This window comes from Talpa europaea (genome assembly GCF_964194135.1).
Source record: "Talpa europaea genome assembly, chromosome: 12".
NCBI classification, from domain to species: domain Eukaryota; kingdom Metazoa; phylum Chordata; class Mammalia; order Eulipotyphla; family Talpidae; genus Talpa; species Talpa europaea.
This window is the reverse complement of record NC_140079.1, coordinates 40144700-40216788: the sequence shown is the minus strand read 5'-3', so window position 1 is coordinate 40216788 and position 72089 is coordinate 40144700. Positions and strand designations below refer to the sequence as shown.

At 42.2% G+C, this 72089-nt stretch overlaps 1 pseudogene across 1 annotated transcript; it reads right to left on the bottom strand.

The window, feature by feature from the left end:
- Window positions 1-27842: 27842 nt before the first annotated feature.
- On the bottom strand, window positions 27843-63668 carry LOC311181507 (mitochondrial genome maintenance exonuclease 1-like; annotated as a pseudogene). The gene is made up of 4 exons: window positions 63583-63668; window positions 62890-62945; window positions 40606-40767; window positions 27843-28533 (listed from the first exon to the last, which is right to left on the bottom strand). The product of its transcript is annotated as a mitochondrial genome maintenance exonuclease 1-like (transcript).
- Between the last annotated feature and the right edge of the window lie 8421 nt (window positions 63669-72089).

The window sequence follows — 72089 nt, the reverse complement described above, 5'->3', positions numbered from 1 at the left end:
GCGCTGAGCTCCAGCCACTAGACCCCCACGGTTTGGTGTCTCACGAAGCCGCAGCAGGAACTTCGCAGTCTCTCAGACAAGCAAGCGAAAAGAGGCAGATTTGTTTAGAGAAAGAAATAGTTTATTGAGGAGAAAAGGAACAGAAATAAAGTGGGACTGCCAGGCCAGGAAACCAGGCCTGGGAGGGGCAAGGAAGCCAAAGTGGAGTCATGTCTCAGGGAATACATACCTTCTTTCCCTAGTTATTCTAAAGCTCCACTAGTCTCTTTGTGATTGGTTAGTTCTCGACTGTTTCAATTAATTTGCTACTGAGCAGGGGATCTTCACATTCCTTATCTAATGGTTTGTCTTTCCCCATTTGTTGCATCTTTATCTTTATGGCCCAGTTCTCTGGATGAGCATCCCTGCATTGAAGTTAAACAGCTGCCCTAATTTGTCCATAAATTAAACCACTCTCCATTTCTCCAATCTCTGCCTCCCTTTATCACCTGAAGGAAACCAAGGCCAGCGTTAACAATGTTGTCCTTTGCTGCGGACCAGCGCAGCGGTAGATTAGCAAGGCCGACTCAGGGATGAGAAACTGTGCAGGGTGGTCGAGGATTCGGCACATAAATGACAGACAGACACACTTCGATCTAGTCCTTGATGTTCGGCACGGTCAAGGCACCGAGCACGCGGGAGGTACACCGTGAACCCCGAGAAGATGGCTGCTGATCGTCGTCATCATTCTATTAAGTTTGTTTTCCTTGTTGCCTAGCAGTATGAGTTACTCATTAGTTGTTTGTCTTTTGACTTTAAAGAATCTACCTGGTGATGGTGTTATGACTGCATTTTCTCCTGTGAACAACTTTTCCCTAATTCTTTTATTAACTCAATCTTTCTTATTTCATGAAAGTGCCTGAGAAGAGACTCATATATTAACAATTGTAAGTAACAATTAAAGAATGTAGCCAGCAAACCTCCCCCAACAGTCAAGACCCCACTTAGAGATATTTTATGTTATTGGAAAATGTCCATGGCAGCCACTTCAAGGTGGTCCTGAGGAGAATGTAGTTAAATGTGTAATCCATCTACCGAAACTATGTTATGTATAGAAACTTACCTAAACGGTAAAAGAGTAGTTAATGAATTAAATCTCAGGAACAGAATCAATGAGTCAGGGTCGCCATGGACTTCATATTCATTACAAAGCAAAGCTAATATTTCAAAATGGTTTTGGCTAGATCTAGGAAGTATTAGAAGTCTAAAATGCGGAAAGAACTTGTCAGAGTAGACTAGCAAAACAGGTTCAGAGTTAAAATAATGAAGTTTGTACTTCATGTATAGTTAACCACATATGCTTAGCTTCTTGTAATCATTACCTAAAAAGTTGTACTTTATACCTTGATATGCAACACTGCTCACATCTTTTATGAAAGAATAAGACAATATATCTTTTGCGTCAACAGTAATTTTTGCTAAGAAAAATAGATTTTATGTAATCCAATACTGATTAAGAATGTATAAAAATGCATGATGATTTGAGCACATTACATTCAGATATTCACTCTTGAAGTGTGTCTGTCTGTAATTTATGCGCCAAATCCTTGACCACCCTGCACAGTTTCTTATCCCTGAGTCCGCCTTGCTAATCTACCGCTGCGCTGCGCGGCAGTCCTTGGTCCTGGGATGTTTGTTTTTCCTACTTTCCTCTTGCTTCCCTTTTCTCTGAAGCTTTCCTTAATTCTTCGAGGTCCCCTCCTGCAATGTCCCTAAAACTGCCTAATTACCCTACCTTGCCCTATGTCTCAGGATGAGGATACCTCTGCATATCCAGGTCTGCACTGACCATCTATGACCCTAGCACTTTCATCAACAAAGTCAGATTGATGCTGTTTTTGTGGAGCTGTGGGGTCCTTGGGTTCACTCTGGGAAAGGTTTCACCAGAGATCCTGTTTCAGCAGCACGTGGTGAGTTTCCCAGGGGAGTTTCTCCATGAGACAGAGATGTTAGTTACATTTAAAGAGCAGGTTTATTAGGGAAAGGGAAAGGGAAAGGTTTGCTGAGAGAGTCCTGCATGGTCGAAGGCGGGTGGCCTTGAGGAGAGCTGCCTCCGCTGAGGAAGGTCAGTGAAGAGAAGTCCCAGCATGGTACAGATCACTGGCAGGCAGGAAGCTGCTGCCCTGCAGAGGGAGAGAGTTGGTGAAAGAGGCACCTGCATAGCCACAGGTGGGCAGTGGGAGTGCTGCCCCGAGCCTGTGCAGAGACTGCACTGATATAGTCCTTTTCTCTTTGGGAGGGGTCACTCCTCTGTGGAGTGGCTGCTTGTTGCTGATGTTGGGTAACAGGTAACACTAGAAAGTGACCAGAGATTCCAGGGTGGGCCCAATCTCCATATCTTTACCCTCAGGCCTGTGCTCCACTCTCTATATCAGTCTGATCCTGCTTGGGTCTCCAGCCTTGTGATAAGGCACTGGTGCCTGAGGGTCACAACCTCTACAGCTGGGTTAAAGGTCATGTTATTCCCCTCGAACCCCACCTCCTTGTGTGAGTCAGGTTTTAGTCTTGTGAGGCCTCCTTTACAGTTTTTCTATTCTTGTCCTCCATCAAGATCAGCCACCTCTGAAGGGAAAGTCTACAAACCAGATCTGGCTTAGATGGCAGTTGCCAAGACCTCTAGGCAGTCATGCTCAGGAGAGACAGGGGAGGTGGCAACAGAGTAGCAGGGTTAAGAGGTCCACAGGCTTTGATAGTCACATCTGGGTTTTCTAACAAGGTAGCCTGATATCTCAACAGCTGTGAGCCATGGATCCACATCTGTGCCTGAGGCCCCAGAAGGCAGAAGGAGCAGTGGGCCCTACAGGGTATGTGTTCGGTGTGCTCCCAGTTTAAGGGCCTTGGATAAGACAAAGGTGGCCATTGTGACTGTCTAGAGGCAATGAGGCCATCCCTTGGCCAATGCATCTAACTCCTTACTGAAATACCCCACCAGTGTGTGCCCACCATCTAAGTCAATACTCCCATCCCAACACCCTGGTTTTTCTCTTGGGGCAAGGCAAGTGCTAGAGCATTTCTGGGGGGACTTAAAAGCCACCTTGGCCTCTGGTTCCCATGGAATAAGCTCCTTACCTTCAGTGGAAGCCCCTTTAAGCAATTGGTAGAGCAGTCAAGCCCAAAGGCTAAACCGCAGGATCCATAACTTCCAAAATCCAACCAACCTCAAGAAAGGTCTTAGATCCCCTATGTTCCTAGGGAGGGGATGGTGGACAGCAGGCTCAATTCAAGAGGAGTCCAGGGCCATTTTACCCTCAGAAAGCAGCAGTCCCAGATATCTGACCTGGGCATTGGCAATCTGAGCTTTGCCCCTCGAGACTTTGTAACCAGAAGCTGCCAAAAGGTCAAGGAGCCTAGATGTGATTTCTCAGCAATGAACCACAGAAGGAGCACACATCAGGTGGTTATCAACATACTGGGTTACTCCACCTTGGTCTTCTGGGCTCAGCTTTTTCAGATCACTAGTCAGTGTCTGTCCAAAAAGCTGGGGGCTGTCTTTGAACCCTTGGGGGAGGACTGCCCATGTCAATTGGGGATGTGTCCCCAGGGTTCTTCAAAGGTGAAAAGAAACTACAAACTTGAGTCGCCCAGGATCTGAGCCAGTAGGGTGTAAGGACTAGGCACCACTGGATAGGGGAGCACAACCACCTCATTGACTATAATTCCTCCAACAGCCTCCAAGATCCATCTCTGTTTTGAACCCCAATATGAATGAGTTGCAGGGGCTGGTGCCCAGAACTACCAGGCCCTGTCTTTAGAGGTTAGTAATTATGGTGGTCAGTCCCTCCCAGAAGCCGGCTGGAGAGGTTATTGTCTCTGATAGGGATTGGACACTAGAGGCTTTAGAGAGATTTTAATAGGGGCACTGCGGCGCCCCCTCCCGCGGCAGAACTCAAGTGATAGCAATCTAGTTCTTGATGTTCGACACTGTCAAAGTACCGAGCACGCGGGAGGAACACACCACACCCCGAGAAGATTACTGCGGATAACACATCGGACCCCGAGAAGATTGCTGCTGATTGTTATGCTTACAATATATTTATTTTTCCTGTGTAGCATAATAAGCAACCCATTGTCTGTTTATTTCCTGACTCCTAAGAATGTATCTGGTGATGGTACTGTAACTGAACTGTCTTCTGCTGACTTTTCTGGTCATGTTGTTTTTCTCTAATTCCCTGAATCGTTTTTTTTTTTTTTAATAGAGGCATGTTTTATTTATTTATTTGTTTGTTTGTTTTGTTTATACATGCACTGGGTACAGTCAGAAGCGCGGGAGGGTGAGAGAATTCACCAGAGCCAGAGCGGGGAGCAGAGCAGGCAGAAGGACCGAAGTACACTGCTGAGGGGAGCAGCGGGCGGCAGGAGAGGTCTGCGCGCCATGTGGGACCCTCCTCCAGTGGCCGGGGAGCAGCCGGGGATCGAACCGGCGCCGCAGAGGCCGCGGGCAGCTTCGCAACCCAGCGCTCAACCGCTGCGCCACCGGGGAGGCCCAATTCCCTGAATCGTTTTAATCTTCCACGTTTCATGGAATTATTGTATGATGTAATTGACAAATCTAAACATAATATTTCTCTGGTTAATGCCATAGATGAGACTCATATTAGAGAAATTTGGAATCCATCGGAGAGTAGACAAAATGTTAGTAATCATAAAAAACAACTACAGGATGTAGCTAGAAAACTCCCCCCAACAGTCAAGACCTCACTTGGAGTTGTTTATGTGATTGGAATGCGTCTTTGGCAGCCACTCCGAGGTGGCCCTGGAAAGAATGTAGTTAAATATATAATCCCAGAACCCACTGATGAGCTTATGTCACATACAGGAATCTACCTAAATGGTGAAAGAGTAGTTAATATTGAAGGAAAGAAAATTAGGTGGCGCCCTTAAGTTTCTGGGACAGAATCGAAAGGTCAGGGTCACCATGGAATTCATATTCATCACAAAGCAAAGTTAATTACTAAAAAATGGTTTCAGCTAGATTCAAAGATTACTGGAATATAGAAACGCGGAAAGAACTTGTCAGAGAGATCAAGGCACTTGAGTTAGAACTAGCAGAACAAGTTCAGAGTTAAAATGATGGAGTTTGTACTTCACGTGTGGTTTACCACATAAGCTTAGCACCTTGTAATCATTAGCTAAAAAATTGTATTGTGTACCTTGATATGAAACACTGCTTTCTTTTTTTATGGAAAACAAGACAATATATCTTTTGTGTAATCATTGTCATTTGCTGAAAAAATGGATTTTATGTAATACTGTTTGAGAATGTATAAAAATGCATGGTGATTTGAACACATTACAATCAGATATCCACTCTTGAAGTGTGTCTGTTTGTCCTTTATGCGCCGAATCCTTGGCCATCCTGCAGTTTCTCATCCCTGAGTCGGCCTTGCTAGTCTACCGCTGCGTTGTTCCGCAGCAGGGCACAATATACCACCCACCCTATTTTGAAGCCATCAGACCAAACATCAGGGTTGGTCTCTAAAAGGGCTCCTGGTGAGTAAGGACCTGGAACGAGGCCCCTATATTGACCAAAACATATCTACCTAACAAGGGCAGTGGCATTCCAATGTATTTTTGCATTCCAGGATCACGAGAAAGGCATGGAAAAGCAAAAGTCAGCCCATGAGCATCCCAAGAACGGGGTAAGATATCAAGTTAAATTTTTCCCAGTGGTGCCCTTAATGCACACTCCCTGGTCTGTTAGCAGAAAGAGACAGTGGTGGGTGACAGAAAACATAGCCCTGGTATCAAGCAGGAATTCTACTGGTTGGCCCTCAATGAGGAGTAGTGGTATAAGGAGGCCCAGAGCAACCACAGCCATGGGCCCTGTCAATCTTTGGAGTGGGATATCCTCAGGTTCTTCACTTGGGGACAGTCCTTCCTCCAGTGATTGCCTCATTATACGGGGCACAACTTGGGCAGTGGGCTACCACCCACCCCAAGGAGGCAGGTAGTCCTGCCTAACATGCCCTGTCTCACCAAAACAGAAGCAGGCTGGGTCACTCCCAGCCACCACCCCTGCAGAGCAGAAGGCCTCCACGAGAGCCTCTGCTTTAACCTCGGCTCGCCGTCCTCTCTCCTCTTATTCCTCCTGGGGTCTGTTAAAGAGGACCTGGGAGGCAAAGGTTAGGAGGAGGTTAAAGATTGTATTGGGCCCACAGCCAATTTTTGTAATGTCCTCCTAATATCAGATGCTGCCTGCAACATGAATTTGTCCTTTAACAAGGTCTGCCCTTATAAGACTCAGGGTTGACATTGGTGTATTCTTGCAATGCTTCTCTTAGGAGGTTCAGGAAAACCAATGGATTTTCATCACGGCCCTGTACAATCTCTGAGACTTTGGTATAATTGAGGGGTTTTTGTTTTTGCTGCCTCCATCCCTCAGACTATGCATTCCACAAAATGAACTCTTAAGAATCTGTGGTCCTGGGCCTCCCCGTTGGCACAGCAGTTGAGCTCAGAGCTGCAAGGCTGCCCGCAGCCTCTTCAGTGCCAGTTCAATCCCCAGCTGCTGCGAGGGTCCCACGTGACGCGCAGACCTCTCCTGGCGTGCTCAGTGCTCCCCTCAGCAGTGTACTTCATCAGTCTGCCTGTTCTGCACCCCTGCTCTGGCCCTGGCAAATTCTGTCACCCTCCCACGCTTCTGACTGTACCCAGTGCTTGTATAAATAAATAAATAAATCTTTAAAAAAAAAAAAAAAGAATCTGTGGTCCTCATTTTCATGGTCCCATCTGGGATCCACAAGAGGCACCACCTGAGAGCCTGAAGGGCACCAGTGGGGGTCGGTCTCTATGAGCTGATGTATTGAATACCACGTAGCCCCCTCCTGGATAGCTGCCGTCAACACTCTCTCCCTGTCTCTGGACGACATAGTTTGAGTCAGTAGTAACATAACATCCTTCCAGTCTAAAACTACCGTCATAGTCAAGTTAGAAAATACCTCTACATATCAATCAGCATTCTCTGAGTACATTCCCAGATTGATTTTTACCTGCTGGAGGTGGGAAAGTGAAAAAGGAGTGCCGCGGACCAGCGCAGTGGTAGATTAGCAGGGCAGACTCAGGGATGAGAAGCTGAGCATGGTGGTCAAGGATTCGGCGCATAAATGACAGACAGACACACTTCAGGAGTGAATACCTGACTGTAATGTGCTCAAATCATTATGCATTTTTATACATTCTCAAGCAGCATTAGATTACATACAATGTTTTTTCTACAAAAGAATAATAATGACATGAAAGATATATTGTCTTATTTTTCATAAGAGATGTGAGCAGTGTTCCATGACAAAGGACAAAGTACAGTTTTTTAGATCACAAGAAACTAAACATATGTGATTAATCATACATGAGGTACAAACATCACTAGATTATTTCTGAACTTGTTTTACTTGTTCCTTTTCCAGTGCCTTGGTTTCCCTGACAAAGTAATGAATATGAACTCCATGGTGACCTTAACCTATTCATATTGTTTCAGTGATTTAGTGTGCTCCACTTAATTCTCTTTTCTTTAATATTAACTTTTCTCTTACCATGTAGGTAGATGACGTCAGTTCATCACTGGGATTTTATATTTAACTACATTCTTTACAGGACCACCTTGAAGTGGTTGTCATGGACATTTTCTAACAATGATAAACATTTCTAAGTGAGGTCTTGACTATCGGGAGGAATGTTTCTAGCTACTTTCTGCAATTGTTTTTATAATTATTAATACCTTGTGTACTCTCCGATGTATGAGTTTCATCTATATATATTAATATCATGAAGCAAGGAAGATTAGAATTATTAAGAGAATTAGAAATAAGTAATTCATAGTCAGAAGAGTTAATAGAAGGAAATTCAGCTATAATTCTTTTACCATGTAGATTCTTAGAGTCAGGAGGTGAACAGCTAATGGATTACTTATTCTGCTGGGCAACAAAGCGAACAAACTTAATGTAACTATGACGACGATCAGCAGCAATCTTCTTGGGGTAATCTTCTCGGGGTTTGGAGTGTGCCTCCCGTGTGCTCGGTACCTTGACGGTGCCGAACATCAAGGACTAGATTGTGTTCACTTGAGTTCTGCCGTGAGAGGGGGCACCGCCGCAAAGGAGTATAGACCAAAGCCCCACTGGGGACCTCCTGGACCATGAGTATGGAAGATGGGCCAGGAGGTACAGAGACAGGGGGAGCAAGAGTCTGAGACTTGACATGGGGTGGCCCAGGATAAGGGGGTATATGACAGGGGACAGACCTAGAACAGGAGCTGAAGGAGGTTTCACTATCACCAGGGAAATCCGAAGGGAACAAGTCTGGCAAAGGTGAGGCAAGAGATAGCTCTTAGTGCAAAGAAGAGTTGAAATAGGGGAACCACCCACGTTCCCTCTCTTTTACAGAAAAGTTCTAATTGGAATATAGTATTGGAATACAGTATTGCAACGATGGGACCTTTCCAGTGGCCATGCCTCCCCATCCACAAGATGATACTGGGGCCACACTCATCAAAAGTAGAACAGGAGGCAAGATCTCCTCAGCAAAGGGTCGAAGGTGCCCCAAATTGGTCAATATGCAAGAAAGAGGCCAGACTCCCTCCACCTTAGTTTGAGTTGTACCCATCTGGACAGAAAGAAGAAAGAAAGAGAATCAACAGGCATGAGCAAGTCCCAATAGGCGTCCCTTAAAGCGGACTAGGTCTCACCCAACTCTCCATGGAGACTGACCCTAGGTCTCTACTAGGCATTTGTCTCGGCCCAGTTGGAGACCAATCCTGGGCATCTCCTAGGCATCAGTCTTCACTCCACCCCCTTGTCAGTCTCAACTCCCCTTTCAACCCTCAATGGGAACAGGATAAAGTCTATCACAGCCACAGACCCAGTCCCATCAGTGTCCCGGCTGGCTAGTCAGGCAGTAGTGGTAATGTGAGGGAAAGTCTAGAGAAGAGCAACTCACTCGAGCATGAGCATGAGTGTCCGAATTATGTGATGGGCCAGTGGAGGATGCTCCGTAGAGCAATTTCTTTTAACAATGGGAGATGGGGTCCCCAAAAGGTAAATTTTGTGGCCTGAAAGAAGTGTAAGAGAGGATCTCAAACTTGATCATGTCTCCAATCCCATTCCTTCAAGAGCAACAGAGCCAATTGGCAAGATGACCATACGTAGGAGGCCAGGACCCCAAAAGTTATGCATATCCCAACCCACAATTGAGGAGAGTTTGGGGGCTTTTCTAGTTTCATGATGGTTGCCAAACAAAGGGTCAAGCCACGTCCCTGAATGGGGTCATGGTAAGGGTGGAGTTTTGGTAGTTGGACAGACCCAGCCAGAACTAACAGATTGTCTGGTAGGGGAGATGGTGGAGAATGGAAGAAAACTCTCAATGTCTTAAGGACCAATGGGGAGGATGCAGAGTCATGAAAAACCTGCCAAACCAAAATAGGAACTGGATTCTCAAGGGAGAGGACACATACCTTAGCCTGATATCTAAACAGTGACCGGATCTGTTTCTCATGATGATAAGTGTGACAAGCAGCGGTATAGCCAGTAAAGCTGTCCTTCTACAGTGAGGCCACAGGATGAAGCAGCCACAAAGAAAAGTCGGTTGGGGAGGGGAGTTTTGACGGAAGGTGGGTCAGGTAGTGACCTCCTACTAACAGACTGAGCAGCAACCTGAAAGAGGTTTGGAAAGTCTTAGTGTCACCTAGTCCAGTTCACAGAGCACTCAGGGTAACAACTTTGTAGAAATCAGGCTTACCCAAAGTCGCAGTTTCTTTTCAGGAGACACAGAGACTGACAATAAAGTCAGAAAGGAATTCCACAGGGACATGCCAGTCCCATATTCATTGCTAGAGATGTTGCCGATAGGCTGGGTTTTTGTGTTCTAGCGAATGTATTCACCGACACCTGACTGAAGACTAGCAAGCTCAGGTTTATTGCAAAGAAAGACTCCTGCCAGCAGGAGGGGGTCCAAGGGAGGAACCCGTTACTGAGTAAGGTAGGTTCCCTTTTTATAGTTCTTCAGAGGATTCTACTGCTCTTGAAAACTTCCAGGGTCTTTTTTCTACTTTGGGGTACTTTTCCACTGCCCTACTTAGCCTCATCATCGCCCACTTTTGTCACTCAGAGGTATGAAGCCACCTCAGGTGCTGTTCTTCCCCACACCTCTCCTGTAGCTGCCAGTCATGCCTTCAGCTCTGTAGATGAGTTCCTGCCTGCCAGCTCTCTGTGGCTGTCAGCCTTTGCCTACTAGCCACCCCCTCCTTCACTAAGATGGGCTGCCTGGAGGTGGAGGTGTGTCTTCTGCCCCTTCGACTCTCTCCAGGACGCCAACTTCTCCTTAGACATCCATCAGTATGGTAAAACCACACTCCCAGGTGCCATCCCAGTCAGGCAGCTCACCCACCTTGCATTTTGAATAAACTTGAGTTTTGTCCTCTCACAGTGCCTAAGAAACACCTCCACGAGTGGGGAAAAGGCTTGGGACATAGGGGACCAGAACCCCTGTTGCTGGAGTAGCCTCAGCTGGCCAATGCCCACATGAGGGAGAACTAGCTGGCTAGGGAGCTGGCCTGCAAGAGCTGGCAGCAAGCTGTCTGGCAAGGGCTGGTATAAGATAACAGACTGAGGCTGGGTGCTTGAGGGAGCAGAAAGCTGACAGGGAAAGGCTGGTAATCACAAGAGGCAGAGAGAGGTGCCCAGTAGCTTGTGGTAGCTTCAGACCTCTGAGTGGCAAAGTGGGGCAATGAGGCAAAGGAGGGTAATGTAGTACTACCAAAGTAGGGGAAAGTCCCATCGAACAATTATAAAAGTAAAATTGTTATGGAGCAGCAGGGGTTGCCTGGCTGTGGGTCCTCACCCGCGCGCTTAAAAGGGACTTAATAATACTCCACTACAGGCACACACAAAAGGTTAATAAAAGGTTTATTTACAAGGGAAAAGGAAATAAGGAAAATGTACAACTCAGGGAGAAAATACAGAAATAAAGTCTTTAATGCGTCCTACCCGATCCGCCGACCTGGAAACCCAAAAAGCACTCTCAGAGCTGGCCGGACGCTGCGAGCTGGTGGAGAGCCAAAATGGGGGACCCCTCCAAAGCCCACGTGTCTGGCTTTATACCAACCTGGCTGCTTAACCCCACCCTCAGGTCCCAGCCACCTTCCCTTTGGTGGTGATGGGATTTGGAGTTCCCAGTGTCTTTGGCTTTGGCCTGGGGTGGGGGTGGAGCCCACAAAGCCTGTATGGAATTAACTTTAGGACATCCTTTTCCCCCTAACAAGGGGAGCAGCGGGCGAGACAGGAAAGGTCTGCCGCGCCATGTAGGGCCCTCGCTGGCTGGCCGGGATGGAACTGGAGCTGCAGAGGCTGTGGACAGCTTCACAGCACTGCGCTCAACCACCTGCGCCACCAGGGGAGGCCCAAGAGAATCTTTTGTTTTTAATGAGGTGATACTTGGCCATCTCCTAGATGCTTCAGGATGGGAATTCGACACCAGAAACACCAAGCCTTGAGCAGAGGCTTGGAGCGCTCAGCACTAGCTCCCAACCTGTGGGAGAAGAGAAGGACTGGAGCTGAGTTAATTTTTCTCCATGTAGTAAAATCTGCATCAAACCCTTAAAGGTAGGATTCAAAGAGTTTCTGGGTTGGTGAAGAAATGCATGTGCCAGGAATGTGTCCTGTTTGACTCCAACATCTGTCCCCTTACCCATACTTCTGTGTTGTATCCTGTATGACATTTTCAATTTTTGATGTTCATTTTCCTTTTAACTGTAGGGAAATAGTTTCTTTAATTTCATTCTGATGTTTGGGTTTCATTCCTTTGGCTTCCTTTCTCCATTGCATATTGGAACTTTTTCTTTTCTCTTTTTTTAAAAAGATTTTGTTTATTCATGCATACAAGAACTGGGGTACAGGCCAGATATGCAGGAGTGTGAGAGGATTCACAAGAGACAGAGCAGGGAACAGAACAGGCAGACTGACTGATATACACTGCCGAGGGGAGCAGCGGGCGAGACAGGAGAGGTCTGCCGTGCCATGTGGGTATCTCTGTGGCTGGCCAGGATCAAACCTGCACTGCAGAAGCTGCAGACAGCTTCCCAGCCCTGTGCTCAACCGCCTATGCCACCAGGTAGGCCTGAATTTTGGAACTTTTTCATTCTAGTTTCTAGTAGCTGGTGCCTTTTAATATAATAATACAATATGTAAATTGATTTACAGAGTGTAAGTAAGGAAAGAAAATATCAGAACTAAGTAGAAGTAGAATGTTCTATTTTGATCAGATATGTGATGAGTGTATTTAAATTCTCAGGTTCTTTTTTAGTTTCAGCTTGGTTTCTATATTTACCAGAGTCTGGAAACTTTGCATAAAATTAATGTATCATTTCTAAGGGAAATGAATGCGTGATTTAATGGATGTAAGGGAAAAAATCAATTGATTTTTTTTTTCATTCATAAAAGAAAACCTCAAAGCCCATTAATCTGTGCAGTGCTAGGGTATTTACAGCTTAATTACAAACCCCTGATGTTTTACAGATATTGAACCCATTTTTTTAAAACATCCCAGGTGGAGGAACAAATGAATTTCTCTATTCCTTTCATTTAGGAAATGATTGGTTTATAAATTGTGGATTATTTCATTTTTCCTAGCTTTACATCTCTTAGTGAAAAATCATCAAATCTAGTATGGTTTTCTACGTAGAGGAGTAGAAGTAAATGTATAAAGCGAAAGTTTTTTTTTCAAAATGAATGTTAGCCATGAGAAAATATGGTTCATCTCAATTTCTTAATTTTAAGTAAATATATATTGGAAGGTTTAAACAATTTCTTCTGGGAAGCTAACTTAAGAAGATCCCTGGGGAGCCTGCCTGGTGGCACAGGGGTTAAAGACAGTGCTATCAAGCTATCACCAGCCACTGAGCATGAGTTGGATTCCCTGGCCCTCCCTGGCTGGCCAGGGAGGTGACCCACATGGTGCAGCAGACCTCTCCAGGATGGAAATTCTCGCCTGCTGCTCCCTTCAGCAGTGTATCTCAGTAGATCCACCTGTTCTGCTCCCTGCTCTGTCTCTGGTGAATCTTCTCACCTCCCCCCCACCTCTTACCTACACCCCAGTTCTTGTATGCATAAGTAAATATTTTTTAAAAAGATTTATTTGTTTCTGTACAAGAGCTGGGGTACAGGCCAGAGGCCAGCCACTGCAGCATGAGTTTGATTCCCCCACCAGGGAATCATTGCACAGCAGACCTCTCCTATCTCGCCCGCTGCCCCCCTCAGCAATGTATTCAGTAGCTCCACCTGTTCTACTCCCCACTCTCTCTGGTGAATCCTGTCACCCCACCCCCCTGCACCTCTGACTTACACCCCAGTTCTTATATGCATAAATAATAAAATTAAAAAAAAAAATCCCTGCCTCCATATTCTGCTCCACTCCTGAGAAGCTATACCTTCCCCAAATCAGTTTTGATTACTTCTTTTTTTATTATTATTATTATTTTTTTTATAGAGGCATGTTTTATTTATTTCTTTGTTTGTTTGGTTGGTTGGTTTATACATGCACTGGGTACAGTCAGAAGCGTGGGAGGGTGAGAGAATTCACCAGAGCCAGAGTGGGGAGCAGAGCAGGCAGAAGGACCGAGTTACACTGCTGAGGGGAGCAGCGGGCGGCAGGAGAGGGCTGCGCGCCATGTGGGACCCTCCTCCGGTGGCTGGGGAGCAGCCGGGGATCGAACCGGCGCTGCAGAGGCTGCGGGCAGCTTCGCAACCCAGTGTTCAACCGCTGCGCCACCGGGGAGGCCTTTGATTACTTCTTGATAATAACATTAGTGTTTCAACATATAGAAAATTAGTCAGTGCAGGGCTTCCCCGGTGGCGCAGCGGTTGAGCGCTGGATTGCGAAGTTGCCCGCGGCCTCTGCCGCGCCGGTTCGATCCCCGGCTGCTCCCCGGCCACCGGAGGAGGGTCCCACATGGCGCGCAGACCTCTCCTGCCGCCCGCTGCTCCCCTCAGCAGTGTACTTCGGTCCTTCTGCCTGCTCTGCTCCCCGCTCTGGCTCTGGTGAATTCTCTCACCCTCCCGCGCTTCTGACTGTACCCAGTGCATGTATAAACAAACAAACAAGCAAATAAATAAATAAATAAATAAAACATGCCTCTATTAAAAAAAAAAATTAGTCAGTGCAAATGCCTATATTTCTTACCCGTGTTTATTCTTGTAATGAGTAGTCCAATGTATACGATGCTTGCAGACTGAAACCCTAAGGCTCATCCCTCCTTTTCCACTGGTGCTTTTAATCAGGACTAGTTGAATAGAAGCCTGGATGCTCCTGCTCTGTGAGCTGATGCTGCTGCTTGCTGGGAGCTCCTCCTTGAGCTCTGCATGCTGCCCTGGGTTGCATTTTTGTCCTGACCAAGAATGGGCCCTATTTACAGTGACTAAGCTGGCAGTTTTGGTAATTTTCAGTACCTTGAAATAGGAGTATGAGAACAGGTCCTTTCTGACTGTGGTCCTAGGTGCATATCTTAACTAGAACCTGTTTAGAGAGAAGGCATTGCCAAGGCTGAGTTTCCCCAGTTAGTAGGTAGGTTATTTTGAGTGATGTGAGAATGGGTGATTTTACCTTGTGAAAGAGTTGAAGTTGTCCAGCTTATGGTACTCTTTAAAGAGTTGCTGTATCAGAGAGTGAAACACAAGAGATATGAAAGAGAGGCAGAAAGTTCACCAGGAGCCCTGAGCGCCTCTGCTGCTGCCACCCTTACATCTGCTGCTGCAACAAAGTTCCCAGGTCCGTGGGTTGTAGTGGGAAACACCCAGTCTCATTTGACAGTATGGATGAACAGAAAAGTCTGTGGTTTGTTTTGGCAGCTCCTGCTCTTAAATAGCAGAGTTACAGGAACAGGAATCAGCACAAGCAAAGTTTTGCTATGAAAAGAGCAGGCAGCAAGGTTACCCTAATCTGTCAATACTATTCCCTAATCTGCCAATACCAAACATCTTTTACTGGCTCGTACTATTTTTTTTTAGTAGTTGGGGTTATATTTTTGCTATTCCATATGTGCACATATTCCACTAATCTTGTAGCAAATCACCCATGCTAATACTCCATCTGTCTCCCTCATCCCTTTATCCATCTCTACTGTTACCTCTGTCAGCCATTATATTCTTTTTTTTTTTTATTTTTTTATTTTTTAATAGAGGCATGCTTTATTTATTTGTTTGCTGGTTTGTTTGTTTTGTTTATACATGCACTGGGTACAGTCAGAAGTGCGGGAGGGTGAGAGAATTCACCAGAGCCAGAGCGGGGAGCAGAGCAGGCAGAAGGACCGAAGTACACTGCTGAGGGGAGCAGCGGGCGGCAGGAGAGGTCTGCGCGCCATGTGGGACCCTCCTCCGGTGGCCGGGGAGCAGCCGGGGATCGAACCGGCGCCGCAGAGGCCGTGCGCAGTTTCGCAACCCAGCGCTCAACCGCTGCGCCACCGGGGAGGCCCAGCCATTATATTCTTTTGCTGAATTCAAGATTCATTCCTACTGCATTTTCTTTTTGTATGTGTTTTTGTTATTCGTATTCTACAGTTGAGTGAGACCATCTGATATCTCTCACTTTTTGACTTACTTCATTTAATATAATCACCTCAAGATCCATCCATTTAATCTGAAATACCACTGCTTCATCTTTTTCACAGTTCCACAATTTTCTTCATCCATTCATCTGTTGAAGGTCACTTAGTTTGGTTCGATTACTTGGCAATTGCGGACAGTGCTCTATACATACTTGTAGACACTCCTAATACTTGTATACTTGTAAATCTGTTTGTATTTAGAGTCCTCATATATTTTGGATAAATACCTAATAGAGGTATTGCTGGGTTGTACAAAATTTCTACTTTTATTTTCTCAAGAAATCTACATACCATTTTCTGGGCCTCCCCGGTGGCGCAGCTGTTGAGCGCTGGGTTGCAAAGCTGCCCGCGGCCTCTGCGGCGCCAGTTCGATCCCCAGCTGCTCCCCGGCCACCGGAGGAGGGTCCCGCATGGCGCGCAGACCTCTCCTGCCGCCCGCTACTCCCCTCAGTAGTGTATTTCGGTCCTTCTGCCTGTTCTGCTCCCCGCTCTGGCTCTGGTGAATTCTCTCGCCCTCCCGCGCTTCTGACTGTACCCAATGCTTGTATAAATAAATAAATAAATCTTAAAAAAAATCAAATTAAAAAAAAAAAAGAAATCTACATACCATTTTCCACAAGGTCTGCACCATCTTTTATCCCCATCAACAGTGGAGATGAGTGTTCCTTTATCTCCACCTCTATGGCCCACATTTGGTGCTGCTTTCTCAATATGGGCCATTCTCACAGGAGTGAGGTGATTTTTAATTTTCATTTCCCTTATAATAGGTGATGTTGAATAATTTCTCATGTATTCCATCTGAATAGCTTCTTTAGAAAAGTCTCTCTTTAGGTCAATTGCTTATTTTTTATTGGTGGGCTTTTTTTTCATTGGTGGGCTTGCACAAGAAATTTATACATTTTGGAGAGTAGTCACTTGTCAGATGTATAGTGTACGAGTATTTTTTTTTCCATTCTGTGAGTTCCCTTCTTTGTGATGGTTTCTTTTGAGGCACAGAAGCATTTAAGTTTGAAGTTGTCCTGCTTGTTTTTTTGTTTGTATGTTTTTTGTTTTTTTTTTTGCTTTTGTTTCCAGTGCCATTAGTTTTGGGTCCCTACATAAAACTTTGTCGTGGATATCTTGTAGTGTGTCCCCTTTGTTTTCTTTCAAATACTTTGTTTTGGTTTGTGTGTGTGTGTGTGTGTATACAGACACACACACACACATATATATATATATTCATATATATCCAGCTCCAATCCATTTTGAATTTATTTGTGTGTATAGGGTTAAGTATGGGTCTTGGTTTTTTTTGTTTGTTTGTTTTTTGTTTTTCCAAGTGGCTATCCATGTTCCCAACATCATTTATCATCATTTATTAAAGAGACTGTCTTTTCTCCATTGTATGACTGTCGCTCCAGATTAACTGCCTATATTTGTATGGATATATCTCACGGCTTTCAATTCAGTTCCATTATTCTGAGTTTCTAGGGTTTTTTTTTTTTAAAGATTTATTTATTTATGCATACAAGAGCTGGGGTACAGGCCAGAGGTGTGGGGGATGAGAGGATTCACCAGAGACAGAGTGGGGAACAGAACAGGCAGATTGACCAAAATACACTGCTAAGGGGAACAGTGAAGTCAGGAGAGGTCTGCTCTGCCATGTGGGTTGCTCCCTGGCCAGCTGGGGGATTGAACTTGTGCTGCAGTAGTTGCTGACAGCCTCATAAGTTGCATCTTAACCTCTTGCGCCACAAGGGAGGCCCCTGAGTTTCTGTTTTTGTTCCAGTATCATACTGATTACTGTTGTTGTCTAATAAAGTTTGAAGTCAAAAAGTGTGATACTCCATTTTTCCGTTTTCTGGGGGTTCTTTTAGCTATCCAGGTCCTTTTTGGTTCCATATAAATTTTCTAATTTCTTGAAAAAAAGTCGTTGGTATTTTGTAGGTGTTGTATTGCGTCTGTAAATTGCTTTAAGTAACATGGCCATTTTAATGATGTTTATTCTCCTGATCCATAAGCAAGAGGTACCTTTCCATTTCTATGTGTCTTCTTGTAGGGGCAGGATGAGCACAGAGCAGGTTTTCTAGGATCCAAGCAGACAGGGCAGGTAAAGGAGAGTCTTGGAGCCTTTGGTGGCTTTAACAGGCTTTTATTGAGCTTCACATGCATTGCAGCAACCAGGTACATGGCAGGCAGGGGTATCAGGGGGCCAGGGGGCCAGGAAGGCCTCCAAGCCCCCCACAAATCTTTACTCTGGCTACTCTGACTTCTTTCTCCCCTTCTCTCTCCTGCCTCTCTGCTTCTGCTTCTCTTGGTGACTATCTCAATACCGCTTCCATGACCCACAGAAGTAAACAAGTCAGCTTATAACAATGTAACAACTGCAGGTGCCCCATCAGGCAGGGCAATCCTAATGGTGGGAGGGCAGAAAAGCCTGAAAAACCATTTACCCTACATTTCTATTTCCTTTAATAGAGCTTTTTACAATTTTTAATATATAGGTCCTTCAACTCCTTCGTAAATTTATTCCCAGGTATTTCATTCTTTTTGGTGTGAATTTAAATGGGATTGTATTCCTTATTTCTCTTTCTTCTCTCATGTTGTTTGTGAAAGGATTGGCATGGCAAAGAGAAGGAGAGACAGGCCAAGTTTCTGACAGGGAGGAACTTTATTTGTACCCTGCGGAGAGGTTCACCACCCCCAAAGAGGTCAGAGAAGTCACGCCCTTGGGGGATAAGGGTAAGCTTTTATAGGGCAGGGTTTGGCCTTGGCAGGAGGTGAAGAATGCACAGTCGGAAGTTGCTTTTCACCTGAAGTTGTTTTTCTCTCAGAACTGGTTGTTCTTTCATCATCGCTGCTTATCAGGCCTGGTGTAAACCGGCTCTAGCCCATCTCTGGGGTGCAGGTAACAGCAGTTTCAAGTTCCCTTTGGGGATGGGATCATGGGATTTGTAGTTCCCAGTGTCTTGATGGAGTGGGGGTGGCATCCACAGAACCTATATGGAGTTTGCTCAGGACATCCTTTCCCCCTAACAATTCCCCCCTTTCACTTTTTGCCACAATTTCCATGGTGATGAAGATCAAATGTATGGATGCTGGGGTACAGCCTCAGATGAAAATTTTTCTCAGGGTTCCAGTTTGAAAGAAAACCAGTACCTCCAGGTATTATCCATTGTGGAAAGCAAAAGTCTTCCATTCCTGGAAAATAGTTTATCAGTCCAAGCCAAAAAAAAAAAAAAAAAAAAAAAAAAAAAAATCTGGAGGCATTAGCCAAAGCAAAACTGCAAAGATATCAAATCACAGGGAAAAAAATCTTAAAATTTGTTCAACTTTGATCCCAAATTGTTTCAACAGCATAACAAGTTTGCAAACTAAATTACTTTTAAACCACCTTACCTATTTTTTGCATAAAATCACAGGGTAGAATAACAAAACAGCAATTTTAGCTGGTTTTGTTGGAATACTCCATATAGGATCAGAGCGAACTGTTGACATCCGGTCCATGTAGGCTTCAAGAACAAAGTTGGTCTCACCAGACTCCACCTGGGCTTTCCTCTTCTTGAGGGTACCAGAACTTTTTCGTTTACTGGGTTGTCCAGTCCTGCCCATGGAGGCAGCTTCCTCACCTCCTGTGGGGGTCTCTGGAGCCTACGGACAAAGCAGCAGGTTCTCCTCTTCTTGGTTCAGCTCTGTTTCATCTTCCTGAAAGATTCCAATCAAAGCCACACAATGACACTCATGTCCAATTTTTCTAGTTTAGGCAGACAAAATCCCTACAGAAGTTATTGCAAAAACAGACTCTGAGATAAGTAGTAAAAAAATTACTACCACTATTTTTATGCAGTGTTGGTATTAAGGGGAGAGAAAATGCAAACACAAGTTAGCTTTGCTGGAAAGAAAAATGCAACATTGCCGCAGATACTGGTCACTCAAAACAAGAAAACTTTGTGGATTCAGAACAAAGTGCAAAAAAAGTTACCAGTGTTATGTGGAAGAAAACTTAGTAAAAAAAAAAATTAGGTGTACCACCAGATCTAGTCAGTCCTTTGGAGGAAATTTTTACTCTCAACAGTTCTATTAATAGGAATCTGTTGCGGCCTTTCCCCCCTATTTTCTCCAGAAACAATTTCTGTAGATACCAAACCATTGAAGTATACAATATTATAAGACAACAATCAACATTGACAATTTACATACATATCAGGTCTTGAGAGGTTGTATACATGTTTTAGAAAACCAATGTTAGCACTTCTGTACATGCCAAAGGTTTACCCTTTTCCCAAGTGACAGTGCTACCCTTCTAGTTTACTTTACTAGGAAAGCCAAATAGGACAAATTCACCTAATGCTTTTCCCAGGAGGAAAGGGAGAAATTTTGTGGAGTGTCTCAGGAGCTCTACTGAGGTTCCACAAAATTTCCTTCTATCAACCAAATGACACTACCAAATTTTTCCTTCAATTTAGATTTCGGGGAAGCTTTACCATAATTATCAGAAAACAGCAGAAACAACAATATTCAATCTCTACGAAGGCACCAGCTTAGTTCAGTATTACAATGTTGACAATCAAACCATAATCTTTAATTTTTTTCCCCAGTGTCTATAGGCACCATGTATACCAATTTGCCAACCACTAGAGGCCAAGACAAGGACACAAGGAAAGGACATGTAGACACAAAGAGCTCTTTAGTTACCATTTATCACCTATGGGATATCTTATACAACTGCAGTTTCATTCACAGGCCAAAATGAAGTTAAAAGGAAATACCAAAATCAAGATCGAAAGCCTTTCTGTGTAAAAACAATACTGCCAGTATATATGATCCTAGATATTATTTCACATCTCCTAAACTTTGAAAGGAAAAATATTGGTTAGAGCATGTCAGTCATCTCAGGGTTTCTTCAGAAAACTGAATCCTTGGGTATCCTGTAACAATAACTGGAGAAGTCAGTTGCATTCAAGTTTTTGTCTTTTTCTTAAATAAATATTTCAAGTCCTCAATGGGTTCACAAGACCAATGGGACTTTGTCTCTGGGTCAGTTCCTTCTGGGGCTTTCTTAACTCTGGAATGATGTACCCAGGGTTTTATGCCTGCAAGTTTTAAAGAAGTATATGTACTCAGCAAAACATCACATGGACCAGTCCATTTTTGTGACAGTTGGTTTTGGGCATCCCCACTCTGACAAGTCTTCAGTAAGACCTCCAGGTCTGAAGGGATGTAATGTTGATCAGGAGGCATAGAGATCCTCGAGGTTGCAAAGTTGTGGATTACTAACAGAATCTCCTGGGTATGTTTCACATATTGTGTGATCCAGCAATCTTGTGCTATTTCTGGACTGGCTTTCAGAACTGAGGCCTGGAGGGGTCTTCTGAACACAATTTCAAAGGGGCTTTATTGTAGCCCACTTCTAGGTGCCACTCTTATCTGGAGGAGAGCAAGGGATAGTACCTGGTCCCAACGCAGTTGTATTTCTTGGCACAGTTTTGCCAAGGTTTATTTTAAGGAGTGGTTCTTCTTTTCAGTTTGTCCAGAAGACTGTGGTCTCCATGCAGCATGCACTTTCCAGTTGATCTCTAATGTACTGCTGACTGCACAAGTAATGTCAGAAACAAATGCCTGCCCATTATCACTCTAGATGGAGTCAGGCAACCCAAAGTGAGGGATCATCTCCTTCAGCAGCTGTTTTGCAACCTCAGAAGCTTTTTCCATCTTTGTGGGAAATGCTTCCACCCATCCTGAGAACGTGTCCACAAAAACCAGTGGGTATTTGAAATTGCCTGTTGTTCTAGGCATTTGTGTAAAGTCCACTTGCCAATCCTCAAAAGGGCACTTGCCTTGATATTGAACCCCAACATCTTTAGGGTGTGAGTCAGTCTTGGTGTTATTTCTGGCACATATTTGACAACCTTGGGTGATCGGTTGTACTATTTTATGTAAATATGGGACCTTCAAATACGGGCACACTGTTTCTAATAAGGCATCTCTCCCATAGTGTGATCCTTCTTGCAGATGTTTTTTTTTTTTTAAAGATTTGTTTATTTATTTATTTATACAAGCACTGGGTACAGTCAGAAGCACGGGAGGGTGAGAGAATTCACCAGAGCCAGAGCGGGGAGCAGAGCAGGCAGAAGAACTGAAGTACACTGCTGAGGGGAGCAGCGGGCGGCAGGAGAGGTCTGCACGCCACCTTCTTGCAGATGTTTTAACACTGTATATACCAGGGCCTCCGGGAGGAGTATCATCCCATGGGAGTTTACTCTCCAAGTAGTGCTGGGGTCAAACTTAGTAAACCCCCATGCACAAGCCCTCTCCTTATCCCACTCAGTGTATTCAGGAGCATACTGAGTCAGGTCCACAAGAGGGAGCAGTGCACCCTGGAGAGCACAACGGGTAGCAGCCTTAGCCACCTGTTGCCCTTTGCCATGTCAGATCCACCCTTTTGGTGGCCAGGACAATGGACCATGGCAACAGCTGATGGTAAAGCTACTGCCTTTAGCAAGGCCAGGATTTCTAATGAGTATTTGACGTCCTTGTTACTGGAGGTAAGGAGTCTTTGCTGCTTCCAAATGGCCCCGTGCATGTGGAGAATCATGATGAGTTGCAAATATATTGACTTTTACCATTTTAGAGTTCCAAGGCATGGGTCAGGGCTATTAATTCAGCTTTCTGTGCTGATGTACCTGCCGGAATAGCTTTGGCTTCTACGGTGTTCTGGAACACCACCACTGTGTATTCCACACATTGATGGCCTTGCTCCATGAAGCTGCTGCCATCTGTTAATAGTTCCCAGTCTGGATCAGAGGCAGAGGCTGGTCAGTCAGATCCAGTCAGCTGGCATACACTGTGTCAATAGTTTCTAAAGAGTTATGGATTAAAGTGGCATTCTCAGGTCCATCTGCATTGCTTGGAAGCAGTGTGGCTGGATTTAGGGAATTGGACACCTGCAGTTTCACATTAGGATTGTCTAACAAAGCTGCCTGATAGTTTCCTATTCGCCCAGCGGTCAACCAGAGTCCACCCTTCTGCTCCAGCAATGTCAAGACCTGATGTGACACACACACAGTGATAGGCTGACCCAAGGTAAACTACTCTGCCTAGTGTAGGAGGTCACAAGTGGCAGCTACAGCATGCAAACATGGAGGCCATCCCTTAGTGGTGTGGTCCAATTGTTTGGACAGATATGCAACAGGCTGCATTTCTGGCCCCAACAATTGGATTAGCACTCCTAGGCCAACCCCCTGTCCTCTCATGTACGTAAAGCCTGAATGGCTTCCTAAGATCTGGAAGTCCTAATGCTGGTGCTGAGATCAACTTTACTTTTATTTCATCAAAGGCTTTTTGACATTCTGGAGTCCAAGACAAAGGTTCAGAGTCCAGGTCTTTGAGAGCATCATATAAGGGTTTTGTTATTAGTCCAAAGTTAGGAATCCAAATCCTGTAAAACCCAGCCATACCCAAAAATCTGTGCAACTGTCACCAGTTGCTGGGGAATTTAAGAGCTGAAATTACCTGTTTTCTTTCCATCATCAGGCTCCATTTGCCTTTCTTAATTTCAAGCCCCAAATATGTTACCCTTTCTTTACATATCTGTGCCTTGTTAGGTAACACCTTGTAGCCACATTCTGACAGGTGGTTCAGTACCACTATGGTATTTTCCAGACAAGATTCATAGTCTTGGGGAAAAAAAAAAAAGATTCATAGTCTGGACTTGCAATCAATAAATCATCTACATTTTGTAATAAGATGCCCTGGTTAATTGAACCTTCCTGAGATCCCTGGCTAGTATTTCCCCAAAAATAGTTGGGGAGTTCTTAAACCCCTGCAGAAGCACAGTCCAGCAATACTGGAGAGTGCTCTTGGACTTAGGGTCTTGCCATGCAAAGGCAAATAGCAGTTGATCCTGGACATCTATTGGGATACAGAAAAAGGCGTCCTTAAGGTCTAATACCAAAAACCACCCGAGGTCACCAGGTATGGCTGTTAATAAGGTATAGGGATTAGGCACAGTGGGATGTAAATCCTGAACAATGTCATTAGTAGCCCTTAAATCTTGGACAAAATGGTACTCGCCTGTATGGGGTTTCTTCACTGGCAAAATCAGAGTGTTGTACGGTGAGCGACAGGGCTGAATGAGTCCAGATTGAAGGAACCTTTTCAATACTGGCTCAATTCCCCTCAAGGTCTCCTCCTTTAAGGGGTATTGCTTCTCCTCGGGGTTTTGCTCCCCTCTATCACTTCTATCTTTACAGGCTCTGCATTTTTCGCACGTCCTGGGGTCCCATCACCCCACATACATCACCCCATTTACTTACTCGTTCAACAATTTCTGAAAGTAAAACTTCACCTTTTGGTGGAACATCTTGAGTAAGTAACATCTGGAACCACAGAGCATGCTCTTGAGGTACCTGTAGGTGAAGCCTCTGATTTTTGGGTGAGAACATAATTCGTGCATTAAGCTTACTTAAAAGGTCATGGCCAAGCAGTGGGACTGGATTTTCTTCCATATATAGGAAGATGTGCTGGAGCTGTGTGGTGCCCAGCCAGAACTCCAAAGGTTGTAGGAAGGCTTTGTGTTATGGCCTTCCTGTAATCCCAGTGACTGGTATAGTCTCTTTGCTCATTTTAGTTCATCTGGAATTTAAAACTGAGTATGTCACTCCAGTGTCCACTAAGAAATCAATCAGACGGTCCCCCACAGTGAGTGTTACCCAGGGCTCCGAGGGGGTTATTCTAATGGGCTTCTTTAGATCAAGTGGAGCCCCTGGGTACCCCTATTCTTCATCTGAACCATCTCTATGAACTATCATTTGTCTCCTTTTCTCTGTACTGGGCTCTTGATTTCTTGTATTTGGTCCATATTCCCTTCTGTCTTCATCTGAACCTCAACTCTGTGCTACCATTTGTTTTCTTTCTTCTCTCCTTGGCTCCAGGTTCCTTGTACTCTGTCTATATTCTACCCAGTAACCCCTGCGTGAATTGTCATGTCGTGGTGTCCTCAGTCTTCTGTAATTATTTTGTCTGCTGCTCACCTGTAATCTGGGACAACTGTACTTCCAATGTCCCTCTTCGCTGCAGTGAGCACACTGATTTCTCCCTAAGGATTCACTGCTCATGGGTTTTCTCCTGGGTTCACATCTCAGTCCATTACTGTTTCCCTGAAACTCTGTCCTGTGCTTTCTTTGTATGAAAACTGTCGCAGGTTTCGGTCTCCTGTCCTCTCTATTATAAACCCGAAATGTTAAGTTCACTACCTGGGACAGACTTATCTCTGTGACGCTGTCCACCTTTGCTAACTTTTTCCTTGTGTCTGGGGAACTATGTGTAATGAACACCATGGTGATCAGACAAGCATTTTCTGGGGTATCTGGGTTTATGTCCGTGTGGTTGGTGTACATCTGAATAATTCTTTCAAGGAACTCTGATGGATCCTCATTAGCTCCCTGTTCAGGTTGTAATATTTTGCTAAATTTTTTTTGTTTGGGGATTCCCTGCTGTAGGCCTACCAATAAACATTTTTTATACAGTTCTAATGTCGCCATTACTCCATTGTTGGGGTCCCATTTGGAATCTACCATTAGGACAACCATCTCTGGCTCTGGGGACTCTCCACCCTGTTGGTGGAGATGGTCAGCCTCCTCCCTGGCTTTCCTGAATACCATTCTCTGCTCGTCCAGGGTCAGCAAAGTTGAAGCATAGACTGTGTATCTGCCCAGTTAGGGCGGTGGGAGAGGAAGATATCGGCAAACAAGTTTGCCGTCCTCGTAGGAACCTGCTGGTATGAAGGGGCAGAGCTCCTCCAATTTAGGAGGTCTGCAGTGCTAAAGGGATGGTGTGACCAAAAGTACCCAGCAGGTCGCCCATGTTCATTCAAGCCATCAATTGGCATCTGCCTGAGAGGAAACTGTCCTGCCTCGGGGTGACCCTCCCTGCCAAAGTGGGTGCCCTGCCAAAGTGGGTGCTGCTTCTAGTGTAGGGAGGAGGTGCTGTTTTTGTTTCTTCCCTAGAGGGCATTGGGGGCTATGGGGGCTGTGAAGCCTCAGGAATCTGTACAGGGGAAACATTGCTACACTGAGAAGGATTCTGTCCTGGTTTCTTTAAGGAATGCAACAAATGATAATCCTCCTCTTCTAATTCTGCCCTCCTGAAGTCTTCATGGGAAGAGGAAGGTTTACTCCTTCTCTGCGCCATTAGCCTAACCCACCCCCGAATCCAGTTTTTGGAGGGCAGCCTGTATCTGGTCTTGCACACTATAAAGAACTGCACTGTTTTCTTCCCTCATACTCTGCACAGCTAAATTGAGAGCCTGAATTTGTTGCTGCAGGGTCTCAATAGGTGGAGTGCAGCATCTAGCTCTCAGTGAAGCAACAATGTAGCCAATGGTATTTCACACACACTATCAGAAAAACAGCCAGAAGCACAGATTGCAAAGCAGGGATGGCTTGCAAGCCAACCACATAAGTACATAAAAACAAAATCATGTGCCATAGCCCCTGTTTCACCAAATTATTTGTTTATAAGGCTGGTAGTTATGTTTACCAGAAAAAGACTACTTAAAGTCAAGGCCAAAATAAAACTGAAAGAACTTAAGCTAGGGATGAGATTGCTTAAGCTCATGGTTGAAAGACCAGACAGAGCCGTATGCAAGGGGAAAAAACTGTTCAAGACCTGGGACAAAGACTTTTTCCAGTGTCCTGCAGAACTAGTGCATTTAAGGTGACCAACGCAAGGAGTTACTTTGGACTGGTCAACCACAGGTGTAACTTGGAAACCACGCTGGGCGCCAAGCTGTTATAGGGCAACGCCACTCTAAAATGGGTTGCCTGCCGTGGGTCCTCACCCGCGTGCTTAAAAGGAACTTACACTGCAGGCACACACAAAAGGTTAAGAAAAGGTTTATTTACAAGGGAAGGGGAATGAGGAAATGTACAACTCAGGGAGAGAAGAGGGAGATAAAGTCTTAAATGTGTCCTACCCATTCTGCCGACCTGGAATCCCAAATGACCCGCCGAGACCAAACCTACCTGACCAAGAGCATCAGCCAAGTACTGGAGACCTCATTAACATGGCTGGTTTTATTTACAAACAGAGAAAATGGCTGCTTAACTTTGCCTTTAGGTGCTCGCAACTTCCCTTTGGGGATCATGGGATTTGTAGTTCCCAGTGTCTTGATGGAGTGGGGGTGGCATCCACAAAGCCTGTATGGAGTTTGCTCAGGACATCCTTTCCCCCTAACACTATAAGCTACTTTGCTCAGTACTGGGGACAGAACTCTGCATCCATGAAATGCGGGTAGGCAGGGGATCCATCATTGTCAGCTACTACAGTTGCCACACTGAACCTGAAAGCTGCCGCGGACCAGCACAGCAGTAGACGATGAGGCCGTCTCAGGGTTGAGAGACTGCGCAGGGTGGTCAGGGATTCGGTTAAAGAAATGACAAACAGACACACTTCAAGAGAGAGTGTAAATCTGAGTGCGCTTTTATTAAGTTAGTGGTCAGTATATGTATGTTTTTTCTAAAGGCATAGGAACAGTGAACATCAAAGAGATCAGTTTGCTCATAGGCTTAGCTTAATTAACAGGGCAGTGATTTATGTCCGAAGTTACATCTGGACCTAGCCTCATTCCTAATTGGACAGGCTATTCATTCTTTCTACTGTTCTATATAATTATTTTCTAGTTGCACTAACTATCACTATTACCTACTCATTTTTACTCATAATTAATTGTCATGGGTGAATTTATTTTATAACGCAGTTAATATCATAGGTACTAAAGTCAAGCATATAATAGAAGATTATTAAACTAACAATTCTATTATTACACAGTGTTTAGTAATGTTTCATTTGGATTAGCCTGTTTATTAAATTATGTATGTTTTTTAATTAGCAATCAATGACCAGAAAAAGGAAAGATTTTAGAAAGACAGTTGTAGCAGAATAAGTTTGTGGGCCTTGAGAAAGCGAGATAAGGTTCCAGGTGGTCAGCATTTCTTTTAATCATCTTTGTGGCAGCTTTTGGTGGTTGTTATCTCTTGGCAGGCATTCGGCTTTTCTGCATCTTAGGGAGTTTGCTGTTCTCCCCCTGCGCGCATGGTTCCTTGCCCACGCCGGACCTCAGGGACCATGGCAACAGCCATTAGCCCTGAGGGTCACTGCAGGGGGAGGTGCAGCGGAAAGCTACAGTTGGTATCACTGCTTATGGCACCAATATATTCTATCATTTGTGAAATGTATTTCAGATAAATGGTTTTGGTTTCTTCGGCGTCTTCCAGCCAGTCAAATACAGCTTGCCCTGATACTTAGCCACACAGTCCAGCAGACCTACATTACTCTACAGCTTACACTGCACTGACATCTTTTATAAGTTGGATGCCCTCAATGTAGTCAGTTTCAAGGAGATTTTCATCTCTTGCTTTTAAGTTTCCATGGGGTGAAAGTATGCTTCCAAGACTTCATAGAACCATTTTCTTTGTAAAAATATGTTTAAAGTATATATAGCAAAGCCATTCTCTCCCAGTTGCAGAATCATCCACAGTTTCCACCGCTCCAAATAGAAAATCTGTTCTAATGTCATGGTCTGCCAAAGTCACACGTGGTGTCATATTCCTTTGCAAAGGAATTTTCAAAGTAATTGTAGGTTATACATTGCATTTGGCTTTATGCATCTGTCTAGATTGAAGAGAGGAAACCAATTCTGTGGAGCACTTTTTTGCTTTTGGAGCTTGCTCTTACTCACAGGTCCATAAATGTTAAAGCAGTTTCCTCCAACAATGATTCTGGCGTTTGAGCCTGGCCTCCGAACAACCAGACAGAACATACCAAATTAAAGTATTTTTCTTGATTCACCTCTTCATAAGGGTTCACTATTTTTTCCCAGTCACATAAGTAAGAGGAAGTGGAGAAATCCACACAGACATCTGGTTCTACTGTGAGGGGGAAAGGATGTCTTGAGCGAACTCCATACAGACTTTGTGGACTCCACCCCCACTCCATCAAGACACTGGGAACTACAAATCCCATGATCACCAAAGGGAGGGTTTCGAGGACCTGAGGGCAGAGTTAAGCACCCAGATTCTCTGTTGTGGATATAACCAGCCATGTAAGTAGGGGTTGCTCTCTTGGCCTGATAGCACGTGGTTTTTCACCAGCTCGGTGGGTCATTGGGATTCCAGGTCAGCAGATGGGTAGGATGCATTTATGAACTAATCTCCCTCTTTTCTCCCTGAGTTCTTCATTTTCCCATTTCCCCTTCCCTTGTAAATAAACCTTTTATTAACCTTTTTGTGTGTGTCTGCAGTTTAGCATTATTAAGTCCCTTTAAGCACGTGGGTGAGGACCCAGTCAGGTAACCAGTTTTATATCGGGGTTGCTCTGTAACACTACAAGAAAAAAACCCTTTCAACTTCTGAGTTGCCTGCAGATGGTATGAAATGCCTTCATTTTATTTTTTTTTATTATTTTAATTTCATATATATATATTGTGTGTGTGTGTGTGTGTGTGTGTGTGACCCTCGCTGGCGGCCAGGGAACGAACCAGCGCTGCAGAGGCTGTGGGCAGCTTCCCAGCCCAGCGCTCAACTGCTGCACCACCAGGGGAGGCCCAATTTTATATATTTTTACATCATTTTTAATTTTTGCAAAATATGCATTTTCATCTTGGTTATAGTCCTCATACAATTCCCACACCCCTTGTTTTGATCCTACTCCCTTATCCCCCCCCACCCCCATGGTGTGTCTCTGGTTTATAGTTGATTGTTGATTTTGATTTTTACTTTATTATAATTAGTCTTTTTCCTGGTTCCTTATTTAGGTTTTCTAAATTCCTGCTATGAGTGAGACATTCGGTATTTTTCTTTTCTTTCTGGCTTATTTTGCTGAGCATGATCCCTTCCAGCTCCATCCATGTTGCTGGATATGGCATGAGTTTATGTTTTTTGATTGCTGAGTAATATTCCATTGTGTATATGTACCACATCTTCTTGATCCAGTCATCTATTTTTGGGCATTTGGGTTGTTTCCATAGCTTAGCTATTGTAAATAGTGCTGCTATAAACATAGGGGTGCAGGTGCCCTTTTGAATTAATGTTTCTGTGTCCTTTGGGTAAATATCTAGGAGTGGAATCGCTGGATCATACGGAAGCTCCATCTTTACAGGTTGAGTACTCTCCATAGTGGTTGGACCAGTTTGCACTCCCACCGGCTGTGCAAGAGAGTTCCTTTTTCTCCACATACTCACCAACATTTGTTGTTGCTAGTTGGTTTTTTTTTTTATATGTGCCATTCTCACTGGTGTAAGTTGGTATCTCATTTTAGTTTTGATTTGCATTTCCCTGATTACAAGTGATGTTGAACATTTTTTCATATGCCTGTTGGCCATTTGCATTTCCTCTTCAGAGAAGTTTCTTTTTAGCTATTCTGCCCATTTTTTGACTGTTATTCACTTTGGTTTTGTTGAGTCTCATCAGCTCTTTGTATATTTTTGTGATCAGTCTTTTATCATTAGTGTTGTGCGCAAAAATTTTCTCCCAATCGGTGGTGTGTCTGTTTGTTTTGGTTACCGTCTGTTTTTCTGTACAGAAGCTTTTTAATTTGATGTAGTCCCAGCTGTTTATCTTTGTCTTCACTATCACTGCTTTGGGTGATGTGTCTGTAAAGACATTTTTGAGGTGCATGTCATGTAGTATTTCGCCTATATTTCCTTCTATATATTTTATGATTTCAGGTCTTATGTCTAATTATTTAATCCATTTTGAGTTGGTTTTTGTGCATGGTGTGAGGTAGTAGTCAAGCTTCATTCTTTTGCATGTAACAGCCCAGTTTTCCCAGCACCATTTATTGAACAAACTTTCTTTGCTCCATTTCATATTTTTGCTCCTTTGTCAAAGATTAGTTGGCCATAAATCTGTGGGCTTGTTTCTGGATTTTCTGTTCAGTTCCTTTGGCCCACGTCTGTTCTTGTTCCAATACCATGCAGTTTTGATTATTATGGCTTTGTAGTATAGCTTGAAGTCTGTGCGTATGACGCCTCCATTCCCTTCTTTTTTTTCAGATCTTTGGCTGTTCGGGGTTTTTTGTGGCTCCATATGAATTTAACCAATATTTATTCTATTTCTTTGAAGAATATCATTGAAATTTTTATTGGAATAGCACTGAATCTGTAAATTGATTTTGGTAGGATGGTCATTTTGATAATGTTAATTCTTCCAATCCATGGGCAGAGGATGTCTTTCCATTTCTTTGTGTCTCTTCTATTTCTTTTAACAGTGTTTTATAGTTGTATTTGTATAGGTCCTTTACCTCTTTTGTTAGGTTATTCCCAAGTATTTGATTTTTTTTTTTTTGGTTTCAATTATAAAAGGGATGGTTTTCTTGATTTCTTCTTCAGATTTATTGTTTGTGTATAGGAAGGCTGCTGATTTTTGTGTGTTGATTTTGTATCCTGTGACTTTACTAAACTGATTGATTAGTTGATTAGTTTTTCTGTGGAGTTTTTGGGGTTCTTTATGTATATTATCTTATCATCTGTAAATAGTGATAGTTTTACTTCTTCCTTCCCTATTTGGATTCCTTGTATGTCTTTCTCTTGTCTTATTGCTCTGGCTAGGACTTCCAGTATTATATTGAAAAGCAGTGGTGAGAGTGGACATCCTTGTCTTGTTCCAGATCTTAATGGAAATGCTTTCAGCTTTTCACCATTGAGAATAATATTGGCTATGGGCTTGTCATGAAATGCCTTCATTTTTAGATAATCTCTTACCTCCTCTAGTCTAATTGCAATGTCAAAATCCTTTCTTATTTTTTAATTATTAATATATTTTCACATATTGTTCATTTTTGTACAATGTTTGATTTCTCCTGTCAGGTGTTGTCCCCATAAAGTTCCCACCACCAAGAAACTCATGAGCCATCACCACAGATTCTTGTGTTCTTCCCTCCCATTATCATTCCTTTCCCTCCCTGTCCCTGGTGAATGTCTCCAATTTATAGATTGCCTGTGTTTCTGTCTTTTTTTTCCCCTGATCCCTGGTATGGTTTCCCTATGTTTCTCTTATAAGTGAAACCATCCAATATTTTTCTTTTTCCTTCTGACTTACTTCACTGAGCATAATCCCTTCCAGCTGCGAGTGGCATAAGTTTATCTTTTTTGATTGCTGAGTAGCATTCCATTGTGTGTATATACCACAATCTTGATCCAGTCATCTGTTTTGAGCATTTAGGTTGTTTCCATATTTTAGCTATTATAAATTGTGTTGTGATGAACATAGGCATGCAAGTGTCTTTTTGAATTAAGGTTTCAAAATTCTTTTTTAATTTTTGGGTTCCGCTGAAGCCATCATGTTTCACTTAATGTCTAGGGCACAAACAACCATATTTGATTTTTTTTTTTGAAAAGTTTAAGTAAGATCAGTATTAGGTTATGAAGTTTGGTAGAATTCACTGGAGAAGCCTTCTAGACCTAGACTTTTGTTCTTAGGAAGACTTTATTTTATTACTCTTTCATTTTCACCTCGTTATTGCATCTTTTAAGCTTTCTACTTCATCCTGATTCAATCTCGGGAAATTAAATGGGTCTAAAAATGTGTCCATTTCTTCTAGATTGTCTGTTTGCATAGAGACTTTGGTAATAACTTATTATCATTCTACCTATTTCTGCAGTATCTGTTGTAATTTTGCTGCTTTAACTTCTGATTCTATTAGTTTTTGCTCTCTTACTTTCATCATAATTGTTGCTAATGATTTGTCAGTTTTATTTTTTTCAGAGAATCAACTCAGTTTCACTGATCTTTTGGACTTTGTTTTCTAGTTTACTCATTTCTGCTCAAATTTTAATTATTTCTTCCCTTATTCTGAATTTTGGTTGCTTTTGTTCTTTTTCCAGTTCATCCAGAGTTAAGATTGTTTGAGTTTTTTTTTTAACATGGACCTATATTGCTACAAGCTTCCCATGCAGTACTGCTTTTAGATCATCCCGTCTGGTTTGCTAGCTGAGTTCCCAATTTCTTAGGTCTGCATCCACAGAGTTCCCACTGCCCCAGGTGTGGTCTGTGCTCATGTACTGGTCAGCAAAGTCACACCAGGGAATTTCACAATGCCCTGGATTACCCCTACATTTTTTGAGTGGTCATTCTGCCTGGTGGGGTATATATTCTCCCAGTCATGTCCCCCTTAGCTTCCTTTCCACTTCTTCCCCTCAGCAACCACCAACCTTAATTTGAGATCTCCAAGGGAAGTTTTGGGATGCTCTAGACAGGATGGAGCATCAGGGTTTTCCTATGACCAAATATTATTTTTTATAGTTGTTTTTAGGAGAGATGGTGATCCCAAACTTAATTCTGCCATATTCCACCATGGACTTTGGCTCATGCTTTTTTCTTCTCTAGAATGATATATGCTTGGTTTCACACAATGTAGAGCTTTGCCAAAAGCTATTCCTTATGAATATACCTCTAAATTTCCTCTACCTGTTTTGATGGGTTGCTTGATAACATTTTTTGTCCTGTAATGGTTTCATCCTATAGTGGCTATATCATTGATTGTGTATGTATTGGTTTCTTGAAGTGTAGCTTATTCACCTCTAAGTCATGCATTTAATTTGCTCTTCTTTTCATTGTTTCCTGGGATGGGTAGTTACAGTATTGATTATACAGCTTTCCTTTTTGAGTGTATTTGAACAAAGACCTAAATTTCTCTATAGACAATGCACTCATGTATCCTGCGGTATTTTGATAGGTTATGTTTTCATTTCATTTACTTCCAAATAATCTCTCACTTTGTTGAGACTTCTTTGTTTCATGTGTTAACAGCTATGTTACTGAAGCTTCATCTATTGGGTTTTTCAACTATCTTCCAGTTATTTATTTCTGGATAAATTCCTCTGTAGTCTAAGAGCATTTTTTGATTAGTTTCTGCTTTTTCAACCTGATTGTTAAGTTGATCTTTCTATATGTGTTCTATCTTGGTGAATGTCCCTTGTGATCTTGAGAAGAATGTGTATTCTACTGTGATTAAATCCAATTGTTACATGGTGGTGTTTGGTTCATTGTGTCCTTCTTGATTTTCTGCCTATGGAGATTTATTGTTATTCATAAGGGGGAGTTTAACTTATAATTATTCATAAGAGGGAGACAAAGTAGTAGGTCTGTTTTTTCCCTCTGGTTCATTCAATATTTTGTCCTTGTTTACTAATATAAATAAGATTTACTTGGGTGTTCATTTCTGTTCCCCATCATGTTTTGTGTTTTCTGGGTTTCCTACAGTTTGCCAACTATCGTTGATTGTAGGAAATTTCAGTCATTATTTAATCTTGTTACTTTTGTATTTTTTTTTCAGGTGGATACATTAAACCTGTTTTTTAAAAGGCTGTCCTGTCATAGGTGGTGTGTGTATATTCTTTATTTTGCTTTTGTGCATGTGAAGTAAATATGCATGGTGAAGTAAATAATAGACTAATAAATAATTAGTACTGTATGTTAAGGATAGAATATTTGGAACATATTTTAAAATGTTCTCATTCTTTTTTCCCCAAATTTTGGATATATTTATTTGTCATTGCCACTTACTGATTTTCAAATAAGATTTGATCGTTTCAATTTTTTTTCTGGTCAGTGTGAAAATCACAGCTTCTAATTTCCTTAAATGTCAGACTAGAATTTGGGAAGACATTGTCTGTAGTGACTGGTCAGGAGAAACTTCCTTCTGAATTTGGAGAATGGGGATTTTATATAATTTTGGAGGAAAACATTAAATCTTTTATGTATGCTGTTATGAGCAAATTCATCATTAAAACATTATGGACTTCCATAAATACCTCTGTAGTGTGCAGCACTTAACATCTTCATTAAGGACATTGAGAACTTTCCATCTTCATTAGATTGGACAGAAAGAGAAAGGAAAAACTGAAAGTGGAATATATTACACAACTAAAAAGAAATAGTTCTCAAGATGATTTATATTTTTTCGTCATGTATATTAGCTTGTCCTTCCTAAAATTGTGATTTCCACAGACCTCCCAGACTCTGATGTTTGTGATGGGAAGAGAAGATGATTCCAGTTCTTTCTATATTTTTACTCATTAAAATTTGACTCTGCCTCATGGAGTGCTATAAATGTTGGGTCATAAGAAAGATGATGAAAGAGATGTTCTATGACGAATCAGCAGCATACCTAAAAAGATATTAGTTTCAGTTATATTGTGTTTGTGTTGTTTCTCCATGTGCACTGGACTTTCCAATTAGAGAGAATAAAAGTGTAAGGTGATCCCAGCAAAAATGTGTAAATATTTAACACATGTTATGGTCTTTAGGAATTAGGCATGGACAGAATACTGTCCATGATCAAATAATAGAATAAGTGTTTGAATATGGCAGGATCACTTATAGTTTAACTGGAAATGAAGCATAGTGTTGTCAGTCTCAGGTGTTATATTGTCCACATATTTGGGATGTTTTAGGACTCAGTGACATATGAAGATGTAGCTGTGAATTTCACCCTGAAGAATGGGCTTTTTTGAATGCTTGCCAGAAGAAACTCTATAGAGATGTAATGAGTGAAACCTTTTGGAATCTGACCGCAATAGGTAACTATAACATCCCATCACCTTATTCATTAGAAGATAAGTGTTTCTTGCTCATCACTGTTGTCAAAAGTACGGAATTTGGAAAGGCAGGACTTTGGTAAATTAACAAAGAACTCATAATGAATTTACAAGCTAATAATTTTTGTGTGATTTCTAATATCAGAATCCTTTTTCTGGGTTTGTATTTTAGGGAAAAAATGGGAAAATCATGACATTGAACATCAGTCCCCAAGTTAGAGAAAACTAAGGTGAGTCTTACAGTAGAAAGGAATGCCTCACATGAGCAGTCTGAAATCACATTCAGAAATTTTTTTTTAATAGAGGCATGTTTTATTTATTTATTTGTTTGTTTGTTTGTTTGATTTGTTTATACATGCACTGGGTACAGTCAGAAGCGCGGGAGGGTGAGAGAATTCACCAGAGCCAGAGCGGGGAGCAGAGCAGGCCGAAGGACTGAAGTACACTGCTGAGGGGAGCAGCGGGCGGCAGGAGAGGTCTGCGCACCATGTGGGACCCTCCTCCAGTGGCTGGGGAGCAGCCGGGGATCGAACTGGCACTGCAGAGGCTGCGGGCAGCTTCGCAACCCAGCGCTCAACCGCTGCGCCACCGGGGAGGCCCGCATTCAGAAATTTTAAAGGAGCTAACAGAACAAGTAATCCCTGCTTCATGTTAATTTATTTTTAATAAAAGTTTTACTAGAAATACTTTCTTACATGTGATATAGATGTTCAGTGTTTGCAAAACCAAGGGCATACCTAGGAGATAGCACAGGTTAGTTTTCAGACCATTGCAGTGAAGTGAATGTGGTAATGAAGTGAGGCACATGACCCTTTGGTTTTCCCAGTGCAGATAAGGCTTACATTTACAAAATACTGTTTTTAGAGAATTTATATGGCATGATGTTTTCAGTACAATGTACATACTTTTAAAGTCCTTTGTTTCTAACCATGAGTTAGATCAATGACACTAATAGACTCTTTGATGCAGATCACCATAAATTTTCAATTTATAAGATGTGTAATAAGATGAAGTACATTAAAGTGAGATACACCTGTGTAAGGGTATAACTGTTTGGATAAAGGTTGGAATGGTGTCCTCCTGATACCATTTAGTATGTCCAGTTTCAAGATTCAGACAATAAAAGAAATCTGTATTTTTCCTGTAAATCACAGTATGTATTATATGCAGTGGTGAATGAAAAAACCATTAATAATCTTTTTTCCAGAAATTATATGGGAGAAACACTCTGTGAAAAGAAAGATGGTGGCCAACACAGAGGAAACAGCAGCTTTATTCCAAACCTCAAACTGAAAGTCTTCATATATCGTTCATCCTTTAGTAAGCACATCAGATGTCACTCTGAATATAAAACATCTGAATTTCCAAAATATCAAAAGAAACCATATAAATGTGAGGAATGTGGGAAAGTATTCAGATTTTCCATTGCACTTGTAAGACATGAAAGAATCCACACTGCAGGAACACCCTATCAGTGTAAACAATGTGGGAAAATTTTCAGTACTAATCAAAGTTTCCAGATACATGAGAGAATTCACACTAGAGAAAAGAACATATGAATGTAAAGTATGCAGCAAAGCATTCATTTGTTTGCGTTATCTTCAAAAGCATGAAAAAACTCATACTGGTCTGAAACCCTTTAAGTGTAAACAGTGTGGTAAAGCCTTTAGAGATCAGAGTTGCTTCAATACTCACATGAGGGCCCCCCACACACCGTGGCGCAGCGGTTGAGCGCTGGGTTGTGAAGCTGCCCGCAGCCTCTGCAGTGCTAGTTCAATCCCCGGCTGCTCCCGGCCACCGGAGGAGGGTCCCACATGGCGCGCAGACCTTTCCTGCCGCTCACTGCTTCCCTCAGCAGTGTACCTCGGTCCTTCTGCCTGCTGTGCTCCCTGCTCTGGCTCTGGTGAATTCTCTCACCCTCCCGTGCTTCTGACTGTACCCAGTGCTTGTATAAATAAAAATAAATAAATCTTTAAAAAAAATAAATAAATACTCACATGAGCACTCATACTGGAGAAAAGCCCTATGAATGTGAACTATGTTACCTCTTAAGGTACCTCTAATGTTACCTCTTAAAGTAAAGCCTTAATAGATCAGTTCCTTAAAAGTACATCAGAGAACTCATACTGGAGTGGAACCCTATAAATGTGATGAATGTGGAAAAACCTATGGCTATTATATTTCCTTAAGTAATCATAAAGTAACTCACAGAGGAGAGAGACCATATAAATGTAAGATATGTGCAAAAACCTATACTTTTCTCTCAAGCCTTTGAAAACACATGATCACTCATACAGGAGAAGGACCTTATAAATGTAAGGGATGTGTGAAAACATTTATTTCTCCCAGTGCATTAAAAGTACATGAAAAGTGGGGCCTCCCCTGGTGGCGCAGCAGTTGAGCGCTGGGTTGCAAGGCTGCCCGCAGCCTCTGCAGCGCCAGTTCGATCCCCGGCTACCGGCAAGGGTCCCACCAAAAAAAAAAAAAAAAATACATTAAAAGTGTCATACTGTAGAGAAACCTTATAAATGTAAACAATGTGATAAAGCCTATAAAGAGCAGAGTTCCTTAAAACTACATGAGACTCATACTGTAGAGACTCCCTACGAATGTAAACAATGTAAAGCCTTTAGAGACCAGAGATTCTTAAAAATTCATGGAAGAACTCATACTGAGAGAAACCCTATGACTGCGAGGAATACAGAAAAGCCTACAGAGATCATAGTTCCTTTTGTTATCATAAAAGAACTCACAAGAGAGAAATCTTATAAATATTAAGAAACCTGTATTGTTCTCTCAAGCCTTCAACATCACATGCACATTCACACTAAAGGAGAACATAAATGTAATTAATTTGTGGAAGCATTCATTTCTCCTTGTTCATTACAAGTACATGAAAGGAGTCATTCTGAAGAGAAACCTTCTGAATAGAAGCAATGTGTTAAGACTCTTAGGTCTTCTCTGGGTTTCCAAATACTTGGAAGAACTCACACTGGAATGAAACGTTGTGGACGTATAAAGCATGTAAAAAGGCATTCAGTAACCACCATTATTTAGACAACATGAAAGAATTCATGCTAGATAGTACTCTCATTTGTTATGTGGAAAACGTCATTTTTTCACACATACTTTCAGTGCTATGTGAGACTATACACTGAAGAGGACCTTATAATTATAAAACTGAGAAGGCTTCTGTCATCCCAGTCCTTTCAGTAGATATAAAGGACTCACTGAATTTAACTTTTCAAATGTAAGCAGATGTGAAGGACTTCAATTGACTGACATTCTTAAATGTGAAAATTCCTTTTGAAGAGAAATCAAAATATAGTATGAGAAAGCTGGGTGGAAACTGTTACATGTGTAATGTATAGACACTTTTTAGCATCCCTCATATGCCAGGTATTTCAGACTCAACACACTCAATTTATTGCCAATAAGATGTTTCAGGTTTTGGGTACAGTGGCATGAAATGAACAAATTTCTTGTCATGATGCTTGTATTTTTTGGGAAAAGAGATGGCTGACAAATGTTAAGACTTTGGTTTATGAGCTATAAATAAGGGCTTTGAAGGGAAGTAAAAAATAGCATGAGATAATGAGATTAGGGCGTGTATTTATCATTGCTCTGAGGGTAGCAGTCTCAGTCAGTTTGGATGTTATATTGTGTATGCTACGTGAGATTTCCTAATGATGTAGTCCACAGGTAATTTTTAGTGACTTGTGAGGTTTAACATTATAGGAGAGGATTTTTATATTTACCTGTTAATATTTAAAATGTCATAGTGTTTGGCATTTTCATTTTGCTGCTCTGTAGACTGAGTATGCAATATTATCATTGGTCCATGCAGTTCCTCCCATTCAGGTACACAGTTTCCTTGATCTGCATCCTTCTTGCCCTTTCCTGAGTTAATTCTATATGTAAAACAGTGTCTATACAAGTCTACTGTGACTTCCAGTGGAAACACTGAAAGGAGCTATAGATATTTAGAAGAGCTGCAAATAGAGGGTATAGTTTTAAACAATGTCCTAATTGAGTAAAAATGGAGAAATTGGAAGTTTTCTATATCTTTTCATCACAGAAGTGTCTTGAAATTTTGTTGCAGTGATCTATGAACACCTGTAGCTATTTCTCTGTTCACAAATTTGTTTTGTACAATCTTAGACTGCCAGCAAATGTGGAAATCATGAACTGAATAGTAACAGTTTCATGACATAAAAGAGCAAAGTAAATGCAATCTTTTCCATTTCTTTTTAGTGTTGACTTCCATGTTGTTTGAATTTGTTCAGATGGGCCCCTCAAGAGTGTGGTAATGGGGTGCTTTCCACCTTTTTTTAAAAAAAGTTATTTATGTATACAAGAACTGGGGTATAGGCCAGAGGTGTGTGTGTGGGGGGGGGGGGGTGAGAGGATGCACCAGAGACAGAGCAGGGAACAGAACAGGCAGACTGACTGAAACACACTGCTGAGGGGACCAGTGGGCAAGTCAGGAGAGGTCTGCTGTGACATGTGGGTAGCTCCCTGGCCAGGGATCGAACTCATGCTGCAGAGGCTGTGGATTGCTTCATAGGTTGCGTGTTAGCTTTCCATCTTTCCAAGTCTAGGATACACTTAAAATGACATATTAGAAAATCACTTTAAATTATTAGAAAATAAATTGTGCAACCAGATAAGCAGCTTGGGGGTCTTAAGTAAGAGACTTTTGCTCAGTTCCTGGTATGAATCTTGCTCCATGTTAGACCATGTACCTGCCATGGGGAAGAATGGACCTGGTTGGGGGGGGGTGTCCCATGACTACTGACCCTTTACTCCCTCCTTGGTATGCAACTACCTGTGCACCCCAGATAACTGCTCAGGAATTTCCCACTTCTGTACTATAAGATGAGCAAGACTGCAGCCATTTTGAGAAATAACTGCCATCTCAAAAGGGCACAACTAGGTTTCGTTTCTGGGCAGAAATCACAACATAAGGAAAAGCGAAACCTAGCTGGTACCATGAGAGCTATCCAATCAGGGTGGACCTTGCCCCAGGTGTGAAAATTCCCCGCACACATCCTGTCAACAAAGTACAAAAACAGCTGGTTGCTCTGGGAGGGGGTCCCTCTCTCAACCTGGTGAGCCTGCTGTGTCAGTACTCCAGGTAGAGTTGGGCCCTAGCTTAAGCTAGCAATAAAGCCTTTTACTTTTGCATCTCTGGCTCAGTGTGGTCTTTGGGAACCCCAGACAGAGTTGAGGCACCAACTCCTAACATTTTGGGGGCTCATCTGGGATCACCAATTACTACACGACGTGGCCAGAGAAAGGCTTAGGCCAGAGAAGGACATCTGATTCTTGGTATATGGGCTTCCTGTGTTGGGTGGACACGCCAGACGACCAGGGGCACGGGGTTTGGAGAGACGTCTCAAACCTGCTACGGCCGACGCCCAGAGAAATTCAGATTTTTCTGGGGCATACGAGGCCCAATTCCGATGAGGAATCCAGAAATCTGGGGTGTTGGAATTCTGATGGAAATTCCGGAGCCAGTTCCCATGGGATTTCTGGAGCCGGTCCTGAGGCACAGGCCGGGACACTGACGCAAATTTGGAAAACGATCACTGTCCTCTCAGGTAAGCCCGCGGGCCTGTTTCTGTTGTCTGTAGTCTTTTGTCCGTGTCTCCTGGTGTCTGTTGTCCTTGTTGCATTTGAGTTTGTAATCATGGGTCAGGCAGTGTCTACCCCACTATCTTTGGTCACAATCAAGGCAAAAAGTAAAATGCTGGGGACTAAAAAATAAGGGACCCACTACAACTGGCTGGTGGGGGACTGCCTGTGGTCTCAGCAAGCAGCTGCCTGAACTTTTTCTCCAGTGTTGAGATCATTGGTATGTCTCTGCTGCCTTCCACCTGTGGGGAAATTGGACTCTCCCTTTGTCCACCCTGAAAAACTATTTTGGTTCATTCTAGGGAAAAAAAGTTCTATTTCTCTGTGTTTTTCAGAGCTTAAAGTCTAAATTGTTTAAGGTAAAAACTGTTGAGTTACTTTGGACTTGCTAACAAGCCATAAAAGGTAATTTTTTGATTGAGTGAAAACTTCTAAATTGCTTATTGGACCTGTAAAAGTTTAGTTTCTTATTCAGACTAATTAATTTCTGATAAGAGTCCGAAAACAGGCAAACCGTAAAGGAAAATTGTATTCTTCCTTTTCTCCTGTCCTCCCCATACATGGTTCTGAAAAGGAAAAAATGTCTTTTGTCTTAAAAAATGTACTTGGTTTCAGTGAGACAGAACTAAAACAATGTAAAGTCAAATAATAATTACTTAAAAATACAAACTTGAAATGTTTTTTTATCTAAAAAAGTTAGTACAAACTGCTTAACTTTGAAATTATTATGGTCTTCGTTGGACCCTAGGTTTTAACCCTTTGCACTCTGCTGTCCACTCTCAGGGGACATCGGAATTCTAGCATATCACTCGGATGTCCCCTCTCAGGGGACATTGCAATTTATTAGTGATTATGGGGAATTGAGTTATTTCAACGCAACTTTTTGAGACATGCATGTTTCCCTGAAGTTTTATCTTGAAATGGCACAAGAAATTAAATCAAAATATTGTAAAATTACTAAGATATATACAAGAAATGTCAGCGGGTTTTGTGTCGGGCGAGAACGTGAGGTGCGTGCTCACGACGGTCCGAGCACTTCGCAACGCCACTTGAAAAGAGCGATAAAGGGAGTTTGTAGAAGAAAGGTCGGTTTTCAAACATAGCGCGCACTGTATAGTGATATATATAATTACAAATAAACAAGTCTACATCTGGAGGAAATGATTTTCAAAACTGAGCTCATTTTGTTTTGAAGCTTCGAGCAGTGCACATAGATCTAACGAGGAGAAAATCGGAAAAGTGATTCTTTTCTTAGTGAATAAATTGTTTGGTGAAAGCTATTTTGGTAAACATCATCTTGTCAGTTAGTAATAACAATTAGAAATTTTCAACCCATGCATTTATTCATATTTTTTATTAGAACAATGGCAAAGCGTCCAACCACGAATGAGTCTCATGACACAAGTAGTAGTGAAGATGAGCTCCAGATAGACCTCTCTACAGACATGTCAAACATGCACTAATCAGCCTGCAATGCATATTGGGGAGTGTTACAAAACTTATCATACTGTACAAAATTATAAACAATAAAATATTGTTTTTTTGCAAATATACATTCCTCGATGTCACCCAATCATATAAGTCCAATATCATTATAATACGTTACTTGGTTCCAAAATTATACTAAATAATACGAGGGTCTGTAAATGCATGTTTCCACCGCAAAGTAGCGTCGAGTACCTGGTAGCCAATGTCCAGAATGGTTCGGAGTGCAAAGGTTTAAGTAAGAATTAAAATTAAATACTTGTTCTATGTAAAAATTCTAACCTCTATGTTATTAAAAAACCTGCTTGATATAAAAAAATATTAAAAACTTGGCTAGATGGATGTGTCAAACTTAAAAAGTTGTTACTAAAAAACTGGAGTTTACTAAATTGTAGTTTCTCAGTGTTTTTGCAAATATTGGTAAAAATAACTATTTTTTAAAATTAGTGCACGTGGCCAAAAATTTTAAATGAAAATCAAGAGATCTCTTTGTTCTTGCTTTTTGTCTCCGGAGGATTAATTATAAATGGCGCCTATAAAAAATTCTGAATTTTGAGATCGCAATCTAATATTGTGGTTAAAAAAACAACAACTGATTTAATGGTTTAAAGCATACATGCCTTAAGGTTTTAGTGATAAAAATTAATACTTTACTTTGTTTAAATGTGTTTGCTCATGCTCTACAAAAAAAATAATAATTAACCTGGTTTGTGCTAACAAACAAACTTACTTCTGGCTTTTATCTGAACTTCTTTTGATAAGGTAATAGTCTGGACTCTGGTTAGAAATTCGTATGAAAATTTTAGCTTCTTAAGTACATTTAAAAGTTTCAGTTTTGTATTTTATGAAATCCCTTGCCTTTTTGGTAGTGCATTGCTGGATTTTGGCAATTGCCTTTTCATTGCTTGGTTGGAAAGAACCAACTATTTTCTCCCATGTGCCCCAGGCAAAAAGGTAGTATATGTAAAAATATGTATGTAAAAAATAGTAGCATTTTAGACACAGGACAGGTAAACAAAATAAAGTAAAATAATTTATAACAAATACCTGTTTTATTGTTAATAACAAAAATGATAAAGACAACTAATTAGCTTCTTCACAAGAGAGGCAGCATGATAACTTCTGTGTTTTCTGTATTTTTCTCTCCAGTATTATATGTAGATACTAATTAAAAAAATATTATATAGAGACCATATAAAATCTATTAAAATGTATAATTAAAATATGTATCTTTTAGCCAGCCTTGTTCTGACATCAGTTGCAGGCTCCGGAGACTGAATCAAGGGCCTAAAATCCTTTTAACACTTTTAGACACGGCCTTCAAGGCCTACAGTAATATGGAGGGGACTGGCTAGACAAAAAAAAAAGAGGGAAAAAGGCAAAAAAAAGGCCTAATAAATGGAGGTTGCCATCACAGTACTCTACCACCTCAGACTTACCCAAGGCCCCATGCGCCCTAGGGCATTCGGGACTGTAGAGGCCCCGACCTGAACATCCGGGTTCTTGCCTGAAGCAGATACTGAATGCTAGCCCGAGTGCAGTCTCAAGTTTCCTATTATGACGATTAAACCCCGCCCCTTGCTTGCTTGTTGTGGCTCGTTTGTATTGGTGGTCTCTCCTTTTTCGAGATAACGAGAGACCTCCTCTTCTGAACCTATATAACACTGTACACATCCTGAATAAAGGAGACTAGCAATGATCCTGGCTTTGTCTCCACTCCTTGCATACCCCTGTCCTACCTAGCCCCTGCTTCCTCCCCCGGGTACTACGTTGATTTGCCCGGCAGGTCCAGACATGGGACCTCAACCTCTCAATGGGCTGCCAGTTTGCTTCCACTGCCAGCAACCGGGACACCTCAGCTGCAAGAAGCTGTCCCCAGGGCCATGCCTTCAGTGCCATCGTACAGGGCACTGAAAAGAGGGACTGTCCCACTCTCCAGAGAGGGGCCAGCCCAAACCACAGGCCAGGATGGGAGTACAGGCTTGATGGTCAGCCGCCTCTAATGAAAAACCCGGTGCAGGAAAAGACCTTCTCTGAAGAAGCCCAGAGGTAAGACAGGCTCCCCTGTTTACTGTTTATGTGGATAAGCCTCGGGTGATCCTAAAAGTGGCAGACAAAAAAATCATCACCTTTTTGGTAAATAAGGGGCCACTTGCTCTGCCTTACTCCAATTCTTTGGATTGACCTACTAGTCCATTGTCCCCCTCACTAGTACAGATGGCCAGCCTGAGCCAGGACACTTTACAGCACTGCTACCTTGCTTGCTGTGAGACTACTTGTTTGTACATTTTCAATTTTGTTTTCCTAACTTCCTCTAGCTGCTGCTACAAAAAAGATAAAAATGTTATTAAAGCCCTCGTTCTCACTGATTCTGTCATTTTGGCTACAACATCTCCAGGTGTTTGGGGCACTAGCCCAACAATGGTCCTTAAAATCCCTAGTCTCAGTGGTTATATAAAACCCATCTATGTCAGCAGTACAAAGGCATGTTTTTAATCTATAAAATAAAAAATAAAAGATAGCTTTGTATTTTTTGTCATTGACAAAATTGCACCAAAAATGTTTATGAAAGTATATCTTTAAGACCGTTTTATAAAACATAAAAAATAATAATCAAAGTTTTAATGTCCTGAGTCTTCATCTTGGAAGATTACCTTCTTATGTTTAAACTTAACATTTTATGTACTAACATTTAGAGGGCCACATTTTGATAACTACAGTAAAATTAAGTAACCTCATCACTCTTGAACTAAAAATTTTTGTTTTTGTTTTTCTCTTGCTTGGGCCTTACACCCTCAATGCCCTCATCAAGGTCATTTCTTGCCTGGAGATCATCAAACTATAAAGCCTCCACTGTCCTTTCGAGGTCCCTTAAATCGTCGCCCTATGGTGGAGCCCTGACTGTTTCCCTCATTGCCCACTTTCAGCAGGAAGCAGTTACTGATCAAAAAGACGCCCCTTTCCCTGACTACAGTTAGGGGCTCCATTCGCAGAAGGGGAAAAATAAAACATAGGGCAAGTAAAGGTAATTAGGCAGTTTTAGGGACAGTGCAGGAGGGGACCTCTGAAGAGTTTAGAAAGGCTTCAAAAATAAAAACAACTATGAGGGTAAGATTACCCTCTCCTTGCAGGCACAAGAAAAAGGGGGGATTGTAACATGAGCAAGACTGCAGCCATTTTGAGAAATAACTGCCATCTCAAAAGGGCACAGCTAGGTTTCGTTTCTGGGCAGAAACCACAACATAAGGAAAAGCGAAACCTAGCTGGCACCATGAGAGCTATCCAATCAGGGTGGACCTTGCCCCAGGTGTGAAAATTCCCCACACACATCCTGTCAACAAAGTACAAAAACAGCTGGTTGCTCTGGGAGGGGGTCCCTCTCTCAACCTGGTGAGCCTGCTGTGTCAGTACTCCAGGCAGAGTTGGGCCCTCGCTTAAGCTAGCAATAAAGCCTTTTGCTTTTGCATCTCTGGCTCCATGTGGAACATGGAAGTTTCTTAAAACATTAAAAATAGATCTAGCACATGATCCAGCAATCACTCCTGGTATCCACCAAAAGAATACAAAATAGTACTTTTTTAATATATTTAAAGGGCAGGTTTATTTAGGGAAGGGATAAAACAGTTAAAGACACTTGCATAGACACAAGCGGGCAGGAAGAGCTGCCCCAGAAAGAACAGGTTTGCTAGGAGAGGCCTGCATGGTTGCAGGCGGGTGGCCTTGACAAGTCACGGGCAGTCAGGAAGCTGCTGCCCTGCAGAGGGAAAGAGTTGGTGAAAAGAGGCACTTGCATAGTCACAGTTGGGCAGAGGGAATGCTGCCCCAAGCTAGTGCAGAGACTCCACTTATATAGTCATCTTCTGCAAAACAGTTCTTTGAAGGAAGGACACATGCATTCCTCTATGTTCACTGCAGCACTGTTTCCCATAACCAAGCTATGGACACAACCTGTGCCCATCATAAGTGAGTACATAAGGTGAATGTATGTATATACAACAGAGTCCTATTCAGCTATTGCAAGATAGGATCTCATAATTTTGGACAATGGATGGAACTCGGAGGGGATAATGCTTGGCAAATTAGATGGGGAAAGATAGTGCTAGTTCATTTCACACACAGAATATTAAAAAAAAAAAAGGAACCAACAAAACCAAAATGAACCCTTGAAATTTCCAGAATTTTGGGAGCCAGAGGGTACAGGAGAGAATTGGAGAACACAGGGGAATATCAATGCACTGTGGTAAAGAATGATCAGGGCTTTAATTTTGAAAATCCATGTGGTGTCAGGTTTAGAGGTTCCTGAATTCTATGTAAGAATAATTCACAGCCATGTATTTTGCTGCACTTCCCCCTGCAGTGACCCTCAGGGCTAATGGCTGTTGCCATGGTCCCTGAGGTCCGGCATGGGCAAGGAACCATGCGCGCAGGGGGAGAACAGCAAACTCCCTAAGATGCAGAGAAGCTGAATGCCTGCCAAGAGATAACGACCACCAAAAGCTGCCACAAAGATGATTAAAAGAAATGCTGACCACCTGGAACCTTATCTCGCTTTCTCAAGGCCCACAAACTTTATTCTGCTACAACTGTCTTTCTAAAATCTTTCCTTTTTCTGGTCATTGATTGCTAATTAAAAAACATACATAATTTAATAAACAGGCTAATCCAAATGAAACATTACTAAACACTGTGTAATAATAGAATTGTTAGTTTAATAATCTTCTATTATATGCTTGACTTTAGTACCTATGATATTAACTGCGTTATAAAATAAATTCACCCATGACAATTAATTATGAGTAAAAATGAGTAGGTAATAGTGATAGTTAGTGCAACTAGAAAATAATTATATAGAACAGTAGAAAGAATGAATAGCCTGTCCAATTAGGAATGAGGCTAGGTCCAGATGTAACTTCGGACATAAATCACTGCCCTGTTAATTAAGCTAAACCTATGAGCAAACTGATCTCTTTGATGTTCACTGTTCCTATGCCTTTAGAAAAAACATATATATACTGACCACTAACTTAATAAAAGCGCACTCAGATTTACACTCTCTCTTGAAGTGTGTCTGTTTGTCATTTCTTTAACCGAATCCCTGACCACCCTGCGCAGTCTCTCAACCCTGAGACGGCCTCATTGTCTACTGCTGTGCTGGTCCGCGGCAGTATTTAGCAGAAGCAAAGTTTATTTAGAGACAGAATAAAAGTACACCCTGTGAGAGGTCCCTGGGCAGAGTCCTTAGTGAGAACAACTCAAGAGAATTGTGGGAGCTTTGTCCTTAAATGGGGTGCAGGAACTGTTCATTCAGCCCCTTCCTGGGTAGTTTATTGGTCCAGGCAGCAATTTCTTTTTTTTTTTTGTTATTGCTACTTTATTTTTTTAAAATAAATTTTATTTTTATATTCCCCATACAATTGCGATCCCCTTATTTTGACCCCAATCCCTCCCCTCCCCGCACTCCTACCCCCATAGAGTGTCTCTGGTTCATAGTTTTTTGTTGATTTTGATTTTCACTTTCTTATAGTTATTCATTTTCCTGGTCCCTTATTTAAGTTTTCTAGATTCCTGCTATGAGTGAGACCATCCGGTATTTTTATTTTTCTTTCTGGCTTATTTCGCTGAGCATGATCCCTTCCAGCGCCATCCATGTTGCTGCAAATTGCATGTGTTTATCTTTTTTGAATGCTGAGTAATATTCCATGGTGTATATGTACCACATCTTCTTTATCCAGTCATCTATTTTTGGGCATTTGGGCTGTTTCCAAAGCTTAGCTATTGTAAATAGTGCTGCTATAAACATAGGGGTGCAGGTGGCTCTTTGGAATTGATGTTTCTGTGTCCTTTGGGTAAATACCTAGGAGTGGAATTGCTGGATCATATGGAAGCTCTATGTTTAGTAGGTCCAGAAATCTCCACACAGCTCTCCATAGTGGTTGGACCAGTTTGCACTCCCACCAGCAGTGTAGGAGAGTTCCTTTTTCTCCACAACCTCGCCAACATTTGTTGTTGCTAGTTTTTTTAATATGTGCCATTCTCACTGGTGTAAGATGGTATCTCATGGTAGTTTTGATTTGCATTTCCCTGATTACAAGTGATGTTGAACATTTTTTCATATGCCTGTTGGCCATTTCAGGCAGCAATTTCTAAGTCATGTAGGCACTAATCCTCCCCTATTGTGTACAGGGCCCTCTCCACTGGCACAGGGAACCCATTAATATCAGGCAACTTGGGGTGGGGTAGGGAGAGGGGGTGACACCATTGCAGAGAAGAGGCTGGCCATCAAGTATCACACGCCCATGACTAACCACCACTCTTCCACCCCTCCTGGAGGCTCAGAAGACTCCATGCTCAGCTGTGTTGAATCCTGCTGACTATGACAAGTGTACAGCAAATGCTCAATGCCAAGCAGGTTCACTCTGGATTTGGGCAGTTCAAAGGAGAGCGAGGAGCCATGGGTAGATCTGACATGCCTTTATTGCTTCAGCAGAGGATAAGATACTCAGGTGGCTATGGCAGAAATCCCCACCTTGTCTATTTATAGTGTGTTTAGACAAAGCCAGCAGAAGGTCAGGTGTGTTTACAGTTAGATGAGGGGTGCATTGACTGCACATGTGGATAGTGATTGAGCCTGCCTGAGGTCATGTTTTTCCCCTTGTCCTACAGCTACATTTCCTAAATTCTAAAAATGTTACCCTTGGTAAATGGAAAGCTAAGTATCATCCCCCTGTGATCTATGATTCCCTTTGTTAGTGTGAAGACTGACCCCCCAAACCTGCACACTGTATTAAAGAGGTTCTGCCATCCACCACATAAAATCAAAGTATACTTAATGTGAAAGAACTTTAACAGGATAGTGTGCATAGAGAAGAGAAGAAAGAATAGCAGTTTCCCAATAAAGCACCCAAAGTTACCACATGGGTAAAATCCCAGCCATGTAGGCTTGGCACAAGCACAAAGTGAGGCCCCTGAGGCCTGAAAGCTTACCACAAATCTAAGGCAACTTCTGGCAGGGAATCACAAGGAAGGGGAAGAAGGGGCCAAGGAACTGTGGGACAAAAGGAACAAAATCAGAGCTAAACTCAAGATAACAGCTGCCATCGTCAACCTCCCTAGGGTCTCTCACCCAAGTGTCTTTACACATCTCAACTGCACCTATCTCCTTCCATGTCCCCCAAGTTGTGGTGTAACCAGTGGCTGAAGCTGAAGACTGTTACAGGTAGTGCCCTCTGGAGGGGGAGCTGCTGGTGAACATATATAGACCCAGGGAAAATGCTAAAAAGTACCGCATTTTGGGGTAGAGCAACAAATAAGAAATATAAGGGAGTGCAGAAGCAGCTGCAGATTATTCAGTGTTTAAGGATTCAGCTTTTCAGATTAAGCAATTTCAGGGTCAGTAATTTCAGCCCCACCTTGCCGATTTTCCAGAAGGTTGTTGTGGGCCTCTGAACATGGAGAGGGCTCCTGCAGCCAACCTCAGAGAGGAAAAGTTCAAAGTCTTTACAAGTAGCCAAGCGACTGAAGCTGTTCCCAGTTCTGCTGCTGTTACAGCCTGGCAGAGAAGGTGAATACCAAGCAGGCTCCTTGCTGAGCTACATGAGTGGTGCTGTTTGTTGGGTCATTCAGCCACTGCAGCTGCTGCTTTGAATGTCGCTTGTCTGGTGCTGTGCTGGGGCATCTCGGCAGCTCTGGGAGTGTCTCCTGTTGTGTCTTCTGTTGTCTTCATGAGTTAGATCATGGCCTATAAACTGGCTGCAGCGTGCTGCAGGCTTCAGTGACTGGAAGACGCCATCTTGGGTGGGTGGCCTATTGTTCAGGAGAAGAGTTCTGTATACTCAGTGGCAGGAAGATGCCATCTTAGATGCTTTTTGTTTAGCACATAAAAATACTTGATACTGCTTCTGGTGAGGTAAATGGCCATTTTTGGCCTCAGTAACTCTTTGTTTTCCCCGGTTTGTTCAGTAAATCCCATTGTTCTTATTCTCTGAGCCTGAGTAGTCTGCAATTGTGTGTACAGGTAAAGAACTCAGACATAAATGCCACATATTAAAAAAACTAGAAACTGCAAATGTTGGCAAGGACGAGGTGAAAAGGAACTCTCCACACTGCTGGTGAGAATGCAAACTAGTCCAGCCACTATGGAAAGCTGTATAGAGGTTCCTCAGTCTACTAAAAATGGAGCTACTATGTGACCCAGCAATTCTACTCCTAGGGATCTACCCAAAGGACACAAAAACATTAATACAAAAGAATACATGCACCCTATGTTTATTGCAGCACTATTTATAATATATAAGACTTATAATCAACCCAAATGCCTAAAAATAGATGACTGATCAAGAACATGTGGTATCTACGCACAATGGAATACTATTCAGCAATCAAAAAAGATAAACTCCTGTTATTGACAGCAACATGGATGGAGCTAGAAGGGATTATTCTCAGTGAAATAAATCAGAAGGAAAAAGAAAAATACTGGATGGTTTCCACTTATAGGAAGAATATAGGGGATCAAGGAAAAAAATAAATAACAACAAAACACAACACACAAAAAAATAAACAGACAACTATAAATCAGAGACATTCTGCAGGGGAGGGGGAGGAAAGGGATCGAAATGAGAGTAGGAAGAGCACAAGAGACTATGGAGATGGTGCAAGATGAACTGGTGGTAGAAAATCTGTGGAGACTACACCTGAGAAAAGAAAGCAAACATTGTAAGAAATATAAATTAATGAAATAAATAGATTAATTAAAAAATAAAGTGATATAAATGCTTAAATATTAAAAAAATAAAAAGAATTCAGACTGTGACTGATAAACTATTTGGGCAGTGTCCTTGGCCAGTTTTAGTGCCCCTTGCTGCCCTGTATCACTGGTGCAAGCCCAAACCTGAGAAGACAGCATGATCTCCTTCACATCTTTCTCTGTTTCATGTGTCTTCTCCAAGTTTTCTTCCAAGTCTCCTCCCTTCTGCTCCACGCTTTATTAGGCAGGGAACACAGAACTTCCCCATTTTATTTTAATTACACAGATTTTGATGATATATTTTATTAATAAAACCATTTAATATTTCTTACAAATTTCCTCAAAATTAAAATTGAAGTGAAATTATCTTATTGACATAAAACTAATTTAGGGGTTTCCCAAAAGACCCTGGAACGTTTACAACATTTGTCCAACATCTTAGCAATACTCCCATCATAGCTGCTGCTCTCAGAGCTTCATGATGCCACCAATAAGAAGAAAGATGCCAGAAGGTCAGCCAAGAAAGACAAAGACCCAGTGAACAAATCTGGGGGCAAGGCCAAAAAGAAGTGTTCCAGAGGCAAAGTTTGGCACAAGCTCAGTAACCTAGTCTTCTTTGACAAGGCTACATATGAAACTCTGTTTAAAAAAAAAAAAGTTCCCAACTATGAGCTCATAACTCCAGATTTTGTGTTTGAGAGGCTGAAAAGTGGTGGTTCCTTAGCTAAGGCAAATTTGCAGGAGCTCCTTAGTGAAAGACTCATCAAACTGGTTTCAAAAGACAGCACAATTTACACAGGAAACACTAAGGGTGGAGATGCCCTAGCTGCTGAGAAAGATGAATGAACTGTCTCACCAAATGTATATTTTGAAAAACTATTAAATCAAAAATAAATAAAACATTTACTCTCCACATATAAAAGATAGTAAGGAAATTAAGCTTATTTCTTACTTTAAGTTTCATGCAGTGCTGCTAAGAAATGACATTACACCTTGGTGTGTACGGATATGTATTATTAATGTGTGTGCTAAAATTACATGAAATTCCTGGAAGACTGGTATGTCTTGGTATGTTTGTAGTTATGGCATTTCTATGTATAGTTCAAAATGTCAGAGACCACATAGATACCCAAATTTTCTGACCAGTTCCTTTATACTGAATTTTAATTAGGCCTATGAATTTCAAATCTTTTTGCCATTTACAGAAGTTACTATTTGTGGGAACCAGTCCAGTGAACAGGGTTGAAGAGAGGGAGCCAAAAGAATTGACAGAAACAAAGGGGAGATTAAGAGAAGTGGGACCAGGGGATGCAGGGCTCCATGGCACAAGCACCCTGAGTGTCCAGAGCAACTCACTGGTGTTGAGACCAGCCACAGCGTTGGCTGATGACAAAACAGTGATTCATTCTCTTATTTCTTAGTATTCAGCATTGTTCTGGCACACATTCACCGCCAAGGTTCTGCATAATCAGATTGTTCCTTTCTCACGCTCAGTTTCTCTGATCCAAGGAAGGACATCATGGTCTGTACACAGGCCAGCTTTCCAGCCCATTATGACCAGCAATCTGGTCACAACCTTAACGGCTTTCTTGTTTCAGGACTGAAAGTTACAGGGGTTTCCAACAACTGTTTTACCCTGCTAATTTGGTAAATTATTTCATCTACAAGAGAGATTCTTGGATAACACTTTGAAAAAAACTTACGATACAGATTTCTAATAACTGGAATTAAAAACTGAACAGGATAAAAATTTCTAGAACTTAGGAAAAAGAGAACTTATACACAAGAATACATTTCTTGGTATTGAATAAACTGATAAAGTTGATCATAGTTTTATTTAAACTAAACTGTTAAGTCATTTCATTTACTTTGAGCTGGCAATTGCCATGTCATTTTATTTTATCTTTTAGTATTTCCCTTTGATGCTTTTTAGGTTTATTATATATTTATTAAATATTCAGGAGTCAGCACTTCACAACATTTAGCTCCTGCCATGTAATTTTAATTTGCACTTCTCAACACTAATAATAGTGGGAGGATGATCACAATGGTCTTGGAAAAAAGTAATTTTAAATAGGGAAAGGGCTTTTCCTCTAATAGTATGCATGAATATGTACACTTCAATAATTTTTAATTTATTTATTTAGTATATTTTACATCATTATTCATTTTTTACAATTTACTTTCACTTCTCGGGTGTAGTCCCTATAAAAATCCCACCACCAATTCACCCATGCACCATCACCTTAGTACCTTGTGTTCTTCCCTCCCGTTTTGATCCCTTTCCCTCCCTCCTCCACTGATGAATGTCTCCGATTTATTATTTGCCTGCTGTTTTTGTCTTTTTTCTCCTGATTCCTGGTATGGTTCTCCTATGTTCCTCCAATAAGTGAAACCATGTGATATTTTTGTTTTTCCTTCTGACTTATTTCACTGAGCATAGTCCTTCTTGGATTGGATAATTTTTTTTTAAATATTTATTTATTTATTTATACAAGCACTGGGTACAGTCAGAAGTTTGGGAGGGTGAGAGAATTCACCAGAGGCAGAGTGGGAGCAGAACAGGCAGACTGACGAAGTACACTGCTGAGGGGAGCAGCAGGCGGCAGGAGAGGTCTGCGCGCCATGTGGGACCCTTGCCTGGCAGCCGGGGATAGAACTGGCTATGGGCAGCTTCACAACCCAGCGCTCAACCGCTGCGCCACCAGGGAGGCCCCTTGGATTGGATAATTATCCCATGCAAGTTACTGCAAATGTCATGAAGTTATCTTTTTTGATTGCTGAATAGTATTCCTGTGTGTGTGTGTGTGTGCGTGCGTGGGTGTGTGTGTGTGTGTGTGTGTATACACCACATATTCTTGATCCAGTCATCAATTTGGGGGCATTTGGGTTGTTTCCATATATTACCTATTGTAAATAGTGCTGTAATAAACAGGGGTGTGGGTATCCTTTTGAATTAATGTTTTTGTGTCCTTTGTGTAGATTCCTAGGAGTGGGATTGCTGCATCATATGGAAGTTTTATTTTTAGCAGACTAGGAACCTCCACACAGCTTTCCATGCTGGTTGCACCAGTTTGCACTCCCACCAGCAGTGTAGTAGAGTTCCTTCTTCTCCACATCCTCACCAACATTTGTTGGTGTTTTTTTAATATGCGCCATCCTCACTGGTATAAGGTGGTATCTCATTGTGGTTTTGATTTTCCCTGATTATAAGGGATGTTGAACATTTTTTCGTATACCTGTTGGTCATTTGCATATCCTCTTTGGAGAAGTGTCTATTTAACTCTTCTGATCATTTTTTTTTAAATTTATTTATTTATTTATTTATACAAGTACTGGGTGCAGTCAGAAGCGTGGGAGGGTGAGAGAATTCACCAGAGCCAGAGCAGGTAACAGAACAGGCAGACTGATGAAATACACTGCTGAGGGGAGCAGTGGGCGCAGCAGGAGAGGTCTGTCGCACCATGTGGGACCCTCGCGGTGGCCGGGGATTGAACCGGCGCTGCAGAGGCTGCGGGCAGCTTCGCAGCCCAGTGCTCAACCGCTGCACCACCAGAATTCTGTGGGCTAGGATTTTATTGAGGATTTTTGCATCAGTATTCGTTAGGGAGATAGACTAGTTTTTTGTGGTGTCATCTATGTTTGGTTTTGGTATTAGTGTATGTGGGTTTCATAAAACGTAATTGGTACGTTTCTCAATTTTCAAAAATGTTTGTCTAGAATAGGCACTAGTTCATTTATGAATGTTTGGTAGAATTCATTTGTGAAGCCATCCGGTCCTTGGCTTTTGTTTTTGGAAAGGGTTTTGATTACTGTTTCAATTTCAGTGATTGTAATCAGTCTTTTAGGTGTTCTATTTCTTCTTTATCTAGCTTTAGATGATTATATCATTCTAGGAATTTATCCATCCTTTCTAGATTGTTGAACTTGTTTGCATATAATTGTTCATAGTAATCTCTGATTATTCTTTTGATTTCTGTTGAGTCTTTTGTAATTTCTCCTCTTTGGTTTATGAACCTATTTATTTGTGTTTCTCCAGTTTTTTCTTTGTGAGCCTGGCTAGAGGTTTGTCCATTATGTTTATTTTTTCAAAGAACCAAGTTTTGGTTTCATTGATATTTTGGGTGTTTTTTTTTTTAACTTCTGTTTCATTTATTTTTGCTTTGGTTGTTATTATTTCCTTTGTTCTACTGGTTTTTCATCTTGTTATTGTTGTTGTTCTTTTTCTAGTTCTCTGAGATGGGGGCTTAGGTTTTTTCTTACATTTTCTTTTTGTGGTGTGTTCTTCCCCAGAGGGGACATTGCCTATAGCACTGTTGGGCAATGGGACACACAGCCCCTTGGAATGCCCCCTGCCTGCTTGTGCCAACTGAACTTGAGCCTTGTGGACCTTGTTCTCTCACTAGGAAACTTCAGCCAGGTGAATTGCACAACCCAACATAGAAATGAGGACCAAGGAAGCAGGTGGGAAGTTAGGACAACTCAAGCAATGAACACAGTTTGCTATGGAGAGATCAGTAGAAGCACAGGTGAGCTACCAGCTTCCAGCCAACCTCACTCTTAAGATGGAGTAATTAGGCCCCAGTTTCCCCTGTTGCCCCACCTCACACCAGGGTAAGTAAGAAGAGAAAAAAACCTAAATCCACACACCCAACTACAAAAAAAAAAATAAGGCAACATGAATATATAGGAAGCAAGGAACAGCTGAACACAAGACATGAGAGCAAAAATAGAGAAAGTTTTGGTGAAGAGGGTTACTATGTTCCACCCTACTTACATGCAGTTGCCTTAAATCACAAGTCCCAGAATTCTTAAACTGAACTTCCTGAGCAGGGAACAAGGGGCAGGGTCAAGCAGCCATGCTTTGTTTATAATTGAACGTGTTTTCTGTGAATTTGCCTTGGAACACAGTGACGTATAAAAAAAATACAGGAATATAGGACTTATTAGCCAAGAACTTAACAAAACTATTAAAAATGCTAAATGAGAAGGAAGAGGGTGGAAGAGGGATCGAGGCAGGTGGAATATGGGCATGGACACGGATGGTTTGGTAAAGGGAAAAAATAAAATTGGGGGAATGTTTAGCAAAATAAGAATGAGTCTACTTGATGAAATGTTATGCGACCAAAAATATTATGCAATTTATTTAAAAATATAGAAAACTGCTTAAGAAAATTTTTATGAGAGCAAGTTGAAAAAATATGTGTCCTGCTTATGAATAGAAATTAAAAAATGCTAAATGGGACACTGGAAGCTGAGTCAAAGGCAGATAGGTAGGTGCAAGATCTTAGAAAGTAGATCCAGGAACAAAATAAGCTTTTCACCAAAAAGATTGGCAATATTAAAAGAACACAGAGAGGTCCTCCCCGGTGGCGCAGCAGTTGAGTGCTGGGTTGTGAAGCTGCCTGCAGCCTCTGCAGCGCTGGTTCGATCCCCGGACCCTGGGCGAGGGTCCCACATGGCACGCAGACCTCTCCTGCCTCCCGCTGCTCCCCTCAGCAGTGTACTTCGTCAGTCTGCCTGTTCTGCTCCCCACTCTGGTGAATTCCCTCACCCTCCCGCGCTTCTGACTGTACCCAGTGCTTGTATAAATAAATAAATAAAATCTTAAAAAAAAAAAAAAAGAACACGGAGACGCATACTACATAGTATGCACCTGGACCCATGGGTCATTTGATAAAAAGCAGTAAGTTCTCTACATTTTGTCAGAGTAATTTTTTAAAGATTTATTTATTTATGCATACAAGAACTAGGGTACAGGCCAGAGGTACGGGGGTGACAGGATTCATCAGACAGAGTAAGGAACAGATCAGATGGACTGACTGAAATACATTGCCGAGGGGAGCAGTTGGCAAGACAGAAGAGGTCTGCTGTGCCATGTGGGCCAGTTCCCTGGCAGGGGATTGAACTCATGCTGCAGTGGCTGTGGATACCTGAGAAGAGCTCAGACTTAACCTCTTGTGCCACCAGGGAGGCCCCTAGAGTAATTTTGTTTTTTAATACTTTAATATTCAATTCATGCATGCGAGCTAACAAGTAGACAGTACAACATGGAAATAGCTTACAGAGGCAAAGGATAGGGCAAGGAGGTTATTATTAGCCAAAGAAAGAAAGGGATTTTATTAGGCATATTATCTCTATAGTGCTCACCAGGAAATTCCAGACTGATTGGTTTAAAATTCACTTCTAGTGGTGGGAGTGGGGAGGTTTGAAATTGAAATTGCTAGTATGTTATATATTAAATCTGGTGAGTCTTAGCATGAGTGGCTGCATTTGGGTTTGTTTGTTTTTTATTACAGGCTGTATGCCAACTGGCTTTTGGATAAAACCAAGGAATTCAGCTTGTGTGGGGAGGCTTCCGAGGTTCAAAAAATAATATCAAATAATAACTTCAGAATGTATTTTTACAAAGGAACTAGAATGTTATTGGTTTAGGTGGTATGGAAATTCATGTCCCCCAGGATATTGGTGAAAACAATAGAGCAGTTAACAACAAACTATTTCAGAGCTTTCTCTCTCTCTCTCTCTCTCTCTCTCTCTGTGTGTGTGTGTGTGTGTGTGTGTGTGTGTTGGGAGGGGAGGACACTAGAGAAGAGGTGGTGATGAGAAAATAAATTTTATTTGAAAAATGACATTTTTCGGATTCGCTGCCTATTTGTCTTGCAGAATCACAATCCTGCTCATATGCAGAGTCTAGGCATTTAGATAAAGACCTGGGCTTAGGTTTCAATAGCCTATTAGAATTTAATACTCAGTGGCACAAGGGGTTAAGTCTCAGCACTATGAAGCTATCCACAGCTTCTGCGTTGACCTGAGTACTATCCCTGGCCAGGGAGCTACCCACATGTCACAGTAGACCTCTCAAACCTCCCCTGTCTCGCCCGCTGCTCCCCTCAGCAGTGTATTTCAGTCGATCTGCCTGTTCTGCTCCCCACTCTGTCTCTGGAGAATCTTCTCAACCCCCCCCATCTCTGTCCTACAACCCAGTTCTTGTATGCATACATAGATAAATCTTTTTTTAAAAGAAAAAAAAAGAATTTAATACCCAAAAAGCTTGGGACCTCAACCTAATCGCCTTATGAGTAATGTTCTCTATATCCTTTAGCTCAGTGACCAGGATGGAGGATTGCCTTTCCCTTGTTCAGCAGGGAATAATCTGCATATTCTCAATCCTGTACACCAGGCTTAGCTTCTCAGCATGTTAATATTTGGGAGGAAGGTGGAATTATAGTGCATTTTTTCATAAGCATGTGAAACCTTTTGAAATGTACCTGACTCACTAATTTCATTACCTAAAAATGCCCATTGTCTGGGAAGAAACCACTGCTGCTTGCAGTATGGGATTCTGCTTTCCACTGCATGGTATTGCAGTTGGAGTTGTTGTCACTGATACCCTAAATGCTGGTATTGTATAAGGTTTAGACATTCCTGAGGAGAGCCACCAGCAGGCACCCAGTCTGACATGGGTGTTTTTACCAATAATCTCTAACAATTCCAGTCCTGACAACAGCACTAGATCTGATGTGCTAGAATCTCATGCAGAAGTTCTGCCAATGAGGCAAAATGAGTTAATAGGATCAGTGGGGCTCTACTTCTCTCCAGAGGCAGGGACAGGAATGGGAGTGCTATCATATTTTTGGAGCCTAGGAGAATTCCCTTAGATTAGTGCTGGAAGGCTAGGACTGTGGATGGATACAATGTGTTTGTGGTTGGAAAAGTTGAGATTGGGGAGCCATCTCTAACTATTGACAGAGGCAATTCTGTTACCAAGCAATATAGTCACTGCCCAACATATATAAAAGCCAATGTGATGCCACCAGCTTTTGAGTAAACAAAGACCTTTATTGTAATTTCAACATGTTGCTAGGTAGAAGTCTAAAAACTAGGTAGAAGTCACCAGGTCAGAACCTCTCACTAGTTCTGGGTATGCCTGACCACCCACTGCCACAAATGCAAACAAAAGGGCCTTTGGTGCAGATGAAAAGAAAACACACACACACACACACACACACAGATTTATTCTACCCCACATAGTAGAGAAAGAAAGAGAACTAGCAGGGGAGAGGGAGAACTAGCAGGGAAGAGGAGAGAGAGAAGGTTTAGTTACCACAATGTTCAGAACTGGGGCTGCCATTATAGGAGCCAGCAGGGTGCTGCAAGATCTGTTGCATGTAGAGCCAGAGCCTGAAACACCCCAGGGTAACGTCTTACCAAGTCCTGCCACCATTTGAGTGTCCTGCAGGGGTGAGGGACTGCCCCAATGCCCTGGCTAGGAAGAAAGGCACCCCCATGTCCTGCTGTCTGCAGCAACACCGACAACAAAGACCATATCCACATGCATCTCTCCCAAAAATGACAGCTGAACAGGCCGCTTAAGTTTAGCAGATCCACAGTGAGCAGAGGTGACCACGGAGTAGCTGCCAGCTTGACAAGAACAGCTTTGGTATGAACCTGGGTCTCTGCTTAGCTGACACTATTTGGGTAGGACAGATGGCATCTGGTAATGTGCTACCCTGTACATTCACACACACACACACCCATCCCTTTTTTTCTCACTCTGAAAATAGATCTGTTACTATAGTTTCACACTGTGTCTGCTTTTAGGTCATGCCCTATAGCCACAAGTATATGGGTGAGGACCCACTAAGGAGGTCATTCCTGGCCTCGCCCCCAGCCCCCTTTGCTTTGTTTCAGAAAAACAACCTCTACTCTGCCTCCCTGCCCTAAAGCAGGCAGGGAGTCTGGAGCGGAGGAAGAATGAGGGAAAACTTCGGAATGAGTGAGGTCTGGGCATGGCAAAGTGTGATTGATAGTTATAAAGTGGTCCATACATGAAGCATTTCCAGTAACTGGATTCCTGGAATTTCTGTTAATGGGTCCCCATCCTCTAAATACAGTCAGGTAGCCCCTCTTTATGTTGACTCCTTGTTGAGCAGTCTTTCTGATTAACTGTTTTGGAGTTTAGCGTAAGGATAATTGCTTCTGTGAAGGCCCAGCTGATAGCTGTAGGTAAGTTTCAAATTCTGCTGTGTCTGCAAAAATCCTCAAAGTAAAGTTAAATTAAATTCTGTGGGTCTTAGGATACAGGTCATTTTTATATCCTAGAAAACTGTGATCAAGGCAACTAAGGTGTTGTTACCTCACTTTGAGCTCTACCGAAGAGGTCATTGCACCCCAGTGGGCTAACACCCTAAAGGCCAGTGCCTCCAGCTCCAAATTGTCCCCAATCCCACAGGATATGGAGTCTTAACCTTGCTGTGGTGCTGAAAAAGCACTTTGCTAAAGGCATCCTGCCCTCCCCTTTACGGGTGGTGCCAGCTCCTTTCAGTTCCCCAGAAGAGGTCAAAACAACTGAAAGACCTTAGGACTCCTGCTCTAATCACTTGAGCATGGATGAATGCACTGGCATACAAAGGTGCCAAAATGCAGTTGTTTTGAAGGTTTAGGGGATTTTCACAAGTATTGGCTAACACTGCACTGGTGGTGGTGGGACCACTGAGAGGTTGACTGGAATACCCTACCTAGAACAGGAGGCTTATGAGCCTGAGGCAAGGGAATTCTCATCCAGGTGAGCCCTGATACTGTGTGTTGTGCCCAATGTCTGACAACAATCAGCACAAAGGATAGAAAAACTAAGCTTTGTTTAAAAAAAAAATCCAAATTAAAAAAAGCAAATGGTGCTAATTGAGCTAATTGGCTCTTAAGGTACTCTGGAACTGGCTGAGCTGTTGCTTACAATGGTAAGATGCACCAACTTGGCAGATCGGTCAAATACCCCAAAATTCAAAGTTGTTTTTTTTTAAACCATGGTATGAAGGACCCATTTTATTGACGAAATTCTATCTTAGAGGAAGTCCTACATTTGTCCCTAAAGTTAATGTGCCTCTAAGTGTGTAGACATAGCAGGGCAAGAGACTCAGACAAAATAGAAAATGAGACAGATCCTGAGGAAGAGACCCCCAAACTTCTCGAGTCCACAGAAATGAGGGACAAGTTCTGCCTTTCTGGATTCAGATTTTTATGGCTTGCACTGAACCCATCATCTGTGTGATGGTTCAGTGGGTATATACTTCTATTAGGTGTCACACTCCCACTGAACCCCTGGCCATTTCTAACCCAGAGGATGCATCTGTGTGGCCAGAATCTCTGCAGCTCATCTTAAAGAGTACCATCCCAAATGTATGGCCCTGCTGCTACAATTCAGAGAAATGCAGATACGGTAAGACGTGTGGATCTGCTAGAATTAAAGAGCTGTTTAAGTTGCCATTTTGGCTATGCAGTTCAGCCTTATCAATACAAAAGCCCATTAGGCCAACCAATCAATTAAATGCTAGCCCTGAAGAGGCGCTTCTAAAGTTAAACAAGAGTGGGATGCTTAATCTCCTGTGACAATGAGTATATGTCATGAGGCATGACCAGGAAGGCCTGGGGAGCCATTGACTGATATGTAACCTTGCATCCAGAGAGACATCAGCAGATGCCTTGTTAACAAGATGGGTACCAGAAGCAAAGGTCAGAAAGTCTGATTTTGGTCTTCAAATTTTGGGGCATAAAACTGGGCTGTAAATCTGATTCGGATTTGCAGACTCCTCTCCTCTAAAGTGCAGTAGACCTAAACATACATTCCTTTCTCCTAACTTTTTTCTCTTTGTCCTCCTCCCCTGAGTAATTGACTCTGTATAATCACTCCCTCAATAACAGGCGAGGCTCTGCCTTCTCAGTAGCATCCAGCCAAAACAGTTTGCTCCATGATTCCCATTTCTTTGTCAGTGTGGCGTTACCTTGATGCAACAGACAAGCGTCAGTGCTGTCACCTGACAGGAAAAAGAACATTCCAGAAGTCCAGCTCTTGTTTGCTGGTATAGGCTAATAGACTATGCTGTCCTCTCAGCCAGGAACCCAATGGAGGGAATATAGGGGATATAGGGGTCTCCAGGTCACTTACTGGTCCCTACCAACAGGTGGTAATTTGACCCAGTTCTCTCATAAAACAATCAACAGACCTCCCTGCTTTGGCAGCTCCAGAGACGAGGGTCCTTAATAACTTCATCTCAGACAGACTGTGCACAAATAGAAACCTTTGCTCAGGGACTGGGGACTCTTCAACACCCTCTTAGAGCACCCCAGGGATATAGAATCCTGTATCCTGACCTCAGAAAATAGCAGCTGCCAAGGCCCCTGACCTAAGGATTTAGCAGTTACCAAAATTTTACCCTCTTCTGAGGGACAATCAAACATCCTTATGGTTCTTTAATAAACCCTTGTAACATACAACAGCAACTATTTATGACCTTATTGACACTGGAGCCCACATGACACCTTTTCCCAGAAACTCCAAACATAAGTGAGGGCTGTCCTTTAAATGACAAAGCATAACAGGCAGTATAGTAGACAACCTTCAACTTCCATGGTTGTAAATACTGGAACAATTTTTATTAAAAATTGTTTTAGTGCCCCTTTGCCCTACCATCCCATTATAGGTATGGGTACCTTGATAAGCACATGCCAAATTCCTGCCTTACTGATGGAAGCCACACTTGGAAAGCCTGGTGAGACTGACTAAGAAAACCTCTGGATCTGAAAGTAGAAAGAATTGCACCTGAAACCACCAAGAAATTAGTAAGGATTAAAAAGAGAGTAGCGGCATGCTCAGATTGGTTACACCAGTCACATAAAAGATGACATCACAGTTATAAGTCACAATACTTGGCCCTTCCCATTCTGCAGCAAGCCACCAACCTGCTCTGACCCACTACAGCCCCTTAATACATATGTAGGTAGTAAGTGGGCAGATGCACAGTTATAAATGCAGGTGAGCATTACTATTGGCCTCATTCTGTGCCTTTGTGCCATCTGAGCCATAGGGCTCCTCCTTGAGCCTAGGGAGAGAGCATGGAAAGTCACTGGACATGCACAGGGCTTGCACAATTGTCCCCCAAGTGGGGGAATATCATCTGTTGGAAATTAGCTCCAGAGAGGCTATGTCTAAAATGCCATCATATCTTGATGCTAGCCATATGAATCAAACCTTTTGTTTTAAATGGGACCAATGTCACAAATGCTTAAAGGCCACCAATCCTGCCCAGTCACCTGGCCTATGGGTGCTGGTCATTAAGCTGCCCAAATTTCAACCCTAATCAGCTAAAAGCCCTCTGCTGGTAATAAGGGCCAAACATTACATAGTAGGGAGCATATAACTAAATTTTTAAACCTACACATGTATCTCCCACATTTACTATTTATGGATGGGAACCTCCATGCCTCAGGGGAGATCATGGTAGAGTCATTTAAGATGTGCCCCAAAGGTCCCTGAAGCTTACTAAGAATTTGCGATGCCAATAAAAGCTACTGACTGTGCAAGCAAACCTTAATCAGGGCATCCCAAATTTATGTGACCCTTGGCCCCTCAGTTCCCTTCCTGGGAAGCTACCTGGAGAACCTCGCGCACTAGGATGACTCCCTCCACCTGTGTCTCCACCTAAGAATACCCTAGCCCATGGTGTCCCAGGACATGACCTTGTTCCTGATGTTGCTTCCACAAAGTCCGATATAGCGGCGAGGACAGCAAAGAAGACACAGAGTCTTCCACACTGAGCTACCATTAACTCTCCCCAGAGTTAGTTGCTGAAATTGAATGCCTGTTTATGACCATTCCCTGCTGATGAGCCCTTGGGTGATATTTTGCAAGATTAATCAGCATTATCCCCAAAACCCCCATGTTTACCATAATGCTTTACTCTGACGTCCAGGCTGCCCTCCCTTGCATCTTTGATCTCTAGAACACCACAGTACATGTGGAGTCTCATAACCTCAGAGAGGACCCTTGAAACACTTCACTGAGTCGCTTGACCACCCCACACCCTTTGGATTGGCCCACATTATACATCAAATGGGGAGCTGGTTAGTGTAACATTTGTTGGAAGAAACTGCCCAGGCTTTGGATGCAGGAAACACCAGTGAATTCCCCCACATCACAGCCTCCAGGAACACAGCTGCAGGGTCACCTCCCAACAGCACCTCCAGAAGACACCTCTCCAAAGTCACCACTCAGGGCTTATAATGCTCTCATTCAAATGCTTCAATAATCTTAGTATATGAATACAATAGGCAGAAATCACAGGTCATTTTGGGTCTTCATAATTGCTGGGCATGTTACCAGGATCAAGGAAGACTTTTGTCCAAATAACTGGCTTACCAGGCTGAATTACTGACCTGTCACTGTTAGCAGGCAGACTGAGGGATACCCTGGACCCCTAAATTTGCATACTGCAAAGGGATTCTGCCTCCTCCACATATACACAAAGCATACTTTTAGTGTGAAAAGTCTTTAATTGAATTGGTGTGCATAGACAGAAGAAATAATAATAGTTTCTCATTGACACACCCAAAGTTACCCATGCCTTTGTGGGCAGATGATTGGGCCAAAGTGGGGTCACTGAGACCCAAAAACTTGCCACAAGTATAAGGCACCTTCTGGTGGGGACACATAGGAAAGGGGCAGAAGGGCCCAGGCAAGTTTGAAAGGAAAAGAGCAAAATCAAGATACAAGTCAAGGTAATGGCTGCCATTGTCAGCCTCCCCAGAGAACTCTCACCCACATGTTTATTCCAAGTGTCTACCCATCTCGACTCCACATGTCTCCTCCAAGTCTCCCAAGTCTCTGGTGCAATTCCAAAGCCTAGAAACAAATGAACTCTTCTTCTCCACATCTCTCCTCCTATTGTTATAGGACAGGGAGAGGGGCAGCCCAAACCCCGCAAACCTGCCTATTCTACATGGGTTCTGCCATCCGCCGCATCAACACAAAACATAGGAGACTTTAATGGGAAGGAACTTTAATAAAACTAGGAAACAATACAGGTAAGGCAAAGAGTCTAGTTTCTAAATGAAGCACCCAAAGTTACCCGTCCCCTCGTGGGTAAAACTCCATCCATATGGGATCGGCCCAGAGCAAGGCCCCAAAGCCTGCCACAAGTCTAAAGCATCTTCCAGTGGGGACCCACAGAAAAGAGTCAGAAACAACCAAACAAGCCCGGAAGGAAAAGAGCAAAATCAACATCAAGATAAAAGCTGCCATGGTCACCTCCCCATGGGTCTCACCCACATCTGTGTCACCCAGTCCACGACCAAAAGACAAGCACAGTTTCTTCACGTGTCTCTAGGCTCCATGCGCCTCCTCCAGGTCTCCTGGCTCCATCCTGCTTCCTTCCTCAGTTTCTTCTGCAGCTTCCCCTCTTCCTGCTCAGCTCCACCCTCCCTTGGGAGGGACAGGGAACCTCCCCCTTTCCTGGGGACCACCCTGTTACAATTACACCTCCCCCACACTAGGGAGGGACAACAACAATACAGGTATGAAAACATGGTACAGTTACATGATGCACCCTAAAGAGTGCTTTCCATAACAGACCTTCCTCAGTAGGAAGCAGAAACTTAGAATCTTGTCTTACACCAGCAATTGAACAAATCCAGGATTCAAAATGGCAAACATGCCCAAACCAAATTGTGTAGACAAAATTCACAGCAGCAAATCCTTTCAGACTCAGACAAAATCTTGTTAATTTTTCTGATCCAGACTTTGCAAAAATTCAAGTTATCTCCAAGAATCCATCAAAGATACCAGCAATTACCAGTTACTGATAAGGCTACTCTTTCCTTAACACCCAGGCATACATTTGCTAATTTAAACACCACTGCTCCACAATTGGCTTGCAAAATCCATCAGGCAAGAGAGCAGGAAGTAGCCAAAGACAAAGCTACATACCACTGAAGAAACATTATTGCCTTTAGAAATGCTAATGAGACAGCAGAGATTACAAAAAGAAAGAAAAAGAAGTTCCAAAGTCCTAGCAACAAGAACCTCTGAATTTTACAAGAGCACACCAAGTGGCCTCAGACGCCATCTTTGATCTGGCCACATGGTCCAATGTACTGCCTAATCTTTTGAGTAAAACTGGCACAGAACAATTTCCACAAATTAAAATCTCTTAGCAAGTCACTACAAACAAATTAAACACAAACACACAGAATCTTCACAAAGCCCAAGCCAGTTTTTCAACAGCAAATCGACATATGAAACAAACACACTAGAGAAACCAAAAATCACATTTGCGCTTATGGTAGCCAGTGTCATAGGGAAGCCCAATTTCCCCATGGGGCTGACTAACCACGGATGGCTCTGTCCTAAATCACGTTGGACGCCAAATCTATTATAGGACAGGGAGAGGGGCAGCCCAAACCCCGCAAACCTGCCTATTCTAAATGGGTTCTGCCATCCGCCGCATCAACACAAAACATAGGAGACTTTAATGGGAAGGAACTTTAATAAAACTAGGAAACAATACAGGTAAGGCAAAGAGTCTAGTTTCTAAGTGAAGCACCCAAAGTTACCCGTCCCCTCGTGGGTAAAAGTCCATCCAAATGGGATTGGCCCAGAGCAAAGCCCCAAAGCCTGCCACAAGTCTAAAGCATCTTCCAGTGGGGACCCACAGAAAGGGTCACAAACAGAAAGGGTCACAAACAAGCCCGGAAGGAAAAGAGCAAAATCAACATCAAGATAAAAGCTGCCATTGTCACCTCCCCACGGGTCTCACCCACATCTGTCACCCAGTCCACGACCAAAAGACAAGCACAGTTTCTTCACGTGTCTCTAGGCTCCATGCGCCTCCTCCAAGTCTCCTTGCTCCATCCTGCTTCCTTCCTCAGTCTCTTCTGCAGCTTCTCCTCTTCCTGCTCAGCTCCACCCTCCCTTGGGTGAGGCAGGGAAACTCCCCCTTTCCTGGGGACCACCCTGTTACAAATCTAGTTTCTAAATTAAGCACCCAAAGTTACCCATCCCCTCATGGGTAAAACTCCATCCAAATGGGATTGGCCCAGAGCAAGGCCCCAAAGCCTGCCACAATTCTAAAGCATCTTCCCAGGGGGACCCACAGAAAAGGGTTAGAAACAACCAGACAAACCCGGAAGGAAAAGAGCAAAATCAAAATCAAGATAAAAGCTGCCATTGTCACCTCCCCACGGGTCTCACCCACATCTGTGTCACCCAGTCCACGACCGAAAGGCAAGTAGTTTCTTCACGTGTCTCTAGGCTCCATGCGCCTCCTCCAGGTTTCCTTCTAACTCTCCATCCTGCTTCCTTCTTTCCTTAGTCTCCTCTGCAGCCTTTCTCTCCCTGCTCAGCTCCATCCTCTGTTTGGGTGGGGCAGGAAATCTGGAACCTCCCCCTTTCCTGGGGAGCACCCTGTTTCAATAGTAAATTTAAATATTTAAAAAGCAAGTTACTCTAGCACAAAACATTTTTTCTAAGATATCTCTCTCAGACCTTCAACGCTTTTTTTGCCTTCCTATTTTACACCATTTTCCCCCAAAGATAGCCATTTTATTTTTGAAAAGTACAGCGCAGTAAAGGCCAAGCTTCCTCAAAGGAAGGGAAAGTTTACTGCTCCCGGGTGGACCTCACAGACCCAAGGTGGGGGTCAGTAAAGCCGTGCACATTGTCAGGGGGAGGCAGGCTTTTATAGGGTGAGGAGAGGTCAGGTGGGAAACTGGGTTCCTACAGCGGGTAAAAGTTTGTAGGGTGGGAAAAGATTCGTGGGGCGGGTGGACGTTCTTTGTCTGAGAAAAGATTTGTAGGGGGAGGGGGGAGGCTCATTGTCTGAATCCTCTGGGCAGGCTTCTGCATTCCTGTCCCCAGGTGGGCTTCCTGGTGGGTTTTTACATTCCCGCCTCCTGCATGGACCTGTCAATTTTGACACCAATTTTTTCTAAGACCTTTAACATATATGTTTTAAATACATTTCTTTTTTTTTTTTTTAAAGATTTATTAATTTATGCATTCAAGAACTGGGGTGTAAGCCAGAGATGCGGGGGTGGGGCGGTTGCTGTGTGTGAGAGGATTCATCAGAGAGAGTAGGGAAGCAGACCAGGCAGATCTACTGAAATACACTGCTGAGGGGACCAGCGGGCTAAAGAGGAGAGGTCTGCTGCGCCATGTAGGCCTGACTAGCAGGGAATCCAACTTGTGTTGCAGTGGCTGGTGATAGCTTGATAGCGCTGTCTTTAACCACTACTCCACCTCACTTTATTTGCATTTAGAGTTAAGACATTCTAGTTCTTAATTTTTAGATTGTAAGAATATTATGGCAAGATTTCATCTATATATATTTACACCCATAGGTCCAGAGGAGATCTTTTTCCAGTCTGAGCCCTGAGCTATTTGGGAACAGAGCACCCATTGCCTCAGCAGGAGCACATTTGCACTTTAAAGCAAGCAGGGAGTATAGAAGCAGGAGACTCCCAAGAGGTCATCCCAGGCACACAAGTCCATCTGTCATTCCCTGAAACTTTTAGTTCACAATGAGGCATTGTCCCAACATAAATTTAGCTAATTAACAGGTCAGCCTGAGATTTCCCACTTCAAGACATTATGTAAGAGCTGTTATGCTATCATTTCTTTGTACTGGATAATTCATACATAAACACGTTTTGTTTTGTTTTTTCGGTGAGGTAACAGTAAAGTTTAGTTTTCCTACAATAAGAAGCAAAAAGTAAGCCCCAAAGCTCATTAAGTAGTCAACAAATTTTTATTATAAAACTTAGTAAATCTTTAGTTTTTTGTTTTTTTTGGTTTTTTTTTGTGAGACCCTCGTGGTGGCCCGGGAAGGAACCGGCGCTGCAGAGGCTGCGGGTAGCCTCCTCGCAGCCCAGCACTCAACCACTGAGCCACTAGGGGAGGCCCAGTAAATCCTTAGTTTTAAAGGAGAAATACACCACCATTTAAATAATGATAAAAAGAACAGATTAAAGATAAAAATACCAATGCAGCTTTAGTTTTTCTTAGGCTAGGAAATCAAATTACAGGTTACAAATGAAACAATTTTATATACCATAGTTTTGGGTTTTTTTATAGGCAAACACGAGGTAGACTGATAAAAGCAACAAAAATCAGAGAAACTTAACACCATATGCATTTCCTGTACACATGTGAGAGTCTAAGTAACTCCCCCACATGCCTTTGAACACCATCTTGAATTTATTTATTTATTTATTTTTTGGGCTAGGACAAGGGAAGGAAAATCAATTAAGGTGTTTACCTGGGGAACAAAGGTACTTCTTTAAGGGGAAGAAATAGTGGGTTAGTCTTTCTAGAAAAGAACTTTATCAAAAGAAGTTCAGGTATAAACAAAACCACATTTATCTCTATGAACATAGACCAGGTCAATTACTCCTTTTGACAACTCCAAAAAAATTTTTTTTTCAAATTAAACACATTTAAACATATAATAAAAGTACTAACTCCCAACATATAAATTTAAGGCACACATGTTTCAATTAAACCATTACATTTTGGGGCCTCTCTGGTGGCACAAGGGGTTAAGACGCAACCTATGAAGCTATCAGCAAACTCTGCAGCATGAGTTTGATCCCCAGATGACCAGGGAGTTACCCACATGGCACAGCAGGCCTCTCCTGACTCACCTGCTGCTCCCCTCAGCAGTGTACTTCGGTCAGTCTGCCTGTTCTGTTCCCTACTCTGTCTCTGAGGAATCCTCTCACCCTCCCACCTTCCCGCACCTCTGACCTGTACCGCAGCTCTTGTATGCATAAATAAATAAATATTTTAAAAAAACCTTTACATTTTGGTTTTATTTATTTATATTTTACATCATTGCTCATTTTTTTAATATTTTATTTTATATAATTCTTACATCATTTTTCATTTTTGTACAATGTATGCATTTTCATTTTGGTTTTTGTATTCCCCATACAATTGCACCCACCCTTATTTTGACCCTAATCCTTCCTCTCCCTGCTCCCCCACCCCGTAGTGTATATCTGGTTTATAGTTGCTTATTGATTTTGATTTTGACTTTGTATTAATTAGTCTTTTTCCTGGTCCTTTATTTAGGTTTTCTAAGTTCCTGCTATGAGTGAGACCATCCAGTATTTTTCTTTTTCTTTCTGACTTATTTCGCTGAGCATGATCCCTTCTAGCTCCATCCATGTTGCTACAAACTGCATTGCACATTTTTAAATAATGTTTGCTTTACACATCCCCGCCCCCAGGTATGGTCCTTGTAGAATTTCCTGCACCAGTGCACCTGTGCACAATCCCCGCAGTCTTCATCTATCAGGAACACTGAGTGGAAGGGTATGACATTTTTCTCTTCAACAGGGTAAGACTTGACCTTGTAATGATTTTGCAGCTCAGCTTCCAGTCATGTAAATCAGTCTTTCATTCCCTAACATATTGTCTAAACATTGATGCAGTATTAGACACCCTACTATAAATTTATTCAGTTAAAATATATGGATTCACTTCATAGTATAATGCATAGCATAGTATTTTTAGTAGCTTCTTTATGACTCAGCTGAGGTTGATAAGTTTAGGTAAATTGCGAGAGAACAGAAGCAACAGACAGACCTACTGTTCTAATCGTCTTTCTTCTCAGAGATTATGTCTTGATTCTAATTTTTCAATATCCCTCATATCATGCACTTTAGATTCAAGTACCCATTTTAGCACAAATAATTAAAGCATAAAAGGATTTGGACATAGCAGCAAGAAACAAAGAAGTTCTTTCAGTATTGGTGCTTTAAGTTGTACTAAACAGTGGAAATACATGTGATTAATAATGACATCCTTGTTCAATGAAGCCCCATCTACATAGAAAAGATACACTCCCAGCCTCCCTATTATAACACATTATTTTTTACTTTCATTCAAATTATTTTTATCTTATATACCTAAATGTTTAACACTTGATTATCCTCTCTTTTCCTACAAAAATATGATCCTCAAAGGATGTCTAGTCTCGCCACTGCTTTTCTTTTTTTTTAAGATTTATTTATTTATACATACAAGAACTGGGGTACAGACCAAAGGTGCAGGGGGTGAGAGGATTCACCAGAGACAGAGTGGGGAACAGAACAGGCAGACTGACTGAAATACACTGCTGAGGGGAACAGCAGGTAAGACAGGAAAGGTCTGTTGAGCCATGTGGATAGCTCTCTATCTGGCCAGGGATCAAACTCATGCTGCAGAGGCTGCAGATAGCTTCACAGTGCTGTGTTTAACCCTTTGTGCCACCAGGGAGGCCCTCACCACTGTTTTTCAATATAATACTGGAGGTCCTAGCCAGAGCAATAAGACAAGAGAAAAACATACGGAAATCCAAATAGGGAAAGAAGTAAAACTCACTATTTACAGACAATATGATAATATACATAGAGAACCCTAAAAACTCCACAGAAAACTAATTAAAATAATCAACCAGTTAGTAAATAGCAGGATACAAAAGCAATACCCAAAAATCAGTAGCCTTCCTACATGCAAACAATCAATATGAAAAAGAAGAAATTAAGAAAACCGTCCCATTTACTACTGAAACAAAAAAAGCCCAAATACATGGGAATAAACCTAACAAACAGGTGAGTGACATATACAAAGAAAATTATAAAACATTGTTAAAATAAATAGCAGAAGACACAATGAAATGGAAAGATATCCCTTGCTCATGGATTGGAAGAATCAACATTATCAAAATGGCCATACTACCGAAAGCAATCTACATATTCAACACAATCCCAATAAAAATCTCAATGACATTCTTCAAAGAAATAGAACAATTACTGATGAAATTCATAAGGAGCCACAAAAAAACCTTGAAGAGCCAATGCTCTCCTGATTAAAAAGAAGGAGAATGGAGGTATCACACTCCCAGATTTCAAACTATACTACAAATCAATAATAATTAAAACAGTATGATACTGGAATAAAAACAGACACACAAACCAATGGATTCAAATAGAATACCCAGAAATAAACACACAGATTTATGGACAATTAATCTTTGACAAAGTAGCAGAGAATATGCAATGGAACAAGCACAGTTTGTTCAATAAATGGTGCTGAGAAAACTAGACCACCACATGCAAAAGAATGAAACTAGACTACTACCTACACCATGCACAAAAACCAACTCAAAATGGTTAAAAGAATTGAATATAAGACCTGAAACCATAAA